Raw genomic sequence first — 72089 nt, 5'->3', positions numbered from 1 at the left:
ATTAACATTAGAATCATTTACTGAATTAGATATTAATTTTAGCTACTGCTCCCTTAATGCAGACAACAGTATTTACGAACATAGACATGTAATGACTAATACAGAATAGTCAGATTACGATATGTCCTATCACGGAACATTTCCATGATAATTTACAGTCTACCATAAGTAAATTGCAATCACAATGATTCGAACTGTAAGCAGATGATTTGCATTCCCTATTATAACTATTAGTTTCAGTATGTGTATAAGTGTCACTGTCATAAAAAGTCAGTGCTATATTAAAATACAGTATATCCAAATTAGAAGTTAACTAAATAAGGATAGTCTAACAGAATTATCCTAACATAGTTATTTCTACTGTAATACAGTATTTAACACTGTAACAGTAATGTAAAGTGTAATTTATCTAAGATATTTAGTTCATATAGAAAATGCTTAGCTGATTACTGATTTTGATTATTACTTGCAGTAATAGTTACGAAACCTTATCATCTACGTATAGTGCAATTTTAAACTTCACTTAAATTATTAATTTACCAGTGATTAATAATCTAAGGTAAGATCTTTCTTTACAGATTATTTAATTATCAGTTATTTCGGAATACTTAAAAGTGACAATTCTTTAATTTGATACTACCAACTGCTCTGCATAGCAAGTAAAATTCGATTCTTATAATAGATCGACAGTAAAGTAGTTGAGAAGTTAGTGGAATTTAAGAAGTCTAGTGATAGAAGAAGCTAGAACAAAAGTAGAAATGCTTGCGTTGCTAGTAATTCCTATAAATCCTTTTGTTAGTTTGATTATTTCAGGCAGTCTAAGCTGCCCTTTTTGCAATTTTCTTAAATTTTGTGTAAACTATATTAATTCCACATTTATTGAGTAACAGGTGCCGATTTTGGATTTTAGTAAAACAAGAGATGAATCAAGGAATTATCTTAATTGTTTTACAGTTATAGGCGCTATAGCAATCATCTAATTAAAACTTACGATCTTAGATCACTTACAAAACTTTCAGTTTCAAAAAATTGTAAAGGCAACCCTTTTCCAAATTTCTTATAAAATTGTTATCTAATTGCCTGCAATATCATTAAAGGAATCATCATTTTCCTTAATAAATCATTAAAAGATACCTGCCATATACTATACTTCTATGTTAAAAAATACATTGATCAACTACCATATTCAATCCTTCTTGATAAAATTTAAAAATGAATTAAGTATTAGAAATCACAACAGATCCAGTAGAAGTGTAAGTAGCTATTCGAAATAATATTCTCATAATGATACAGCAAGTGGCGTAATCATATTCCATACCGAGTCAAACCGATATGCTACTAGAATTCTATTTAAAAGCAAATATGATGAAAATAAGAAGTGATTCACTTGGATTATCGACTATGAACTTACAGCACTTCAACATTAGGAGTAGAAAGATCCAATGTAGTACGATTTCCACAAACGGTGGTGATTTTGTTTCCTCTTAGATTTCTAGGAAATTAAATTACAAGTTACAAATTTTTTACTATACAGTTTTCAATATTTACAATAAAATTCTAAAACTATTTTTAATTGAATTTCAATTAATATCTCTTAAAATAGCAACTGTATAGAGAAAGTGATTTCAACATCTCAATTAATTTAAAATCAATAGTTTCTAAACTTACAAGACTATCAGGGCTTGTAACTTATATTTCCTTTTCGTTGAAATTGTTGTTAGTTCATTATTTGCTAAATGCCTGCAGTATAGTTTTAATGATTACTTTAAAATTGATTTTTAGCAACTCTAATAGGTCCGAATATTGCATATTCACGATATAGGTAATTAAGCTATAAAAATAAATTTTGCTATAAAAGTTAAGAAAGGAAATTTAAGTATTATCATCTTTTAACTTACAATTCCTGCAGCTTATCATTGGTAACATTAAACAAATCATAAACATCTATTCTTGTTAAGTTATTGTCGTTTAAATACCTAGAGCGCCATAGTTACAGAATTATATCAGGAAAAATCTTTTGATATTTATCTGATTTCAGCTTAAATAAAAGAATATTTTAACAATCTCTTTCTGACACATCGTATACTCTATTTAAATCAGTTATAATAATTAAATTTTTAAGAGTGTAGTATGTTACATATTAGTTTATATTTACAATGCAACCAAATTATTCTGAATATGTGCAAAGCTTCCTCTGGATAGAATCTTTAAATTGCTTCCTGAAATATCACTACAAAAGCGTATGAAGAAAATTTTAGCATCTATAACTTTTAGCAATTAAATTTCATTCGCATACTTGAAGATTTTACTCTCGAAAATTAGTGAGAAGATTTTATGGTGGTAGAAATGTCTGACAAGTTGAAATATTCAAGATAATATCTTGTAAAGCTAATTAAGAGTTTGAAAATCTATCTTGTGAACATATTTCTTATGATCATTCGAGATGATTTTCAAAAATTCGCTCTCACGTATTCCGGATAGTCGATAAAATAAATAAGAAATAGCTAATGACTTTTTTTGATTATCATCTTTCTAAGTCAGCAATAAGAATTGAGAACTGAATTATTTATTGCTATACGCTGCACATTTAAAATGTCTCACTTAATGGGAGACTACTAAGAGTTGATTATTATAGACAAGCCTAACCAAACTCCTCAATACCATACTCTAAGCATACTTAATGTTGCAGTGAATGCGTACTTATGTCATACTTATCTAGCTTACACATTACTAGTCTACCCTGATGTTACGATTTGGACTAAACACTGAATTTAAGACCCTAAATTTAATTGAGCAGCGTTTCTGCAATGTAACTAGTATTGTGATTGTAGACTATCAGCCATGTTTAGTATAATGTACGGTAGATATTCATCCTAAGAGATAATTGGTAGCTATAACTATAGACTGTAGTGGTATAGAAGACTCTATGCTAGAGTACAGATGACTATATATAGTAAGGTGTTGAGTTACTAATGAGGCTATAGGTAAAAATAGAAACTGTAAATCATATATTAGGATATGGTTAATTCATTGTACTTTGGCTGTTGTGAATGATGTCTACATAAGTACTGTAGTCGTATCCATATTGGATTAATGATGGTCCGCAGTAGAATAATCTTACTAATAATAATTTAACTATGTGTAAAATAAGGTAAAAGGTTGCCATGCGGATTGTAGCTGCGAATGTTACGGAAAGTATACAGCATACAACTTTAGATTATTCAGTTAGTTCGTTCTAGAAGTCTTTAGTAGTAGTATTCGGCTAGAGTAAAGCTGTGTGTAGTTAATCTTTGTATAAGATTCAATAAAGCCCTTATTTTTCTAAAATTTGGAAATTCATGGTTGGTATATATCACAGTTTCCTACAGAAAAGCTCCTTAAGTAGACTTCGACAGCATCAACATTTATCCAATGATTTATTAGCTACGTCTTACTGAGATTTTATCATATATTCTGAATGCTTCACAAGCTAAATATTTGGTTAAAAGCTGAAACTAAAATGAAATTAAAAGTTACCTTCATTAGGTATGTTACACGATTTAAAACTTACATGGAATATGGTCTGCAACCTATTGAACTCGTTTCTCCACATAATTTGTCATTAAATGGTTGAAAGCTCTGTAAAATTTTCACAACAATTCTACTTGCTATTTTGTTGTACCCGATATTCCTACGACATAAGTTGCGATATCTCATTTGTTAAGTTTTATTTCCCTCTATTGCGGCCAATAATTTTCTACGATTATCAAAAATAATATTAAGATAAAAAGAATTTTCTTACAATGTCCGCAAATTTTTTCTGGAAATTGATATCAAATGTTTTGGAAAGTGAGTAATTTTGTTACGGCCTAAATTTCTAAACAATGTAAAAATCATAAACTTAGTAACCAACTTCAGAAAAAAGGTAACACAGTATTATGTAAAACCGTAAATCATTTCTTATCCTATTTGGCAAATGCAGCTTAAAGGTTAATCTATTACAAATAATGAAATTTCTAGGCCATGTTAAGTCTTCTAACAATATTAAGCAACAATAAATATTAAAAATTTATACCTGTACACTATTTCTACTAACACCCATTTCTGATCAAGAGCTAAAAATTTACAATATTTCTGATTAACTGTCCGTACTACATAAATGAAGTTGCGGATTTAGTTCTACATACTAGTAGTTTAGTTCTAAACAGCGGAGGATAAATTCGGATACAGCACTTAACTTACAGATAATGTACCTTTCAATACTAAATTGCTAATATTTAAGATAGTACGTCAAAATTTGTAAGATTCTTCCTTACAGATCGTCTAGATATTGAAATAGGTCAGCACTTTTCAAGCTTTGATCAAAAGTGTCGTCAAGTAGATTGTTATTCATATTTCTATTCGAACAGAAGAAAAAGCTACTTCTTATATCCAACTATGTAAACGTGCCATACAGTAAATCACAGTATAAAATTAGAAATTACGCATAATATTTTGAATTTTAAAATTAAAATTTTTCACGGCCGAGTAAAACAAGAATTTATTTGAGCTGTTTAATTGTGGAACTTACAACTTTCGTAAATTAGTGTAGCCTCCGAGACATCGTCTGTCTATAACCTTTCTAATTTGATTTGATTGTAAACTCCTGAATTGTTGATTGTTATAAAAAATTTGCTTAGTTTGAAACAATCTGACATCTTAATATAGCATTTAGGCAAGACATGAATTAATAAATAAAAATCTTAATTTAGGATCTTCAATCTGCATTTGGATTTACTCATATGCAGTAATTATTCCTTCTAGTTATTCATAAGTCTTAGTATTTAACGCTTTCTATTCAGTACTGTGTGATACCTAATAAGTAGAAAGGGCGTTTGGGTGGTGTATTACGTAATCTTGCGATAATATGTAACTATAGCCTAGTGGTTAGTCACGAAGTTAAAATTGAAATTCTGTTTATTTTCGAGTAAAGTACTTAAAACATCTAGGCACTTGTATAATAAGAAGATCGATAGCTAGATTCTTTCTAATATTAGTAGCATTTTAAGAGCATATTCTATTCTGCTTAGATAGCAGCGCAGTGTTATTATTCTTAACGGTTATGTCTTTGCCATATATTTGCTGAATGATATTCTTCTCGATCTTATCGTGAAAGTTGTGTAGTGAAGATCTGTATTCTCATTACGTAATAATTTTTGTACTGTTTAGTAATTAGTTAGTTTTGACCGAGTCTAAGAAAAGTCTTGTTTGAACGTTTCAGATAAGTTATCACGTTATGATTGAGAAACTCACCGAAACCTATTAGTTTATCTTAAGTAACTTGAACTTAATTACAAATTAAATGTATTAGATTCCGAAATGACACTCCATTTTGCTGCTATTTTGGACTGTTATTAACTCATACAAATAAATTTTTACTACTACTCAGGCCGCTAACAGCCTTTATGAGACTTAAAATATGTCTAGCAGTGACTCTATACGATTTTCCCGACTAATTTTTTATATACCAAAAATGTGGCATAGTGATTTATGTACGTCAAACAAATTTTTATGTCGACTGGATTGATGGAACAAGATTAATACTGTAATATTCCTTATTCGTTTGTGTTTTAATCGCCGTTATCGCAGCTTCACGGAATTAGATTTGAGGATCCTCAATTATTAATTTATTAATTAATGTTATTTAATGAAGTTACTTGCAAAGAAAACTAAAATGAAGGAGTTCAAACTGCTAGAAGGCTCATACTTATAAACAGGCACAACTGCCTTTGGAAGTAATCCCTTCGTTACTTTAATGAATAAAACAAATGATTCAAGAAAATATATCATAATATTCAATTCTTCATAGGTCGAGAAATTTAACTGATTAAGATTATGATATTGTAATCTAGTGGCATTTTTAAAAGATAATTCAGGTACATGATACGTGTGTCAAAAACAAACATATAAGAATAAAATCAACCCAAAAAAATTTGGCTATGATATACGACCTACAAGTGATATATATCACGATTTGAGCAGATGATGTGAGCGTCAAATTCAGATAACTTGTTTTCATTCAAATAACTGAAAAAATTGGTTTTAAAGTTTAGAGAATTTTATAAAATAATCTAGTTTAACGACTTTTGTATTGTTAACCGAAATCTACAATCTCATCAATTTTAATTTTAAATACAATAAAATATTAATTTAAATTAACATTACTTACAGTGTCTGTAGACTTATCATGTTTTGCAAAGTGTCATCAGGCACCTTAATTATTAAATTTTTGGACAAATCGCTACAAACAAGGATGAGTTCAGGATAAATTAAAGCAAGCTAAAATTTATAGTCGTAATACCATAGACAAAAATTTTAAGCAAGAACATCATTTAAATTAGTTATAAAATATAAGCAACAGAATTAAAATTGTTCTTTGATATCGATTACTTACAGAACTTGAAGATCATTTAAGCCGCTAAACTGATGTTGAAAAATGGCTTCGATATCATTATTTCCAAGAATACTATTATTATGATGAACAAGGTTAGTCTTACTTTAGATAGGTGAGTATTGATTTTTAAAAATGTAGTCAAGGCACATTGGCTAGATAAGATAAACATATAGTTTTAATTATTGCTGTTAACACATTCTCAAGAAACAGACTTAGAAAAAATTATTTTTAATTCATAAAAAATAATTATATACGTAAAAGTCGCATCTTTATTATGGTGACACAATATTTTTGTCTCATACAAAAATATGTAACCTTAAATTTTTTTCAATAATACGCCGGCAGCAAACCTCATAATCTAAGCAATACCGAACAATTTTAAAACTGCTGTTTATAATCTCCAAGTAATAAAATCAGTATATCTAGATATAGAGCAAGCTTTGTTATCCTAGAACTGTTGATTTGCTATTACAGAAATATTTGTTAGCTGGTGCTTGCTATATTACTGACAATTAAATTGAATGTACAACACCTAAAAAGTCCGTTCCATTCTAGCTTTTACCCATTCTTTGAGCACAATAAGAGGTACGAGTTTCACTACGATGGAATACTGTTGTTAAATGTAGCCAAAGTTTTCTACATCTGACGTATATAGTAAATATTTTACGGTCTGTGACAGTGTTATATACTGTATTAGAGTAGAAATATCTATGTTAGGATAAATTTGTTAGCCTACCCTTTTTAGTCGACTTCTATTACAGTTCGAATCATTGCGATTGCAACTTATTCATAGTAGATTGTAAATTATCGTGGAAATATCTCGTGCTAGGACATATCGTAATCTGAATATTCTGTATTAGTCATCAGATGTTTATATTCGTGATCACTGTTGTCTGTATTAGGGAGCAGTAGCTAAAATTAATTTCTAATTCAGTGAATGTTTCCAAAATTGATCTTACTAACTATGACTCACGAACTATTGAGGAAGAGTATATAAACGTAATATATCGTGTAATAAAATTAATTCTTTAACTTAGTATTTAACGTAAAATACGAGGCGTCTAAATCTTTGCGTAGTCCGCTAGTAGAGCAAAAGCGTTTCTGATAGTGCAGATATCGTTCCTTGATAGGTGGTTCTAGGAATTGACGTATAGATCGTACATTGCGTTATCTAGTTTATTATGAATGAATAATAAATGTTTCCAGAAGGTATTTGGAATATAAAAACTAGATAGAACTCGTAATCGTGATAAAATTATGTAGGAAATTGTTTATTACTTCAAATGTCCGTATAAGATTACTTAATCGTAATAACATTATTGTTATTGAAAATATGCTGATAGCCCCCAAAACATGTTTAATACGACTAATAGAGTATATAAGTAGAGTCCAGAAAATGCAAAGAGAGTTACGCTATATTGTATCGCACGTAAGCGTGCATACTTCATAAAGACTACAGTAACTGTATCGCAGGCTAGGGAAATAATTTTGTCGATTACTGCATATTTACTATCAGTATTGTAATATTTCTTGTGCTGCAAGGGTAGTTGTGGAAACATGATTTAAGAAAATACGAAGCTTAGGGTAATGGCTTTAAAACTCTTTGCGATATATGCAGCCGCTGCTATTATGTCAAAATAATAACTAAAACAAAATATTGTAATCAATTAATTAATTAGATACAGATCTATTTGCGTGAAAGTTGGTCGTGTTAATTTAAGTAAATATAATGTACCATGAGAGGCCAAAATTAACCTATTACAAGCTAACATAATAATTGATGAAAAACGAAAAATTGATTCTTAAGATTTTGAGTATCATACTGTTTGCACAACGCATCACGGTACTATACTATGATGTGCAAAACAAAATACCCTTTAGTTTTTTTACTAAAATTATTTATCAGCTGTAAATTTATCTTACAGATTCTATGCATTCATAACTTACAGCTTTTTCAATAGATTAAGTTCCGCAAAATTAATTCTAGATAGACTCTTCAATCCTATATCTTCCAAATATCTGATTAGGGAAATAATAAAAAAATTAAACCATTACTCAGTTGTAAGATTCTCATAATCAGATCGATTTAAAAATTTCTATTTTTCTCAGCTATTTATTTCCTGAAATTTTACATATAGACTACTTATTTATATTTAAGAAGAGTCCTAGAAGTGGTTTTGATGTCAAGATGCTCAGTCACTAGCAAAATTAAGTTTTTATATTGACATTAAGATATTTGGAATTAATTTCGATTTTTTAAGGGTAGAGATAATGTGTGTATCATTGAAGCTATAAATAGTGTAAAAATAATTCTTTTGGCTAATAAAGCTTTTAGACATTTATTTATATATATTGTCCAAGGAAGCCGATTCTTGAATCTAGTTCAATGGTTGTACGCAGAATATCTTTGTTGTGTAATTATCTATACAATACTGTGGTAGTAGTCTTGCCATTGGCAATTAAATTAATAAACTTAATAACTTGATTGTCATTTAGTTTAGTATAACAATTTGTGACGTAACATAGTATTAGGATGTCACGGTACGAACTACCGTGAAGAAATAGCCATCTAAATTTGGTTAATATAATATAGTGATAATATATTACAACTAGTTACTTACAGTAGGAATTACTCTAATTATAAATGTGTTACAGTAAATTTAATGCTATGCTGCAATGTGCTCTGAAATGATTCTGTGAATGGACATATTGTAGTCCGACTGTGAAAAATTATTTAGTAGATGTTCTCACGTAAGTATTTTTATAAGATGACTCGTAAATGTTAGCTGCTGTAGAAGGGTATATAAGCCCGTCAGATAGTTGAATAAAGCAGTTCTGAATTGTCTAGTTGAGTTTAATGTAGAATCAAAGGCGTCTAAATTCTTGTGAGGTGGTTAAGGGATACTGAATCCCGGAGACTATAGTAATTTTAGAGGTTTGTTTAACGTTATCCTTGTCACGAAGCTGGTTTGTGACATAGGATTGTAGACTATTATTCACGTTAAGTATGATTTACAGAAGCTTGACTTCATATATTTATCTTAAGATTTATTTAATAGCTAATGACCATGGACTGTAGTGGAAGATTCTATGCTAGAGTGTAGATGACTAAATACGGTAGAATGTCTAGTTACTATTAAGGTTAGAAGTAAACATAGATTGTAATTCATATATTAGAATAGGATTAAATTATCTTACTCTAACTGGTAGAAATAATATGTAGTAAATATTGTAATAGAATATTGGATTAGAATTGGATTAGTGATGGTCCACTGTAAAATGTTATTACTAATAATAATTTGATTATGTATAAAATAAGGTAGGATGTTGCTCGGCTGATTGTAGCTGCGAATGCTACAAAAAGCATATAAGCTGGCAACTAAGATTGTTCTAGTAGTTCTTTCTAGAAGTATTTAATAGATATATTCGGCTACAGTAGATCTGTATGTACATTGTATTTGTGTAAGATCTTATAAAGTCTAATCTTCTACAAATTTTGGATATTCGTGATCAGTTACATCACATAATTACAATACCATATCATAAAATTTATACGTATAGTGACAAAACGGAAAGAAAATGAATTAAAGAGTTTTGTCTTACAATTCTTCTAGGCTTTTTAGAGAAGTTAAGGCTTCAGAATCAATTGTTTTGAAGTTGTTAGTGGATAGATCACTATTGCAAGATAACAGAAAATGTTTTATAGTTATTAACTCTTTCTTAAGCATTATATTATTGGTCAATTAAATTATTTAGCATATCTAATTATACCGTATCAGCTATTAATTGTTACATTAGCAAAATATCATCTCACTAATATCCTCTTGACTAACATGTGAGCCATTTAATACATTTATCAAATTTGCTAAAGATCTTGCATCAACCCTTTATTTATGGGAACGCGATGATACTATAACTGAAGATTTAGAGTTGCTATTAGTTATCATTAAAAGATCGCATTTAAAATATATTATATCCTCCGATTTGCATATTACACATGTATTAGCGAAAGAATATTGACGAATGATTACGAATTTACGATGGTATTAATTGATATTGGTTGGATCATAAATATAACATCATTATGTGGTAATACAGCATCGGCTGCAATTGAAAACTTACAGAACTTTCAAATGTACGAGACTTGAAAATACCACTCCTGATAATTCTTCTAATTTATTGCTGGATGCATATCTAAATGATATATTAGAATAAAGGCTAAATTACCCAGTCAAATAATCTGCAGTCTTACGTACAATTTCTGCGAATGATTAATACGGAAGTAGCGTATACTAGTGCGCTTCCAAAATCAGAAGTACTAGTAAACCTAAAAGTGTTTAAATTTAGCTCATAATAATTGAAATTCAAGGATTTCTACTTAAAATATCGAAAATCCCTTTTGCTTTGAATTATACTAGGATTAGATAAGCAATTAGCTAACTATCCAAATTGCAAGTTTCTTACACTCCTCGAAAGGTGTCCATTTAAGAATACTTACAGATTTTCTAAACTCCAAATATCTTTTGTAAATGCTATATTTCTTATATCATTATCATTTATATAGCTATAGAAAATAAAAAGAAAGATAGGACTCGCAATAATTTCAATTAGAAGGCTTGCATTTTAAAGGTTTATATTTGAACAACCGATGGTCGTAAAGTATTAAAATAATTGCTACTAATTTTTAAAAGGCCTTCCGCTGTCAAAATTATTTCTTACAGGGTTTTTAAATTCTTAGCATTTATAAATGACCCATCTTCAATTTGATGTAAACGATTACTCGAAATATCACTAAAATTGCAAAACGTAGAATATTTAGTCTTCTATGATTATTAATTATGAAATTTCAAAGTAGTTAAAGAGAGCCATGGCATAAAACATATAAAGAAAATCTATGCATAACAAGCTGACTGCTTTTCAGAATTGTACTTTAAATACGGTCTATCAACGAAAATTTAAAATTTAATGTATAAAAGGCAAATCTTATGTTTATTCCTCATTTTTGAAAACGATTTCAATTAATGAAGGTAACTTAAAGCTAATACTTCACTAAGGGAAAATTGCTAACGAAATACGACTAATGTTAATAAAACCAATACTCTAATGGACTCTTCGCACTAACTTATGCTGACGATACCGTTTTGTCACAGTCATGAAAATAACTTAGCGTTATATAGATATATAGTTTACGACAATATTTTGTTTTAAACTTCTTAGAAATATACAGCACTACTTCAGGAATTGTTGTTGCTGGTGATAAAGTAAACCCTTATGATATTATGACGGAACAATAAATGTTTCCAGAAGGTATTTGGAATATAAAAACTAGATAGAACTCGTAATCGTGATAAAATTATATATGAAATTGTTTATTACTTTAAATATCCGTATACGATTACTTAATCGTAATAACATTATTGTTATTGAAAATATGCTGATAGCCCAAAAAACATGCATAAAACGACTAATAGAGTATATAAATAGAATCAATAAAATGCGAACAGAGTTACGCTATATTATATCGCACGTAAGCATGCGTACTTCGTAAAGACTACAGCAACTGTATCGCAGGCTAGGGAAGTAATTTGTCGATTAAAGCGATATTTACTATCAGTATTGTAATATTTCCTGTGTCGCAAGAGTAGTCGTAGTATGTTGTTATAATTGAAAGCAGTCGCGATAATTGGTATGTCATATAATGATATAATCAGAGGACGACTATCAACTTCCATAAAATTGCATCTATTTCCAATATCCATCACATTATAAAACAATATCAAAACACTTACAGTTTCTTAATCTTATTAAGATTTATGGTGTTTTTCACATCTGTCTTCATAACTTTCTTTATAAGATTATGTCTTAAAGACCTTGTTTTGGTAATTAAAATTTCTTTTTAAAGTATTGCCATACATGCATGCCATTATAATCACAAAAATGTTTAAACTATAACATATGCTAGAACATCGTGGAAAAATCGAATTTGATCTGTTTAATGATACTTACAACACCGAAAGAGAGGTTAAATTCATAAGGGAAACTGCTGAGAATGAGCGTATTTGATTATAGGATAAATTGCTAATTATTATAAAATAAAGCTATGTAAAATCAAAATTATCCAAAACGGTCACACTTGAATGTTTTATTTAATACAGAAAGAAATTCATTTCTATGAAAACGATCCAATGACACGTATTAATTTTTTACGCAGTACAGTACTGAACACTCACAGGAATTGAAGAGAACTGATTCTGTTTATACTTTTGATTTCAATTAGACCATTAAACTCCAAATTCCTTTTAATGACATTCAATTAAAATCAAGACAACATTAAAAACTACTAGGTACAGTCGTAATTAAACAGCTGTTACGGAGCAAAGCACCGTACTTGCTAATTAAATAGATTTTGTTAGTATTTAGCTAATGGATCATATTGGTAATTGATAATTGAAGTTAAGAATATTAATAATGTCTAGATTGCTAGACAACAAAGGCATAAATGCATTTTGCAATTAATTAGTAGAGCCTATATAGATATTAATAATGACGGCACGTTAGCACCCGCTGCGAACGTGCGATTATCGTGCTGAGCCTTAAGGGTCTAATTGGCTATTAATTAGTTATTGCTAATTAAAGTTGTTTACGTACTTGTATATATATAGTAAACTATATAGTTTATTGAGGCTTGTCCTCCCATACAAATCATGTAAATCTTATATTGTCAAGTTACTATGTGTACACCACAAATTTAGTGGAAGGGTATAAAAGGACGAGCGAATGCTCAGTTCCTGAGTTCTTTATTAGATCAAATACGAGAAGGTACTCGGCTGCTCTATTAATAAAAACTATACTAATCTTGTAGAACAGTCTTATCCCTGTGTGACCGTCTTCACGGTACGAACTACCGTGAAGAAATAGCTATCTAAATTTGGTTAATATAATATAGTGATAATATATTACAACTAGTTACTTACAATACGAATTACTCTAATTATAAATGTGTTACAGTAAATTAAATGCAGTGCTGTAATGCCGTCAGATAATTGAATAAAGTAGTTCTCAATTGTCCAGTTGAGTTTAACGTAGAATCAAAGGCGTCTAAATTGTTGTGAGGTAGTTAAGGGATACTGAATCCCGGAGACTATAGTAATTTAGAGATTTGTTTTACTTTATCCTTGTCGCGAAGCTGGTTTGTGATAGACCGTAAGTAGTATAGAGCTACCGTACAGTAGAACTCCAGGTGTAGTGGAGCAAAGCATAAGTAATCTAATAATTTAGTGTAGTAGTTCGCAACATAAGTTTGTGATAACAACCACAAAAAATTTCTAAATTGTTGTTTAAAATCACAGAATACATTATTAAAAATGGTATTAAAATATTAAGAAAGAAGGTTAATTTAATTAAGATGGAATGTTTTGTTTGCTTAAAATTAGTGGAATTATGCTAGAGCTGCATACAGTTTTTCGATATCAATATATTCAAAAGTAGATGACCATTCCAGTCTCCTTATTTTATTCCTATATAAATCACTGAATAAACCGAGTTAAATCTTCAACATTTCTAATTCCTTAATTCTTTTTTGTAAATGTAAACTTTATGAGGAATCATGGATTATATGATTTTTTCTACCAGAATGCTTACATTTCCTTTACTTGGGAAAGAGTATCAACATTCAAATTTTCCAAGCTGTACAAGTTCATACTTCGCAAGTTTCTGAATTAATAAATGATGATATCAGCCGCTGAATTTCTCAATAATATTAAATATAATCATTGTAAAATTGTACGCTTCCTTTGTAACATAATAAAGTCCGATATCAACGTTTTAAAACCATAGTTATTGCAACATAAACTTGAGGAATAATATAGGAATTATGTCATTATTTCTAAAACATTAAGGCGTAAGAAACTAGAATTTCCAAATTTGTTCAGTCATAGATTCTTTAAGCCAGATTTAAACAAATCATTATTTAACATTTCATATTGTATGACATACAAAGTTTGTAATTTCGCCGGGCCATTATAGCTGGTCAAAGCCACGTATGATACTGAATTAGAGGCTAAATCTCTAAATCATATTTGTAATACGTCAATTATATTCTATATTTTATAATTAGTCTACAAAAATTGAGATAAATTAAGCTAAGAGCCAAAACCGCTAACTGTTATTACTATTATCAGATTAAGAAATTTTGACAAATATTGAACCCTATTGTTAACTTTTTCTTTAAATAAATCAGTATTCCTGTTATCTGATACATTAAAAATAGTTTACTTTCATAATAGTTCGAACTGAAACATTAGTGTAATAATAAAATTCCAGGATACCGTAAAGTATTTGTGTCTATCTAGTTGCACATATTCGTGCAGCATTTTAACATTATTTTATAACAGTACTCGCTTCATGCAATCAAAATATTTATTTTCTACTAGATATAGCATATAAAACCTAAACGCATTTTACTAACAAATGTTGCAAATTGCTTAATCCTGTTATGCTTTGATCAGTCACTTCCGCTATAAAATTTTGCTTAAGTCCACTACAAAATTAAGTATAATATTAAATAACAAAATTACAGCGTTAGTTAAGATTTCATAAACTTTAATATTATCAACATTTTATTATATAAAATTTAAATTATTGCATATTCACTATAATTGCATTTGAAATAGCCTAAAAATGAAATCTTTGAGTGTTAAAAGCTTGCATAGGATAATTTTGTGACACAGTTTATATTCAAGATGATAATAAACATATTTGTAATAGCCTTACAGAAATACTAAGCTGGACAAATCTTGAAATGTTCCCGGCTCGATCGTCATTATGATGTTATCAGCGAGACGCCTTCCAATATTTTAGGTTGAAACCATACAGATAAATAATTGTAATTTTTTATAAGCCATGAGACAGTTAAGAAAATTAATATTTTGATCGTTCAATTATTGTTATTGATCCAATATGTATGCAAGTTTTCTAAACTTAAACCTATTGGTAGAATACTAGGTCTGATTTTGCTATAATAAATAAGATACAGTAAGCTGTATGTTTTTTAATGCACTTACAAATATTTTAAATTTCCTAGTCCCTGAAAGCTCCGATTGCCCAGCGTGGAGATATAATTTCCTCTTAAATCTCTGCAAAGAATATGATGCCTTATTTCGAAATAGATCAATTTAGGTAACTATTTCACTTTCTGTTGCAATTCAAGTAATATTTAAATTTGAAAACACGGTAATTTTTCTTCAATATTGCGATGCATGACAGATCTTACTTAACATTATAATTTAAAATTGTACCTTTGTAAAATTGACTATCGGGTATCGCAATTCTTCGTCATTAACATACTATAGAAGGCTTTAGGTCTATACTTCTCTCAAGAGTTAAATTGAAGTGATCGTGTGTGTAGTGTATTTAGAATATACTGTAACTATATTCTACCCTTAAATATAGACATGTTGTATTGCTTTTATATTTAGACAGATCTAGAGTCCGCTTACTCTACATTCATATATAGACTACTGTATTTAGTTATTACGGTACTCGCTGTTTTCTACAATCATCTGCTATTTTGTAACCTGTTATGGTATATGTTTGTTACGGAGCAAAGCACCGTACTTGCTAATTAAATAGATTTTGTCAGTATTTAGCTAATGGATCATATTGGTAAGCGTAATTGAAATTAAGAATATTAATGTCTAGATTGCTAGACGACAAAAGGCAAATTTGTATTTGCAATTAATTAGTAGAGCCTATATACAGTAGATATTAATAATGGCGATACGTTAGCACCCGCCACGTACGCGCGATTATCATGCATTTATCGTGCGATTATCGCGTATACAAATCATGTAAATCTTATATTGTCAAGTTACTATGTGTGCACCATAAATTTAGTGGAATGGTATAAAAGGATGAGCGAATGCTCAGTTCCTGAGTTCCTTATTAGATCGTGTACGAGAAGGTACTCGGCTACTCTACTAATAAAAACTATACTAATCTTTTAGAACAGTCTTATCCCTGTGTGACCGAAAGTAGTAAAGAACTACCATACAGTAGATCTCCAGGTGTAGTGGAGCAAGGCATAAGTAATCTATTAGTTTAGTGTAGTAGTTCGCAACATAAGTTTGTGACAATGTTGTATCTAATTCCACAATCCTATTCTCTGCATGTGCTCTATCTTTAAAACTATAAATACTGGCGATTTCTACCTCAGAGTTCATTAGCCTCTCAGTTAGTCTTCTAGTTAGTCTCTCACAGCCTAATACTTCTACTCGTTACTCACGACAGCTTGCACGCTGGTCTACCGTAACTACCTCACTGTACTTCACATTACTAACCTACAATAAAGCATAACTTTTATAAACCCTTTGTTGTAATAATTTTAAATGGCGACTAAATCTCAATCCTCTGAGATATCGAACCCTCCATCACAGTGTGGATCAGTTTACTAGCTTTTATCTTAATAATGAGAATATAAATGCAAGCAGTATGTGCATTTATCGTTTGATTTAAACTAGATACTACTTTAGATCTCATATTCTCAATTGAATATCGAAAACACCGAAAAAAATTTGTAAAGCAAGAATCAGCCTAAAAAGACTAGTAATGTTGCAATAGTACAGTAATTGTAGCAAGATATCTGTAAGAAAAACGAAGAAATTAATGTCCTTTCGTAAATGCTTTACAGTCGAAAAATCTTATAAATATTTTTAATTCTTCTCACGTGTAATATAGATTACTCTTCAGTCATCAGGCTCGTTAGAATGAAGCCTGATAAACCAAATTTCATATTTATAGGTAAAGAATGTACCATAATCTAAAATACTATTTTAAACTTGATTAATCTCTAAACATAATAAATGCAGGATTTTATCCTAGGCAAAACTGTTCAGGAAAGTAATAATTTTACATATCTTTTCAAGCTTAAATTTTTCGTATAAGCTGATTGGCTGACTGATAAAACCATAAAGACGCTTAACACCGACTCTCTGTTATAGCATTTGGCGATAATCCACATAAAACTAATGATGATGAATAAATTTAAAAGAAATTCTACCAATTCTGGTATAGCAATATTTTGCGTTTCCTTGCTGATATGCTTTGTGGTTTTATAACGTAAAATTTAGCTTTGATATTCTAAATTTAGTTGAACTTTAGATTGATTTTTATAAAACAATTGTAAGCAAGCAATAAAACATAAGCAATTAAAAAGCTATTTATATAATTTTAACTAGGTCTTACAATAGTTCCAAACCAGTAAGATTCTGAAAAGTACCGTTGACAATGTCACTATAAATAATTGCATTTTGATCCAAAAACCTGCCGAAATACATAGATTAGCAATGATAAAAGAATAACAATTAATATTTGGCAAGCTCTTTTCTTTGCACGAGGGAAATACAGCTTAAAAAAGCTAGTTTCTATAAACTATATATAAATTTCATACTTCGTCGCTCTACGACTTATTTACAATTCTTTAATTATAAGAATCAAACAAATTAAATACCTAAGTTTCTAGAGTAAACCTAGTTGGACATGTCTAATCCATATATTAGCTCTAATACTCGGAGTACCAGCAATTCCCTTAATCAGACACTAACACTGTTTTATATCATTAAGTAAGAACTCAAATGGTATATCGGTCTGTTCTAAGGTTTTATTTTGTAGTTTTTCTCTACTTTATTACTGTATTGCTGTCTTATTGATTAGTTATTAGAAGATATTTCTAGTAGATGGCAGAATCATGGACTAAGAAATTATGAATGAACTGAGTCAAAGTTACCAAATTTAGCAGTTAGAACTCTAATTAACATCGCAAATAATAATTCTCCAAGCAAAGCCGTATTAGAGGACATTAATCTATAAAATTTATAGAACTATTTTAAAGGGGAATACTCTCAAGTTATAGCTATTTAAGGAATAACCGAAAAACGAACTGTATGTATTAATTATGACAATTTCTTAGCTTAGCAAATTGCAAAGCTTAAACCTAATTTTTTCTGTAGTATAATTGCCAGAATTTAGGATGGGCACTTATTATGATTATTAGACTTACAGCTTTCGCAAGTTAGGCAAAGACCAAAACGGTAAACTGATCTCAGCAATGATATTGCGACTTAATTTCCTAATATGAAAGAGATCAATTTTATTAATATTGTACGTTCAATCGATCTATCCTAATCAACAATTGCTTTTTTAAAATATAAATACCAAACAGTTTTCATATGTTACCAATATTAAGTAATAAGCTAGTAATTCAGACATTAATAGAATTACAAATATAATTACTGTGTAATAATATTTTCGTGTTATCGTAATCATTAGATCTTTACAACTGAACATTATAATTTGGCAATTGGTCCGTTAGTAATGCATATTATTGTCGAAAAATAAGTCTATTGTTTATGTACTGTACACTTCGGTAGAGAATATAGAGTTAGAAATAGCTGTTATGTTAGAATACTGTACGGTATCATATGCTATTAGATACAGAAAATAACATCCTACGAAGAGTATGTCTCGATTTCGTAGATCCTATTCATGATTCAAATTAATCAGCCTGCTTAAGCTAATTCATGAAAGAATATTTTACATGAATTCATTTATCAATAAAAAATACTTCTGCATTTATGGTACGGTGTTACCTCAATATTTAAATATCTTTTAAGTTATTGCAAAATAGTGAAATCTAAAACTGCATTGTTAGCTATGATGTTTAATGCATTATTGCAATTATTATTATAGCTGGTTGTAATATATTTGGTAAAGGTGATTGCTATCCGTAGAAAATAAAACGATTAGTAATTTCTAGTTCAAAATAGTTAAAATGAGCATAACTTTTCGTAAATTAAGATTAAGAACAAATATGAGCAGTTGATTAAAAGTAAAAATATTTACTAATGGAACAGCTATGTTAGGAATATTGTAGTTGAAAAATAATATCTTAGTAAAGGACAGTCAATGGACTAGAGTTGTTTACGAAGAAGTCGGTCTCTATACACGTAAACGGGAACAATTCGAGTAAGGAAACATGCTAACTAAGATTCAGTAAATTGCCATTAATTTACAATGATATATCAATTAAATTTCAATAAAATCTTATAGTTTACATGCGGATTTATTTACAGACTAGGCAACAATTCATACTTTAGCAGCCGTCTATAAGCGCCAACTGACTCGCTTAGTAACTACAGATGTGTTATATGTTCTAATACATTATTGCGAACTTTTTCAGTATTATTCGTCGCCTGTATTCTGTGCCGAGATTAGAAATTTATTCACATGCCGAGCATGATCTATCAGGGAACATTTCTAGCGCATTATTTCAAATGTTAATATACACGCAATAGTACGTAAACTATTACAATACACAGCCAGTCAGATGTCAGATCATTTAAAAAAGGATAAATTTCCTTAAGATTAGAAAATTCGCCATGTGCAAAATTAGAAAAGAATGAAGCGCTTTACTTATTCCTACGTCAAGTTTGTAATAGAGAGATGTGCGTCACGAATAATTATGACTACTGATCAATTACCCGTTAAAATGAAGGGGAACGTATGCTAGACAGCACATTATACTTAAACAAAATTCAGAACTCGGTTATCAGACTTGTATGAATCCCTTCTTAGTATGAAATAGCTAGCTTATGATTTTGAAGAATTGTCATTCGATTTTTTTAATTCTACTAAAACTGATTTACATTATAACGTAAAAATGATATTTGATAGGAGTTCGTTAGTATTTAGAGTCGTACTGCAGGTTACGGTCAGGGAAGACAGACCTGACAGTAGACTCCTAGTATAATTTCTAAAATACTTTAACTATTCCTCGTTACAAGTTTCAATTTGTAACAATCACTGTATGGAATAAGAATTTCATACAAAGGCAACTTCATCATCATTAAAATTTCAGTTTCTATGTAATACCATAAGAGCGTTTAAAATAGAACGATCCCTAGAAATTGCTTACAATATCGATAATTTCTGCAAATTATGAAATGCTCCATCCTCGATCACCTCAATTTCATTGTTTTGTAAGTATCTAATATTGTATATATATATATATATACATATCGAAAAATCATAATTATGATAATAAAAAAGAAATTAATCGTTCAATAGCTCAATACCTAATTCATACATTTTTAAAATATAAGGCTAAACTTTATTAAATTTGCAATCAAAATTTATATGTAATTCGTAATTCTATGAATGATAAGAGTTTTCTTATATTATATTTTGTCAACTTTAAACTAACTTGAGGGTTTACTTACATTTCTTCCAAATTGTTAAGATCATGAAAGGTATTGTGAAATAGAAGTGCTAATCTATTCTCGGCTAAAGAACTAATTTAATAAAAAAATATCAGCTTACGGTTATACTATGGCAAACGCGAATAAATTAAATTTAACGATTTATACACTCTGCAAGTTCTTCAATTTATAAATTATTTATCATCGGTATACAATATTGTACTTGTGTACAAAATAAAATACTTTTTCATGCTGTATAGCTGATTTATGATTATGCTAGTAACATTTATTTACATTTTTTGGACGCTACGCAAATAAGATAAATCTTCTGGATATATTGAATCCAAGTTATTGCTATCATAATTACTAAAAATGAAATCGAAACATCTACTATCAGTTTTTATTGCAATGGATTACAAATATAGAATATGAATTAAATTTTTTTATCACGACATTAGTAGGATTTAAATTAAAATTTGAAATAGCTATCAATTGTTACATCGTATAATATGATATGTTCTTACAGATCTGTCATCGTAGCTAAATTTTCAAGAAGTCCGAAGCTAATGCTTGTAAAATTGTTGTAAGACATTACACTGGAATATTTCAGAAATGAAACAATATTATTTTTATAGGCCACGAAAAAGGTTCTAATTACTGCCTTTCAATGATCAAATTGATTCCTTTAAATCGAAAACCATCAATCTATGTATAGTCTATCCTATAATTGTACGTATAAGCCTTAACTTTTTAGAAAAATTTTGTTTAATTTTATTGTAAATCTTCTAACACCAACTTACAGTGTTTTCAGGTTAAAATCCGTGGCAAAAGCAATACTGCTGATACTATTAATATTATTGGATCCAATGTTGCTATAAATTGATTTCAAATTATTAAATTAATATTCAAGATCCTTTATTTATCTAACTGTCTAAATTGAAGAGTTGCCTCTCACCAAAAATCAACGCCCTATAAGCATAACAAATCTCAGTTTGCATCGAAAAAATTTAATCAGAACTAGTAATTGAGCACTACGAGCCGCAATCAGGTCTGTCGTCTACGCTATCTACCTCCAGAATAACTCTAAATACTTAACGATTCCCTCTTCGTCAGCAGATTGTAGCAAACTAAACTTCTCTCTTATATCAAATCATGTACTCAAATTCTATTCAATTAGTAGCTAATTTATATTTCCTAGATAAGTTACCATATGATTTGGAAGTGTGCTATGGTTGCTACACAAAAGTTACTCTGTAAAAGAAAGTTACTTATATGGATACTAACAGGTAAGTTAGCATAGGCAATCCAGCAAATATTTCACGAGATATCGACACTATCTCATTGCTCTCTAGATTTCTATAAGTAAAGCATGAATTAAATTAGAATAAATATAACAATTATTATTATGAATTTCAATAAGTAAAATCACTTGCATTTATTTTAATCTATTTCTTTTACGCTACGAATAGTTAATGTTATATTGGTCAATTTTAGAATTATTAAGTCACTATCTCAGCCATACTTTAACCAAAGCGTAAATTAACATTTTTAACCATACGTAATCATTAATTGTCAAGAAATCAATTTGTAACAAAGTAACATAATAAGCAATCTTTTAAGTTATGTCTTGAACCATGTATTAATTAGATCATGATCTTAAATGCCATAACCTAACGAAGACAACACTACTCATAAACATAGATATCTCAGTAACTAATACAAGATAGTTGGATTGTATTATATCCAAATAAATACATAATATGTTTAAATCAGAAACTGACTAGAGAAGATTAAGCCGATAAAACTGCTCTAACATCTCTACTAAGCAGTATCATAATATGGTAATAGTACTGGAGTTGGATGAGATTATGGATGATCATGAAAATGGTAATATTTGTAATTATGAAAGCTGATTAACAAATCCAAAGCGGCTATTAATAATTTACTAGTCCTTTAAATGCCATATCGCAGTATACAAATAGGCAGGAGGAAGTGCTATTATAATTTTCATTTCTCAACAGTTATACCATTGAGGTAGACTAATAGCTACTACGTTAAGTTCTTAACTTTATGTAACATGAATACAGTTGGTAGGTTATCAATTATGGCCTATAATATTAATTAAGAATAGTAAATTTATTACTCAAAGCGTCTCTTCATCAGCTTCTGAATACTGCACGTCTAACTATTTCATAATTTACTACAGAAATGTACCAAATATATTTCCATTATAATCTTCAGGTAATAATAATAGTTAAAAGCAGAGGCATCTTTATATAAGTACATAGAGGAATTGATACTAAGGTAATTTTAATAATTCATGAATGTAACACATATTACATGCATAGTAAAATCTTCACAAAGATCTGATACTTTCAATTTGTTATGATTTAATCTCGAACAAGTAATGCAAATTTAAGAACAGTTTAAAGGTATATACTACAATTGATATCATTCAAACACTGAATTATCTCTTAATATGACTTTTTGTATAATAAATAGAATGAGTAAATTCTGCCTCGGTTGTCTTACAGGACATTGAGATTCTGCAGAGGAAGGAAGGCGTTTTTAAATATATACTTGATCCGATTTCCAGTCATATTTCTATAATTATGTATAATAAGAGAAGAGAATTAGTAACACTAGCTTTAGAATACGTATGCAGAGGGATTGAAAGAATAAACCTACAAAACTTTTAATGATGATAGACCAATGAAGGTCTGATAAAGAAGACTTCTTATCCGATTATGATTTAAATTCCTATAACCAAAAGTAAATCGTTCCATTTTTAAAATATTGACAGATATTTATCAATTCTCAGAGATTTACCAATTATGAAATGAAAAATTTTGCAATCTTTAGAGTAATGTAATGGAGTTATGAATTTCATTTGTAATTACAGACGCATGACGCTATGCTTTTTCTTAAATAGATTTCTGCCAATTATCATTATATCACTGTTATGTAGGTCTCTGGAAGGAGAAAACCCGAAATTTTTTGAATATCAAAGTGATATAACAGAAATATTGCTAATGCATAAAATAATGGGCGGCATCTGTGATGAATTTCTGGCAAGCGATAAATATAATGACTATTAAAACACGACTTCTACTAACATCGCGATTTCTGATGTCCCACAGTCCGGCAATAAGCTAATATCTAGAGTTTTTTCTCTGAATACATTATAGGAGATATGACTAAATTGACAAAAATTATTGAATCAATACATATGGATTCCAATAAGTACGGTAGTACAGGCATATTTTAATGCCTCTATGTAAATAATAATATCTAAATTCAATCATATCAATTTATTTATGTAAGCTAAAATTCGTCGATAATTAATTTGGTATTACAGATGTTGTAATGAAGACAGATAGCCAAACGCTTTAGTAAGATTATTACTTGGCAGCTTATTCCGAACGAAAATCCTATATAAGATTAAATTAAAACAGAATATATTACAAGAATTTAATAATCTTAACCTATCGATAGGATATTATTAATCAACTACCATGAATTCGCGAATATGTATTTAATAAACTCCTTTCGAAACAGCAGTCTCAAATTTGTTTTGTAATCATATTTACTTGATTACAACTTTAAAATAAATCGCTTTGATATATTCCAATTTTTCTAGATAATGTAGTAAGACTGCTAAGATTTTTGTATTAACTACATTTATTAGAAAATTTCTTTTTGTAAAAAACTGTAACAAAAACAGCTTTGCAACAAGATAACGTAATATACGATCAATAAGTCAATTCCTTGAACCACGTATGAAGGAACGATATCTGCACTATCACAAACACTTTTGCTCTACTAGCAGACTTCACAAGACTTAAACGCCTCGTATTTTACGTTTAACACTAAGTTTCAGAATCCACTTTATTACACGATATACTGCATTTATATACTATTCCTCAATACTTCATGAGTCATAGTTAATACAATTAACATTAGAATCATTTACTGAATTAGATATTAATTTTAGCTACTGCTCCCTTAATGCAGACAGCAGTATTTACGACCATAGACATGTAATGACTAATACAGAATAGTCAGATTACGATATGTCCTATCACGGAACATTTCCATGATAATTTACAATCTAGCATAAGTAAATTACAATCACAATAATTCGAACTGTAAGTAGATGATTTGCATTCCCTATTATAACTATCAATTTCAGTATGTGTATAAGTGTCATAAAAAGTCAGTGCTATATTAAAACACAGTATATCCAAATTAGAAGTTAACTAAATAAGGATAGGCTAACAGAATTATTCTAACATAGACATTTCTACTTTAATACAGTATATAACACTGTCTCAAAAAGATATCTGGAAATAACTTACAGAGATTTTATAGAGGAATGATAACCCAAAAGGTTGATAAATTCAGACTTGACATTGTTATTTTCGAATTGCCTTAATGATGAGGTTATAAAATAAAGAACGTAAGACTTTAAATATCAGTTATATCTTATTTTCGTAGTCCGTTTTCCCTAATAAAAGAGCTCAGCTCTTTGAGATAAAGTCCGCAACAAATTCATGTCTCGACATTTGCTACTGATAACTCCTACAGATACTTTTCTTGAAAACGATGTAATTTTAGTATTTACATAGACTGACGAAACTATAAAAAATATTGTGTTATTAGAAATTATACGTAGTACTATCAATATCTTTGTAAATTAGCTGGTTTAGTAAAAGTAAAAATTTAAGAAAGTAGATTTAATCTCATCAGTCATGCAGACGATGGCGCTTTAAAAGCCTTAAACTGACAGTAGCGTTAAATCTCAATTATCACAAATTCCTGTTGCTTTATCTAAATTCCTTTGATTTATTTTATATTTTATTATATTAAAATTTCTATAGGCTGATAATAATGGAACTTATATAATGTAACCATTTCTATGAATCATCATGGCCAATATTGCAGAAAGTATAAACGAGTTCTTACAGAAATGTGAGGTTTTTACACATTTCAAAGGCCATTGGTTCAATATCAGTCAGCATAGCATCTTGAATGATCCTATTTTAAGAATTAAAAAATACTTTACTAACGTTTATTAGGTTTAGTTGGTCGAACGCAGCATTACACTACTTTTTACTGTCATTTCCACCTTTAAAATAGATTAATTGTATCTAACGGACCGATAATAAATTATAATCAAGCTGGCTTCAGCGATAAAGATGGAACTATCACAACGAATTAGAGTAATTTACATACATTCTATAGATGGATCCGCAATTAATTATTCTTTTCAATGTTTTATACCGTAATTTTCTGAAGATCCTAAGTGAAAAATTAAGTAAAATTCTTCATGGTTGAATTTAAACCTTTCGAAGCTTTCAAATCATTCAAATAATTCGAAAAGGGAAAAATTTCGTTAGTGAACCTACAATTTGTGGTTTGAGTAATTTAGATTCATTAATAGCTAAATAAAATCCTAAACTAAATTTCAGTATCTTTAGTTTCAGTTTAAAGACTTTGAAGACACCTTATCATAATTTAGTATGATCTTTTTGAGCATTGTTCAATAAAGTACTTGATAATATTCAATTAAATTCCTATCCTTCTCGACTAAATCCTAAACTTGAAGTCAAGTGTCTAAGTATGAAGCATAAAGACTAATTTATACAATAAGCGTTTAAAACCTCAGGCTAGAGTGATAACCGCCATAGACGTACATCTAATACGGTATTTAGCTACCCATGTCTTTTGTATCTCTAGCTTTATATGGTGAAGGTAATTGGCATGCACTATAAACTTGGTGATAACAAATTGTAGCTACTAAGTAATGCCTACAGCTTTTGATGTGGGGATAAACACTAATGTTTTTTCAAATATAAAAAAGTTAATAAAATATTTTTGTACTCTTAGGGAGTTGTTGCCGATAAGCTATTTCATGATGCCAATTATATATGCAGATGAAGTGTCTATCTATTAAGAACTGCAGAATTAGTAGAAATTTCTTTATACTTAAAGCTTAGCAGTGTCTGAAATAGGGTCATTAATCTAATAAATTGTACGCGGGAAATGAATATAAATTGTTAAATATGTCACCATACACCGCTGTTGGCTGTTTTTTGTGAAACATAGGATACTAATTATAAAGACGATCTAGTACTTAGTTGTCTGGGTTTATAAACGCTCATAGACTTAGTTAACTACTTCAGTGCTTGGCTTAATCAATTAGATGATTGAGGAATTTCCTGGTGATCGATCTGGTAATATTCGTTAGTCGCTTATGTTACAATAGCAGTTTCAACAACCGGTTAAGCTAGCACAAAATAATATTCGCCTTTTATGTTATCATTATCATGATAAATCAAACTTACACATTTTTAGATTCAGATATTGGTTGCCCATTGCAAAGATTTTCGATAAAATTATCATAGACAGTCCAGTTAATTCCACCAACATGGATTGTTTTAGGTTTTTCAGTACTTTCGGCTGCTTTCGCTAATAATTTTTATCCAAAAGTGCAATGATTTATTCAATTAGTAATACAGGACTAAAAATGTAAATTTATAGCTTAATTTAAATAACTGATCCAAGATATGATCGCTGTATCTTTACTGTCTATAGTCAAAATTTAATCAAAGCAGCATAAATAATGTTCTAGTTAGTTCACAAAAGCATTAGTATACTTGACAACTGAAAGTATATGCGATAAAACCAAACACAAAATTCTAAAATTCGTAGAAATTAGAACTCTATTTGATCTTTATGCAAAGATAAACTGCACATAGCTTTACTTTATCTGTATACAACTACTGGAAAGACTTTAAAAAAGAAATACTGAATAATATAAAATCGGTTGTTTATATGTTTTCCCTAACATTCATAGCTGCAATAAGTATAACAACATTCTATCTAATTTTGCACATGTTCGGATCGTTATTAGCGATAAGATTTCACGGTGTGCCACATATAATTCTATATGATAGCAGCTACAGCATTTATGTAGGCAGTATTTTATTAGACAAAGTACGACTCACCAATTATATATAAGTTTTATAACTAATTTTGTGTCTAGCTTCAATAGTGACTCAACATTCTGATAGACATGATCATTCGTACTCCAATATTGATTCGTTAATTACATGCAAAGGGTATCAGTTACTACATTTCATTGGGATAAATGCAGAAAAAGCGCACTATCGTAGCTGTAGTGTATACTTCTAAAAACCGGCATGATGTAATCTATTCTTAATAAAGTTAATTTTCCACATAGACTGCAACGTAAATCCTTATTTATGTAATCTACATCTACGTCTAACTATTCATACTGTGAAAAAATCTCTTATACTTTAGCTTGATTGTATCGTAGAACTAACCTACTATAAAATTAAGCTATCTTTAATAGTCGTTCGTGTTTTATGAATAATTTCCTCCTGCTAGGCTTCTTACATTATAAAAGCGCTAATCTTGCATCTATCTCGTTAGTTAGTTCTGCTACTTACATTGCAAACTTGCACGCTTTATCTATTCTAAACCTTCCGAAACATCACAGTATCTCATACTAAATATGGCTAATAGTCTACAACCCAAGATGTATAATTTGACAGTTTAACGTAGAATATAATGTCAAAAAATTTATAAGATCATAAACTATATTGACCAGTATTATTACTGTTTTAAGCATATACTAGGCAACTTTAAAAGAGTCCACTATAGCTTGAGAACTGAATTAAAATTTATCACTGATATTGGCACTTTTATAAGTAGGAAACAATAATACTTAAACGAGTATCCTATCACATCAATCAAGGAAATAACTATAAGTTTATGGCGAACAACATAAGGCAGGAATGTTTTGAATTAATCATGTTACCGAAGCCCTAATCTCAAACATTACACTTCCAAAGTGAAAGTATGTGTCTGTATTTTAGTCACCAAATGTGTTACAGACTCTAGAAATTATAACAAGTTCAACATACTTAATAAATTTCGTGTTGCTCTTAAATTGAAAAATCCTAAAGCTTAATATCGTAAAAAGTCCATCATATCACTAATGTGCAATGAAACTTCACAATTAAAGTAATGCTGTTAACCAGAAACTGCACGTCAATCATATATTGTAATTTTGCCCATAAAGATATCACTAATAAAAGTAGTTTGCTGTATAAATATTAGATATGAATCACATTGCTAGTCCATCTGATATCAAAACACCTAGTTAAGATTGTTAACAAAATAAATCTTCCAAATATAAAGTAGCGTTACAGCTGTTCCATTCCAAACACATATAATTCTATTCCGCATTTCTTCCATAGAATGCGGCTATGGAATTTACTTTTTAGCAACTTCCAATGGATATAGATCCTGAAATGGATATTAATTTCTTAAAAGCATTAATGGCTTTCAATTGATATTGATCAGTCGCGCAATGTTTCATTTAAACCCAATACTTTATTTTATCTAGTTATTATTTTTCTCTATCTATTATCAACTGTCATCAAGTGCCGGTAATCTATCTTAAGGTCTAAAGGACATTCTCCTTTTTTACATTGAATTAATGTTTCTATTACTGCTACTGGTACTTATTGGCCTCGATCGTTAAGAATATAATATTTGCAAATATTACAATAACAAAATATCAGTAATTTCTCTATTCGACTAATTACGCTATATATTATTTTGTATTTTTTATTACTCATAAATGTGAATGGTTGTGATTCACTATCAATAAAAATATTCTGATAGATTCATTGTAGATTGTCACAATTCTATCTTAAATTAAATCAAATCAAAACGCGAAAGACTAAACTCGCATTATGTAAAACAGACTATAATTAAATATAACCCCAGTCAAGTGACTAATGATATTTTAAGGAAATTTTTCAACTTAAACCAGCATCATGCCGTTTAAAAAAACATTTATTACTCCCTATTTAATGATAAATGTAGATCTGACCAAAATTAAACATAACTCAAGCCAAATAATTGACCTGTTTTCAAGGAATGTTTCAATTTAAATCGGCATCACGCCGTTTATAACACGATCTAATTTCATATGGTTTAGCACAGTATCGCTACTTCAAGCTGTTACGATACTACGTTACAGGTCAAGTGATTATTGATTAGCGGAATAATGAATATCTTTGAGTAGTCTAGACAAGGTCATGCGTTTGTTTAATTTGCTAGACTTGTAGTTAATACTAAAGTAGTAGAATTGTGATATAAAAATACAAACTGTTACGGATTAATTTACTAGAGATTCAAAGGTATGCCAGGCTATAACAATATAATTGAAGCGTACATGGACGAAGAAGGAGTGTTTGAACGCCCTAAGATCCAGAATATCTACATACTCGTATCTATTTAGTAATTGTATAAATCTATTAATATAGTTTGTATAATATGTATTCATGCCAGTCAACACCGTAATTCGCCGTAGAAATCTATTTAAGCGCGTTTGATTGTAAAATAAAACAATAATTCCTTAAGAAGCGTGCAAAAGTCATACAGTAATGTGAAGAAAAGTATAGCGATTAATCAGTTGTTTGTGAGATACAGCCGAGAAACCGAGTTCTCATTTACCGTTCGCATAGAGACAGAAAACTACCAGAGAATTAGCCCGAATTATTGTACCTACACTAGGATTCTTTTACGAAATCTTTACCGTAAATGAAGGTTATGATACAATTCCGCAAACAACAAAATAAATTTTTGCTTCAACCTGACATATTTGATTAATTTCTTTACAATTCTCGAAAACATCAAAATTATTCCTAGACTTACCCATTATACTGAAAGTAAGGTATAATACGAAACCACCAGCTATGATTATTTTAAGAGCCATTTCATACTTTGATGTTCATTCGTACAAGTTTTTCAAATTACCAGGTTTGCAAATTGTAGTAGTAAAACACAAAATAGTTTTAAGCGATAAAATTTCATGTCGGTTACATAAATTGACTACAGCTTTTCTTTGCTACATTAGCCTAATCTGAACTGACTATACCAAGTCAATATCAGAAACAGCTTATACTTCAAGATTTAAAATTTAAGAGAAACAAATACAAATAGTACAGTGTAATGCAATTTTGAATATAACTGTGACAAGATTTTAAGATTGCAATAGAACAGTTTAATTTGTACGTTATATCGTGGAAGCGTCTATTTAATTCATTGAGCTACATAGTTCTTGGTAGTTATGAGGCGAACCGAACTTTCGAATAAATTGAATTTTCAATGAAAATGTAGTTCTTGTTTGATTATTTTGGAGATAATATCATGTACTGATACAAATATACTGCTTTTTATCAGCCAGTTAGGATAATTTTAAATGATCAAATTTAAATTTGCTGATCTATTCTATTTATATTGATGAAATCCAGTATTTTTATAGAAACTTGTGATTTAGATACATATCTTGGTATGGTATCTAGTTTATTAAGACTGCTTTTAAATAACCAGGATATAACATTACTTACGAATTTGAATTTAAGTCGGACTGATAATTATTCCAACGGAGATTTTACCAATCTTGTATCATTTATCCTAAAATATAATTATCAAAGAGCAAAATTGTTCAGCTGTAAATGCGAAAGTTGACGATAATCTTTGGTAGTAGCAGAATATAAGCATTATATTTGTATCATACGATTATTATAGTTTATAGATTGTAGCCAACATTTAAGTCATCGTTTATCTATGTTCAGTATCAATTGAACGATCATATACATTCTTACTTAAATTACATAAATGGGACGTTATTATCGGATCGTAACAATAAAATTTTAAAATGTATCACATGATGGATAGAAAGAATACCTATTTGGTAGTTTACTTCTCTGATACTAATTATTTGAAGACTGTTACCAATAAGGCGATACTACCTCCATGATTTAGGTTGCATTATTAATATGTAGATTATTTAAACTATACATGTAATCAATCTATTTGATCTATTTTTAATCAAAAAGTCTAACTAATTAAAATAGAGGACAAGCTGATAATTAATATCAGCTCATGTTATCAATACTTTGATTAGAACGATTGCAGGTCATCAGAAATACAAATAGATACGGTTTAAAATTTTGGCATATCAATCAATATTAATAAATAGAATAAGTCACGCTAAAATATAGATACAAATAAACTAAGGGTACAATAGCTACAGCTTTTCTTTTTATACTTATGAATTTTCTATTGATCCTTACGTACAGCTTTTCAGTGATTAATTATTACAATTACTTGGGTCAAAAGAAAACTAAAGACCAAGGAGACAATAATTTTTACAACTATATTTAGATAAAAGGTATATTGTTGTAGAATATAACTGAGCGATATTCAATTAAATTAAAATTTATTTACAAATGATACTTCGAGGATGAAAGCGTATAGACTAAAATTATCACTTAAGTCAACACTAGCAAGTTTATAAAAGCAAATAGTGTCTAATACGAAACTAAGACTATGAGATACTGGATACTGCTTCAAATAGAAGCCTCTCTAATGCTTTAAAGTTTCAAACTTACAAAGAAACTTGTTTACAGGCTATTATTCCGATAAACTAAACAATCGCATTTATTTTTAGTAATTTTCCATAGTCATAATTAACTCTGAAATCAAACTATTCGTTAAAGTGTTACGACACCACAATATAGAGGTTAGAATAGTTTTTGTAATATAAAGCAATTTTATTACCTTAACCTTATTTATTCTGCTTCTAGTTTAGACATGTCAAGCTTCAATATAGCACTGATGTGTTGTAAGATTGTGGCACTGTTGTTAATAAATATTATAAAGAAGCTAAAAATAAAACTACTGATAGTTCGAGTCATCGTGATTGTAACAAAGTTATGGTAGATTACTATACGCTAACTCAAGAATATTTCATATATGAAAATAATGTAATCTAATTCTCTTATATTAGTCTTTAAATATCAATACTTGTAAATGATACTGTCTTCATACGAAGACTGCCATACTAATAGGACTAAATAAAACTCCTTAGCAACTCTAAAAAAATATGTAAATCGTCGTATACCGGTAGTCTATCTTGCAATAATGGGAGTGTTCTTGAGAATTTGCATTTAATGTAGACTTAGAAGGCCTTTGAGTCTTGTCTTTTGGATTAGCATTCCGGATATAGAGAATACTGTTTGCTTGATATCTAATTCAGAGATATGATTTATAGATTATAAAGTTGTTACTTTGTTGCAAAAGGGTTTTGTGAAACTATGAAGGCTTTGTTGTACTAAGTCAAAACTGTTGTAATAGTATGATATTCTGTAAGATCAATGTAAATCTTTTTCGCTACTTGCTAGGAAACCATAAAAAGTTGTAAGATTGATAGATCAAGAATCTTCAAAACTTTAGAAAATTAACATTTATTGAACAAAACCTCGTTTGCGAAGATACAACGTAATCGATTAGCTGAGGATCTCTAACGAGAAAGAACTATCTTACTATACTAAACTACTCGCTTATATACTTTTCCGCGTTTACAGTCTTAGCACCTTACTTACTACACTTTTCAGTATTAGCATCTCAAATACAGGATAGTTGACACCTATCAAGTGAAGCTCTAGCGTGGACACGGTAGCGCTCCTCTTCAAAAGGATTACAGTAACTAAGCTAGCTATATTTAATACTTAAGCCACTAACGAGAATATCTATCACATGTTGAATACAATACCTACGGTATACATTACTAAATATATGATCAACTTAGACTACAATACTACACTGTCTTACAAAAATATAAACAAAAACGCGATTAATAAAAATACTTAAATTGCAACCCATCCAGTCTTATTTTACAGCTATGAGGCTTAACTTAAAGTATGTTGAGTTTGGCGTTTGTTAAATTTTAACAAATTATTGGAAGTTATTTTCATTATTTTGTGTGATAAAGTGATCTTCAAAACAATAAATCAAGAACTACAGTTTCTTGCAAATTTCACTTTATTACAGAAGTTAGATTCGTTTAACTACTAAGGATTACCAATATGATCCATTAGCTAAATACTGACAAAATCTATTTAATTAGCAAGAACGATGCTTTGCTCCGTAACAGTATGCATTTCAATAAATTTTAGGAGACCTTTTTTACTTGGATTAGTTCTCCAAACAGCGACATATAATGGCTAACAGGCTTGCCACAAACCAGCTTCGTGACAAGGATAACGTAAAACAAATCTCTAAATTACTATAGTCTCCGGGATTCAGTATCCCTTAACTATCTCACAAGAATTTAGAAGCCTTTGATTCTACGTTAAACTCAACTAGACATTGAGAACTGCTTTATTCAACTATCTGACGGGCTTATATACCCTTTTACAGCAGCTAATATTCACGAGTCATCTAATAAAAATACTTAGGTGAGAACATCTACTAACTAATTTTTCACAGTCGGACTACAATATGTCCATTCACAGAATCATTTCAGAGCACATTACAGCACAGCATTAAATTTACTGTAACACATTTATAATTAGAGTAATTCCTACTATAAGTAACTAGTTGTAATATATTATCGCTATATTATATTAACCAAATTTAGATGGCTATTTCTTCATGGTAGTTTGTACCGTGACAAGGCTACTGTAACTTAGTATTGTGATTGTCGATTATTAGCCATGTTTAGAATAATGTACAATAGTGTCTTTCTTATATTTATCTTATGATATATTTAGTAGTCCATAATTATAGACTGTAAGGATAGACTCTATGCTAGAGTGCAGATGACTATATGCCGTAAGATTTTGAGCTGCTAATAAGGTTAAAGGTAGAAATAGAATTGTAAACCATATATTAGGATTTGCTTAGTTCATTGTATTTTGGATGATAGGAATAATATCTATGAAAATACTGTAATCATTTTCATACTGGATTGATGATGGTTTGCTGGAAAATATTGTGACTAATAATAAGCTGAGTATGTGTAAAATATGGTGAAATGCTACTATGCCGATTTTAGCTGCGAAGGCTATGAAGAGTATAAAAGCAGGAGACATTAGATTATCTGATTGTTCTTTCTAGAAGTCTTTCAGTATATGTATTCGGCTAGAGTAAATTCTTCCCTATTGTACTACCATTTGTTTCTTTCACTCTATATTACTACTGCTAAGTGTCACTAACTTCACTTATCTAATGTATGACCTTGTGCAACAGTAAATTACAGACTAGAAGCTATTTGGTAATTATATAATGTGATCTTTATCGATGGTAGCATATTCTACTCAGTAACTGCAATTGCATCTCTCCCAAAGTAATAAAAGTACTCTCTTTTATACATTTGCCAAGCTTTTCTGTACAAAACAATTAAATTCTAGGCTTTAAAGAATTAACAGACATTTTTATAGACTTGGTGTTATAACAATTATAAGAAGGTGCATATGTATTAATTAATAGTGAGCACTAGCACATTTAGACGGAGGCATTTAGCCCAATTAATAAGCTAGCAATCTAACATTTTATACTTAAAGTAAGACAATCTTCATCTTAAACTTTATCCTCCATATTCATGGTAATCAGCTTACATCTTCATTATCGTCGTCTAAAAACCCCACAGTCGTTAATGGAAATCGACTAACGAATTCACATCCAACTTACATCCATAGTAATATGACAATAGTATTAGATCAAAGATACTCTTAACATGCAAAAAACATCTAAATTTATTAACGATAAAGCGAATTCATAACAGTCAGCCTTAACGCTAACTAGCGATTTAAATTCCAAACAAATCAATTATGCAATGATCGCAATTGATCATTACGTACGATATAATATGATCTAAATCTTCAGAGTTACTAACATGTGTTCTCTGCATTTTACTGTAACACAGAGAGCAACAAACCTGTTTCAACATTCTCTCATACGAAACTATCTAGAGACAATCTAAGATATTAATGAATAGAAGCGTAATGAATTCGCAACTACTGCAATTTATCAATTGTGCACAATTTCTAACGGGTACCAACCCTATTCCCAACGTAACGAAGAATTAGGTCTTAATTATTGCCACGCCACGAATTACCGAGAAGAATTAAATGACTAAATTTAACGAATTAGGGTTCATATATGGTGATTACAATTAGTAGCTTACAGTAAGAATTACCGAAATTATAATGTAATTACAGTAAATTATATGTTTAATGTAGTAGCAGTGAGAGTACTGTAGGCGATTGATTACAGTGCAAGCTCTTGCAACTGCAATTATGACTAATAGTAGACTGCAGGTGTATTAAAATGACTCTGTGAATGGACATACAGTAGTCCGATCACGTAAAATCAGTCAGTAAATGTCCATATGGACAATCATTGTTGTGAGATGATGTATCAGTGTTGGAAACTGCCGAAAGGAATTTAAACTCAGAAGATCATTGGATAGAACCAGTTCTCTGGTTTTGTAATATAGCAGTAAAGGCGTCTAAGTTCCCGTGTTTACCGTAGTTAAGAGATACTGAATCCTGAAAACTTTCGAAATTTTGAGATTTGTTCTTATATAAACCTTATCATAAAGCTGGCTTGTAGCATTTACACTAGTTAATTAAGGTATATGCCCCAATTGCCAGTACTATAATGTAGATTACATCAAAATTATCAGACGATTGTACAATAAGAATTTGCTACAATTTTCAAAGAAAAAACTAATTTTTTATTTCCGAAGTATTTATGCAAAACGTTTTCTAGAGAATCATATTTATGTACCATTGCTTATGTATTCTATTTACATATATGCATTATTCAAGATATTATCAATTAACTGTCAAAGGAAACATAGAGATATTATACGAAAAACATTTCGCTCTATCAAACAGTAGCAAAACAGTGACATACTCGTAATAATGTTATGTGCTAGGCTATAGTATATCATTTATGAGAAGTCAATGTTGTAAGTAATTATGGACGATTCTAATGTACATCGCTGCCAATATTGAAGGCTTCTTATTGGATCTTGTTTACAATTTTTATGGAGACCGTTAAATTTCTTAAAGATCTTCTAGGAGGACTGTTTACTTCATTGTCTGATGGGGTGCTTTTTTTAATCTCCGTATTTCCGTGTTGAAGGGAACTGCCATCAGCATTTGTACATTTAGAATTAACTTGATTTTTACTCTTTGATACACAGACACATAAGAAACGAAAAAATCTATGCTTATTTCGATAATAACGTACTTTTCTCCTGATTGTCTTAGTAAACGTTGGGCTAGTTAAAGTGTACAAAAAGGGATTAATAGCAGAATTGATCGGAAGTGCCAATATTACTGCAAATTGAAATGTTACCGGCATGTAAGCATTTGCATCTGATATCATGAAAATTATGTAAATATAATAAGGACACCAAGATATAAAATCTGTTAATACGATAGCAAATAATCTCAAAGCAATCCTTTTATCCGCATCGCTGGATGAATTATTGTTTGCATCCGTGCTTGTTCTACGTATAACTATCAACATGTGACCATATAGTGTACAAGTAATCAGCCAACAAATTAAAGTTAAGGAAGTGTATGCCAATAGCCAACCGTAGAAAAACTTATTTGTGCGGTTGCTAGCCATACAAATGCTCGTATATGCGTGCAACCTCCTATCGCCTTCCGCATTGATACTAAAAGCAACTGGCAAGCCAATAAAAGCGATGCTGCATAACCATAGTATGCCAATAATGAATTTTGCACTATCCTCAGATATCCTTTTAGTTGAATATGGGAAAGCAATATAAATATAGCGATCAATACTAATCATCAACATCATTAATACAGACATTAAGCTTGAAATACAGCATAAAAATGTTGCTATTAAACAAGGTGAGCTTTGTAACCAATTTTCAGCATTTTTGGCATAGGAACCACGATATCTCAAATCTGCACTTCCTATAATTAGCGTGTAACTTGCCATTAACAGATCAGACACAGCTAAATTTGTAATAAGTAGTATAGGAACCGGTTCGTTTCTCTTCTTTATTTTAAATATATATATGAAAAGTACAATCGAATTTCCCACTAATGCCAATCCACCAATGACCCAGACTAAAATTTGTAAAACTGTATGACCTAATAAATCAGCACAAGTTGTGAAACGATCTCGCCCAACAAATGGAGTACAAAATACTACTGTTGCAGGCACCAAACAGCATAAGTGTTGCCTCGTTGAATAACTATGAGATATTTAGCACAAGCAAAAGCAGATTTTATGGAGTTAATTTCACATTTACCAGACTATTTAGAATATTTAATACATCTTGTAGCTAGACAAGTATCTTAAAAGGAATTATTAGACCATTGGTTAAAATACAGACCATTTAAAATAAAATTTTAATCAACTAAGCAGATAGATTTAAAGACCTTCCTTACAAGACAAATAATACCGTTTCAATCAGAATTGTGTAATAATAATACTTGACAATACGTGGCAAGCCATACATTTATCTATAAATTAATTGGGTGATTTAAATAGTACGGTATAATCACAATACCGAGGCCTTCTTCGAGCATATACATCTGGTAGTTAATTGTAGTTGTTTTAATCTAGGTCTTAGCTTGAGTAAGCAATTACCCGTGATATCGGGTAAGCGAAATATCTTGAAAGCATCAATGAAGACTACTGCTAAACTGCAGGGGTAAACTATGTATTTAAAACTTAAGTGAGAGTAGTTATATCAAGCTAATAACAATTTAAACAGATAGATTAGTATCGTAGTTCTAGATGTTTACTAATTCATGCATGTAAAATCGTAATCCTAAACAAAGAATGTAACAGTGATATCTTATGATAAGCTGCTACTTTCGACAACATCATAAAAGCAGTACCGGTATAGATTCTAGTAATAGAGAAAATTACAACCAAATAATAGAACGCCAGCTTACATTTGCCTTAAATTAACAGAGTCCATGAAAGAGTTACTAGCAATTCGCGTTAACGGATTATTCCTAATAGACCTAAACGTTAGATAAGAAGTAACGTTAATAATGCAATTAGTAGTATTTATGTCATCGTGATACTTTAAAACATTTAGTTAATACACGGATTCAACTAGATAAGCGGCGACCATAATTATAAGCCTTGGTATCAAACTGCTAGAATTAAATTTTGCAAGAAATGTATTCATACTAGCAGAATATTCAAGAATAATTCATTTATTGCAAATAACAAGTGCTTTCTTATCAACTTACAGGTATCGTAATGATCGAAATCCGAACAGGCAATTCCTTATTATTGTTTTGATTCGATTATTATCTAGCTTACTACAATAGAACAAATCGGAGTGTCTTATTTAAGGCCATAAATATCCATTCAGATCCTTTGTAATTAAGTAGCGTTATCGTAACGGACTTAACTAAGTGCGACACTAAAACAATCACAGCACGGGATAAGGACAGAAAAAATAAGAATTAATTGCTCATTCGGTAAATGGCGATTTCTATGCCTATGTAATATGACGACTAAATTCGCTAGTCTGTTACGTTATGGTAAATTAGTTTGAAAATGAGTTCTTATTCAAAGAATTTAAGCAATCTCTACAAATAAAAATTCTGTATACAAGCAAAAAAGTAAAGCGGAAAGCCAATCTACTAGTGCGAAAGACTTTTTGTTATCCGTAAATGCATTGAATTGAAGTTAGATACCAAATTTTTGATACGCTAGTTGTAAGTAAGCAATCAAAAATTGAATTGTAATCATGTTTCTAGCTGATAACGACATGTTTTGGTAAGAAATCGTATAATAAAATGTTTGATTATAACTTACAGCAATCGAATATTTGGTACAATTTGATATAAATGGTTGACATCATGGCAAATATTTTCAATGTTATTATTCTCTAAGTTCCTTTGAATATATTATTGAGAGTATAGATAAGGCTTAGACATTATATACGTCCTCCATTAATTTTAGCGATAACTTTATCAATTTTTTCAAGAATACAATTCAAAATTAATATTAATAACAATATGATATCTCATAAATATACAAGCAAGTTCATGCACTAACTACTTTATTTTTTTAAGTGAATCAGTTATTTTCTAAATTAAGAGAAAGTAGATATTTAGATCCGAATACAAATGCCTTGCTGGAATTTGCGTCTCAAACTAACGACCATTTGGTTCATTATCATTTATAAACTCTACTTATAAATATAATTACAAATTTCGAAGTCCTAGCAGTTGATAATTCAGATAGCTCGTAATATTCAATAGAGAATTTTTAGCCAATGATCTAGAAAATACCAATAAAGAAACGATTTTCAATGATAAACTATTGAGAACCAGCAAAAAAAGGAAAACTGTAACCACCATTACTATTTTGAATACTAAACGTGACTTAAAATTAATTCTTGACTCACAATTCCAGTAAATTTTCATCAGAGTTGTTAAAAATATTACTGACATCTAGCTGTGTTAAATTCATATCATTCAATGATCTGCATCAGCAATGAAAGATTTACAATTAATCTTCGATAACATTTATTAAGAATCGCTATCTTAATATCACAATCAATTTCATTGTCATATTAATAACAATCTGGCTAAGCTGCATTGCCCTGGTGAAATTTAGCAAGCGCTAATCTTACAATTTCTTTAGTTTCCCTTGAATATTATTAAAGGTTCCCGTAGGCAAAATGCTAGAACTATATCCGCTTATGTCTCTGTAAGCAAAAGTAAATTTGAAGCTTACAATATATCAAAATTGCAAACACTATAACTTCATAGTTATTCTTTAAATCTTAGTGTTATTAGAAGAAAAACTTCAGAAAAACTTAAAAACTTAGCAAAGTTAGATTAGTTTACAATTGTGACAGTTTTATGTACAATATTAGAGTAGAAATATCTATGTTAGAATAATTCTGTTAGCTTATCCTTATGTAGTTAACTTCTAATTTGGATATTCTGTGTTTTAATATAGCATTGACTTTTTATGACAGAGACACATATACACGTACTGAAATTAATAGTTATAATAAGGAATGCAAATCATCTACTTACAGTTCGAATCATTGTGATTGTAATTTACTTATGCTAGATTGTAAATTATCATGGAAATGTTCCGTGATAGGACATATTGCAATCTGACTATTCTGTATTAGTCATTATTACATGTCTATGTTCGTAAATACTGTTGTCTGCATTAAGGGAGCAGTAGCTATAATTAATATCTAATTCAGTAAATGATTCCAATGTTAATTGTATTAACTATGATTCATGAACTATTGAGGAATAGTATATAAATGCAGTATATCATGAAATAAAGTGGATTCTTAAACTTAGTGTTTAACGTAAAATACGAGGCGTTTAAGTCTTTGTGTAGTCTGCTAGTAGAGCAAAAGTGTTTGTGATAGTGCAGATATCGTTCCTTGATACGTGGTTCAAGGAATTGACTTATTGATCGTACATTACGTTATCTTGTTGCAAAGCTGTTTTGTGACAACAATATAATCTTGTAATCTTTATAAATTCTATCAGTTTCATCAATTTTACATTTAACGAGAGACAATGTCAGCAATTATAAATCGTTTACGGTAACATTCAAACTAAACACATTATATCGAGACTGTAGAAATTAGCCAGCTTACATGGTAAATCCCTGGCAATAACTGAATTTCATATATTCACATTCTTTGCGATAAACAGGAGTGATGCGACGAATCATACCTAGCACCTTTGATATGTTAATTTTATTATATCCGATGTTTCTAAAGCATAAATAACAGTGATAAGTGCATATCACGTTATGGTTGAATTATAAATATAAAATTTTTTCTTATATTTTTTAATATCTATAAACATTAAATTAAATTATTAGATGGTTCATAAATCCTGTATGGAAGTACATAAATGGAGCATTTGATAAGCTTACAGTATTCTCAATTTTTTCTTTGTTACCGCTACCAATCCAGGAGGAAAATTTTTAATGCTATTATTTGCTATGTGCCTGGTAGGTGAAAAGTAATAAAATTATTCTTCCCAATAGGACTTTGACCAAACGCATTATAGCGTTCAATTTTATATACGATGATTATCAAAATAAAATTTCCTACAATTCAATCAAGTTGGGTAAGAAATCAACGTCGTGCAATCTTTCGTGGACATCACCTGTTAACATATTATTACTTAAATCCCTAGGAAAAAAGAATACCAAATTAAATTCTTCTATAACTGTATAAGAGGAAAAATTATATCGATACTGTTGGTTCAAATAGTTCAGATTACTTTCAATAGCACGGTCTAAATTGCTTATAAGTATTTTAATAGCTGTTTTCATATAATGCATTAGGAATATTTCGAGATTATAAGTTAAGCTAATAGCTGAATACAGTTATATGCTAAAATTTAGCGATAAAGTGTTATATTAGCCAAAATTCATTCACAAGGAAAAAAACATATAGTACTCAAAGAGTATAACGAACTCTTAAAAAGAACAATCGCCTTGATTACTGAATTGAAAAAGATAACCACAAAAAGATCATTGGTGCTTTTTGAATAAAATTAAAGTTTGTTCCATTTAAATATGCATCATTTGGATACTTACAGAGTAATCAGAGCCTTAAATAAGCCCACACAATCGCTTTTATTCACATTTGCAATGAAATTTGATCGCATATACCTAATTTTTGAAGTAAATAACTTAAAAAATTATCTAGAAGTCCTCAATGCCGAAACTGGTGTGATTTATTGCTAGCATATTATCCAATTTATTTTGAAAGTAAGTAAAAAAATATGCGAAATTAATATGAAACCTACAGCTTTGAAAGATGAGGCATATTACAGAATATTTGAACATCGAATTTCGTTAGAAAATTTTGATTGAGCGACCTGCAAGAAAATATTTTCAATAAGTTCTGTTGTCTAATAATTGGTGTATGATATCCAAGTTACTTCAACAATGCTCTTAGTTTCAAGTAAACTAAAACAATTACAACTCTTAACCAAAGATTAAGATTAGTTAGTGATATGGATCCTCGATGTACCGGATATTCTAGTCCGACGTCCATATAACAATATATTCATACACACTTTTGGCATAGATACCATATATGTTAATTTTATGAAACACTACTTTACTTACAATGCTAGCAACCCCTTTAATGATTTAAAACTATCAACTGGAATATTGTTAATGAGATTATCTTCCAAACTTCTAGAAAATGACAATGTTTAATTAATAAAATAATACCAATAAAATCATAGGCGACAACAAGCACATACAAAACTCAGCTTTAGAAGTTGTTAGTTAAGTCAATTAATCATCATTGCAATTTAATACTTACAAGTATTTTAACGATGTTAGATATTTAAAAGTGGATTTAGTAAGGAGACGTATCCGATTTCTACTTAAAACACTAAAAATTCAAAGGAAACATATTGCCAATGGTCAATCCAAAGTTACTTACTATGGTTTTTACAATTCTTTTATAACCATATTTTAAGGCCTTACAGTATAGAGAGGCGGGTCAGATTTTGAAACGATATTTGGTCTAAATTTTTTAAATTGACGTCATGTAGGTACCTATAACAAAAATCGTGCATATTAAAAAATTATAAGTTTGGCTTTAATTGCGTATGGAATCATATTACCAATATGGATGAAGTTTAATTTACTATTTATGATAGAAAATTCCTAAAATATCGATGTAAAGCTTTTGGTAAGAAATACATACAGTTCCTCTAAACTGGTTACTTCGGAAAGGGCATTCACGTTAAAATTTTCAATTATATTGGAAGATATATTTCTTTTCAAAATTGAAATAAAGCATATCATACATCGCAATTGGTACCGACAACACTTAGTGAGAGGACTAAAGTACCCACTAGCTAGCATACAAATATACTTATAAATGTCCTATTTTATAAACCGCCAATGCTGTACTTTGCTATAGCAGGATTGCTAGAAATTATACCGGCATAATTTCTAGTAGTTTATAGTTGTAGTAATTATAGTAAGCACTCAAATGAAAATATGAAATCCAAAATGAAGTACTCAACTACAGTATAACGATCATTTCAATGTATCTTATAGAATCATGCAAACAAGCAGGACTTTATATTTAATCGAAATGGTAGGCGCGATAAGAGATAAATATCCCGTTAATATGATAGGCAGCAGTTTATTAGTTGTAGAATACTACAGTAATACGCATTCTATAGGAAGTAAAGGTAACTCGAGGACTCCTTCCTATCTGTATAGCATATAAAATTATAGATTAGCGGAATAAGTTTGGACATTATGAAAGTACGTAGTAGCTCAGTTTAAATGCGCGAACTTTGAACATAAACTTATTAAGTTTGAGATATAAATATGTAACATTAAAATGCAAAAACAGTTTCGCAACTAGTATAGTAATAAAATTAACAGCAGCCAGAGCAAAACTACTACAGCAAAAGTTTAAGTTATCGTTGCATACAGCAACATTCTGGCGCGAAACTCTTGGCCCAACAGTAGGTTACTGCATGCTGTCAACGTTTAGAATATGCAATTTGAGGACTTTTAGATAGGCATAATGCTAATCACTTTATCGACAAACCGTAAATATTAAGCTCGATATAGCAGTCACTACATAATTCTGGTATGGTAAAAGCTTTAAATTATTCAATTTGGGACTGTTTCGTAAATTTGAACTTGTACGATACATTACAAGGCTTAATGAAATTTTATAATTTAGTTCAGTCTTTGTTTGTGGTAGTCGAGTAATTATTAGATGTAACGCAAAGTATCAAGGCTTATTATTCATATATGGGTAAGAGCAGGCTTAAAGAATTTTCATACCGTAATTGCTCATACTAGTAAATTTAATTTTATTAGTATAGTTCACAAAATGTTCGGTAACGTTTCTTTATATATCATTACTTACAATATTCTCAACCGCTTTAGACTCGAAAATGTGATCCTTTCTAGTTTTTTGATTTTGTTGAAAGATGCATATCTTTCAAATAATATAGAAATCGTAATTAAGATACTTAATTTTAGTTCTTAAAATCCAGTAAGGTCCTTCATGCTCAACTAAGAAATGTCCAAATTCTAGAGCATAATTTAGTTATTACCAAATATAAGTAGAATTTGAAATTCTGTAACATCTTAGGTGTATATCTTGCTAATTAATTAAATTAAAATACTTTACACTGTATCTACAGGAAGTTTGATACAATCAATTGCTATCAACGATTACTATATTAAATTAATTATTGGCAAATACTAATTCCATCATTACTGCTAGTATCCTATTTCTGATTTAAATACATTTTCTACTTTATAAAATGATTCGTATTTTAAATGCTTTAGGTTTGAAAACCAGCATTCTCACTTATTAGACAAGCTGCAGTATCCACTAGAACGAACTTCTGTTCTAACTAACAAGATTCTTACATCTCCTGAATTTCAGTTAGGAATTTCACGAAGTTAATATCGGTCAGATCATTATTGTTGATGTATCTGCAACCATTATAATAGAAGTATCATAATGAACCATAACATGTCACTATATTTCTATAATTTATTGCTTCATAATTAGAACTTGGACATAAAATACTTACAAGATCTTTAATCTTTTTGCAGACTCAAATGCTTTCTCATGAATATATGACAAACGATTATGAGATATTTCACTGCCATCGCCGAGTTTTATAATAAAAAGTGTTAATAAGGTCTCAGAAATATCACCTTAAATTTTAAGAGATTTACTGCCTTATAATAACAGTATATGAAAATATAGTAGAAACAGTAGTCGTTTATCTAAGTATAATTTAAATACATATTTTATCTACGTGAATTTTATAAATACTATCGTAATTCGGGTTTACGACTTCATTATGATTGCCAATGAGCATAATTGATCCACTACTAAGATATCCAACGATGACAGACTTATTTATTTACGAGTATACATCCATTTAGATATATAGAGTTAGTATGCTTACTTACAATCTTTCTATCCTATTAACATTCATTGCCCTTTCGATTTGTCTTTCTTGAATTACCCGAATAAGATTAAAACTCAATAGCCTAAACAGATAGCCTAACATGAATTATTGGTCATATAGCCATTTCAGACTTCTTTAACTTCAATATATCGATAAATTGATTTACTTATATTAAAGACGAAAAATCAGAATGGATATAAAAATTAATATGCTGTTGTAATTGTGTTTGATATTTCTCTGATTTAATCGCAAGCAGCCACAGTACTGTAGCTAAGCAAATTTATACTTACATATCCTTTAAATTTGTTAATTCTCTTATTTTCAAGTTCGATAATGAACTTAAACTATTAAAAGTTACATTGCTACAATATTAATAGCAAAGGAGAAGATACTTCATTATTGGAATAAGAAATACATCAGCATGGATAAATTCTTTAAGATTCGATTATATAGCAGCGATTAGCAGCATATAATTATGATCGTTTGAGCTTCATCAGAAATGATCACTTACAAAATATTGATAGAAGGAATTGGATATTGTAGCGTTATGGAAGTAATATAGTTAAAAGACAAATCTCTAGAAAAGACAAATAATTCGTAGGATTCAAAAATTATTTATTGGCTATCGATACATATAACATTTCGTTTTCAACCTATTATAAGAATCTCCAAATTAAGGATTTCTATACATACAATGTGGTAAAATTCTCAAAATGGCAATTGAATTGTAAATTAACATCTCTTAGGTAATTTCGATGTAGATCTCTAGAAGAAAGAAGTTTTAATATTTCTAAAAATAGTGTTCTTTATTAATGTGCTATATTCATAAACGTCTTTATTGATGCTCTCTACAACTACATGATTTAAATATTTCTACGTTGTATAATATTTAAAGCTTTTTATTAGTTTTGCTTTAGTAAGTCTCTACGATTTATATCAGCAGCTATCTTGGAAATAAACTCACAAGGTTTTCAGTTGAGATGCATTGCTAAAAGCAAGATAATCGATATTATTTATTCCTGCTGCGCGAAGATTTCTGGAAGCAAAGCAAGGGCAAAGGCCGTCTTAAATTGGATTACTGACAATTTATTATACTAATTGCATAATTTGGATAAGCTTTACAAATGCTTGAATATAACTACTTAGATATTCTCTAGTAGCAAATCGAGATTTACAACAAATAAAATCAAAGCTGTAGGTAGCAAATTACTGTCAGCTATTTCTCCCTGAATCTATCTACAGAATAACTTCAAGTACAGACAATGTCCGCATCAAATCTATTATACTCAACATAGTAAATTAAAATCCCTTTTATGTTACATAGGAAAATGCTAAGTACTGCAAAAATCGAATTTTCACCATTAATTTGCTACTGAATTATTCTTCTTTAAATAAAAATAATCCAACTTTTAACGACTGCAATCCCTTCGCTATTATTTACTGAATAACACAAGTACATATCTAAAAATTTAATCATTTCTACAGACTTTGTTTTGGCAGCTCATGATATCGCACCACAGCCATCTAATGTTCGAGTTTGGTGTACCGTGCATACGAAACTCGAAATTACTTGTGCACGGACAATATCCAAAATGATTGTAGCTATGCTAGACTTTACATATAAGAACTTATGTTATTAGGCTATTTCTGTAACATTTTGGGGGTATGATTAGTGTATGATGGGCAGTTATATGATTGATGAATTGAACTAATAAGAAAGTGTAACTATTTGATATAGATTCTGCAGGCAAGAATAATTACAACTATGCGTTAGCTAGGCAGATATTAGGATTAATTGCCAAATTACAGAATTATTGACATTCTGTCTAATCGTATTATATGGTAAAGTGCGATATACGAATAATCTTGGGAAGGTATGAAGTATTGTAAGTATACTTACGGTCGTATACTCATATGATTCATTATGAATTACAAAAGTATGATGCTCTTTGTACCATTAAGATCTTATTAAGCCATTCCAAAATTTTTTTAAACATGCAACATGTACGAAAAGAGCTGTTCGCTGAAAATTAGACAATTTGAGGATTCATTCACAAGTTCACACAACAGCACAAGCTAATCGGCAGTGAGGACAGCCAGAGGGAAAAAACTCATAGACTGTAGTGAAACTTTATGATGTGGTTGGTTGCGTATGTTGGTTAATATACACACGGGTATAGTGCCAACAATCAGGTAATAGAACCCACTGTCAGATCAAATATGCTTCGGGGTACCAGAATGAAGTCTGTTATTCTTAGCTACGCTATTTTACCGGTAAATAATTTCAATCTAATATTCATAAGAAATTCATATTTAATTAAGTAAGATACTAATTAAATCCAACTATGTCGAACTAGAATATATTCACTTTTTTGTTTCATTCACCTATTACTATGACATTGTAGCAGCTACAAAATATCCTGTCTTAAATAGTAGTGATAATAAGGTATTAGTAGACAGTAGCATATTAGCTGAAATCAAGAAGCTATTCTGATAGTGAGTTAATATCGTAATGCAGGGCCGGATGCAGATTTTTAGGAATTTTTTAATAGTTATTTTATGGTAAGTTAAATGAAAGAAAGATAAAATAATAGCCTTACTTTAGTTATTTCTAGTACTTAAATTCATAGTGTCTACAGTATTTTATTACATCTATCAGTTCATGATCTGTTTGAATTTAAATTAATATTTACTCTCACCAGTAAATGAATATTTGTTTCGGATAGATTTTAACTTACATATTCTGTAGGTACGTCAAATCCAAAAATGTATCTCGGCCAACTTTTATGATGCCATTATTTAGTAGATTCCTTTATATTAAATATATAAATTATGTATACATCAGTTTCGCTATTAAACCCTTTAATCAATATAATCTGATATTGATAATTTTCTACTATATTGATAACTCGATCAATCACTAAATGCCTTACTTATAGTCTTTGCAGGTTATCGCGCGAAATTAGTTTTGGTAACGTAAATAATTTTATCAGTTACAAACGAGTTAGAATATCGTAATGGAATCAGAATACGATGAATAAAGTACTATTTGATATAGAAACTTGATGTAATCAGTAGATAAAATACGACAACTTTTAGTCAACGTTATTTTTACAGATAAAGTTTAACTTAAAGGCCCACCAGTAGGTCTTTCGTAAAGTAATTTTTACAGTACTTCACCTAAATGATGTGATTCTCGAGTTTACATTTATGACCTGGTACGTAAGCTCATTATAAATTTCCTAATTCTAAATCAATTTTCCCAAATTGGCATTCTTTAGATAAACTATTAAGATTATTTTGAAAGCTGTGTAACATTTTCACATGGAATAGATATAATTTAAAGGAATAGACTGAATTCCACATTAATTATAGCATTTTGGAGATGCTGACTCCCTTTAATACGCTATAGCAATCGCTTGTGGTTGGCTTAATTTTGTAAGAAAGCATAGATTTTAACTATTACATTACAAATAACTATACTGTGGATCAATTCTGGGATACCAATGTCAACTTAGAGATAATGAAGCAATAGTGAAATGACTGAATGCACTCGCTCCCATTTTATGATTTTGCCAAGCTATAACAGGCACCAGCACTTACAATTCTTGCAATTTAATTAAACCAGCAAACAACTGTCGATCGATAGTTTTGAGCTTGTTGTTGTCTAATTGCCTAAACCATTCGAATTTAATTATTTTTTATTTAGTACAGTGATAGGTTATAAGACTTATTCATTTCAATTTAAGATCCAGCTAATTTAAAACTTAGTTAATCTATTATCTCCTAAACTTAATGATTACTATAGCCCATGGCAATCTATTACTAAAAACTATCTTTATTTTAAAGCTAATTACTTAGATAAAATTAAAGTTTAACTTACAAAACGACCAGCTGATCCAATCCAATGAAAATGCCATCTGGTAAATTTGAAATAAGATTCAAAGAGAGATACCTAGAATGCATTTCATGATGTTATCAAAATAGTAATTGAGTTATCAAGAAAGCGTTAAGATACGTTGATATATATATAACTTTAACGCGTACAAAGCTAGATGATTTGTCAAAGATTATAGCTAGATAACATTAGCATACTTCTGCGTAATGACTTAAACTAATTGTAAAAGTAAAGTTGATGGCTGGAAGTGTAATAAACAGAAACAAAGTACTGTTTATAAAAAAGAACTATCATTCTCCTGCTAAAGTCGTATATCATAAAAAAAAGGATTATCTACATTGTAAATTATGTACAAGCTTGAGTATATAAATCCATATTATCTTAGTAAAGTGTTGAATCTAGCATGTACACTCTAACCCTAACCCTAACCCTGACCTCTGACCCTAACTACTATAGAATGGAAGCATTTATTGGTATTGTTTGTATAGAAGTGATTTGTGTGCAAATTTGTCTATGTGGTATTATCCGGTTTATCTTAGTTATTTTCAACTGTTGTTATGAGAAGAAGAATTTTGAAATCTTCTCCAATAGACGAACGTACGAATAAAAGTTAATATTCAAGGCTATTTTTGGGTATTTACTTTCATATATCAATTTATGGAATTACTCAATTTTCGTTAACTCAAATTTTGGGTTACGTAGGCGAACCAATAGTAATAGCCGGAGTCTATTACTAGGTCACTACAATTTGGCGCTGTGAGTAGAATATTTAAACAAGATAGCTAATTATTGATATAGTTTTATTTCTATAGGAATTTAGTAAAATATATTCCGGTGAAAAAATATGTAATATATCCAAGATTCGACTAGAATTAAACAATACCAAGAAACCACCTTAAAGCTGAGCTGAAAGCTTGAAAGTTTTATAGTAGGTAATGTTACGAATTGAACATAATATAATTGCATTTATAGAGCCGTACTTAATTATGTTCCCTTTACTATCGTATCATAACTTACGGTACTGACAATAATTTTAAGATTTGCTCACTTAAAGAATGATATTGATTCTCAGCTGTATACCCACTTTGCTACAATGGTAATAGGTAGTAAAGAAACAGGCTTATTACAATCTTTACTCACAAGTATTTTAAATTTGTTAGACCGCAAAAGCTACTGTTGGCCAATTTCTTGATGTGGTTGCCAGATAAATCCCTAGACACCATTACCATACTTTCAGTTAATAACAAGTTAATCAGTATAATTAAAAAGAAATTTCTTAGATTTTATCCATGAAGAGTTATAAGTTAAATAATAAATGGTCCGTTAATCCATCAATAAGTAATTATTAATGAATATCATCCTTACAAAGTCTCTAATCTTATCAAATCGCTTAGTGCAGTTCGTGATATATTCTCATCATATATTAAATTGTAGCTTAAATCCCTATATGCAAAGAGTATATTACAAAATTCGTTATGATTCAATTTAATCTAATGATATAACTTCATAAGAATAAAATCATTCATAAAATTGTAATAACAGGTATCTTAATTGTGGTAATTGATGAAAAGGTTTGCTCATAGTTTTTATTTCATTTCTGTTTAAGTTCCTGTGATGAAATAAGATACAAAATTAATAGATATCGAGCAATCTACAAAATAATTGAAGCATCCAACTGGATGAAAAGCATTGTTAGGGCTGGATTAAAATATTTAATAAATTTATTTTTTTATAGCCACTGTCACAAAACAGCTTTGCAACAAGATAACGTAATGTACGATCAATAAGTCAATTCCTTGAACTACGTGTCAAGAAACGATATCTGCACTATCACAAACACTTTTGCTCTACTAACAGAATACAGAAAGACTTAAACGCCTCGTATTTTACGTTAAACACTAAGTTTAAGAATCCACTTTATTACACGATATACTGCATTTATATACTCTTCCTCAATAGTTCATGAGTCATAGTTAGTACGATTAACTTTGGAATCATTCACTGAATTAGATATTAATTTTAGCTACTGCTCCCTTAATGCAGACAACATTATTTACGACCATAGACATCTGATGACTAATACAGAATAGTCAGATTACGATATGTCTTATCACGGAACATTTCCACGATAATTTACAATCTACCATAAGTAAGTTACAATCACAATGATTGGAACTGTAAGTAGATGATTCGCATTCCCTATTATAACTAGTAATTTCAGTATGTGTATATGCGTATAACGCATGTGTATATGTGTCACGGTCATAAAAAGTCAGCGCTATATTAAAACACAGAATATCCAAATTAAAAGTTAACTAAATAAGGATAAGCTAACAGAATTATTCTAACATAGATGTTTCTACTCTAATACAATATATAGCACTGCCACAGTCACTAAGATTAAATAACTACCGCAGGAATCAAGTTATACTAGTGATAAGACTGTAAATTTACGTCGTACGATATCTGATATCACTACATGATTATTGAAATTATTTAATTGATAGCACGAGTTTTTACAATTGTAAAACTAACCAGAAGCAGATTTCATTTTATAGCAGCAACAATAAAGATTCAATTCAATGTATAAATACACGATGGCCGAGATATCTCGAATCAAACAGTATATATTTACAGTATAAATACTGGTGTATTTGATAGGTAACTGATTGTAGATTTAACGCTTGAATTGCGTGAACCATTTTGATATTATCACTTGCAGCTGCTGCCAAATACTATATAAGCTTGATAGTCTGCAAGAGCAGGTCATTCATTATAATTTCAGTTAATGTAAAGGTAAAGGTATTTCGGCTACAGCGCGAATTAAATAATGGAGGAATAAGCAATTTTCAGACTTCTTAAAGTCAGAAATTTGTATATTGTACGTTATCCATGTTGCAGGGCTTATCTATAACTATATCAATTTATAAATCGTTCATTAACATAATTAAATACAGGGATAGTTGTATCGAGGTTAATCAATGCCTGGAAATAAGTTTATTATAAATTTTAAACCCGCTTAGTAAGTCTGTTTATAGTAGCATAAATCCGTATTTAAGTATATCAGTTTTTTAGAAATACTAACAATATTTTTAGGCTAGGTAAGTTGCTAAAGGCATTATCTTCTAATTTGACGATGAAATTTCGATTGAGATATCTAAAGATAAATTTAGAATATTAAATTATTTAAATATTCTAATTCATATTATTGGCGTAGTATCTACATGAAATCAGTACAGCCATAGTTGCTTTGGATGAGGACCTTTTAGAAAAATTTGTTAAATACGCGAAATTTGAACCTCTTTACTACTAATACTGTCTATGTGGGTATGCTATAGAACCTTTTCTTAGCGTTAAAATGTGACTCTAAATCTCAACTTTGATTTTAAGGGCGTGTAGAGAAAAATCCCAAGAAATTAGATCTCTAAAATGCTTACATCTTCTGCAAATTCGACAAATTCTGGAAAGCACCGCTTTGAATTACAGTTAGCCCATTATTTGCCATCTTACTGAGAAATTCGTGAATAAATATAAACAAATTAATAAACCAAGAATTCAGAGTGATCTATTTATAACCTTCATAATGTATCTTTTAACTAATTTAATCTATGTTTTGATATAATGTTGAAGTAATAAGCGATATAGGAGCAAAAAGTCTTAGCAGAACTGTTACAGGTAATTTTTTTTAAATTCAGCTAGTATTACTTTCAAGTAATAGTTTTATGCTTTTTACCATATTTTTGAGAAAATAAAATTGTGCTAACAATTTATACGTGTTGAAAAGCTATAAAGATTTCTGATAGCATTCGAAATCTCAGTCTCGCATACAGTTAATTTATCGTTTACAACATCGTTAAAAAATGACAAATTTAAGCCAAAAAAAATTTTCAATTAAGTTTGCCTTGCATTTTCTACTGGATGTATACTCACATAAATTTTAAATTTTGCATCCCATAGAATGTTTCGGACGTCATGGAAGAGATAGAATTGGCTTCTAAATTACTAAAATGCATATATTTTTACAATTTAGCATTCTCCTATAATAAAATGGATTTCAGCACTTAATCTACGTTAATTAAACATATTTTCTTTTGCTTAATATCATTGTTAATCGTCAATTATTTCATTAACTCCGAAGTCTTGATGACCATACTAATGCAAATTAAGACTGATTCAGAAACAGCGGTATTACATTATCCTTAGCGTTGAATTATTCTTCGTTTCTCTAAAATTTATAGCAATTTGACGATTGGAGGATATAATCCTTAATGAAAGATTTCGTATATTAGCCCTTATTACAGTATAATAAAGTTTAAATGAACTCTTAGGCAAAATGAGATCCAAATATTAATTGTAAAGGATACAAAATACAAGACCAAATTGATGTGTAGAATACAACACTATTTAAAAAGAAACTATAACTGCATGAATATTTATGATAAATGTATTCTTGGCTAGCAAATCTTACAGATGCAATAAATTTGGTAAAGATTCCAAGACTTGATTATGAATTTGTTCTATATGGTTCATTTTCAAATTTCTAAAAATACGTATCAAATAATATATTCATCCATTTAGCCTGATTGTATTTATGAAATGTTTGAAAGTTAACATAACCCCGATTAATTTAAGTGCAAAGTTTTCACTTAAAAGAAAGCACACTTATATTTGCTATTTATTAGATGATAATCTGAAAGAGCAAATATCTCGCCCATTTGAATTTGGATTCCTTTTTATATATCAAAAAAAATTCAAGAATACAACTATTTATGACCTATGCCTAGAACAGATTATCAATCGCACGTATATACAATAAGTTACAAGCGTAAATATTAGACCTAAAAGAGCTGACGTCAATTATAAGCTTTATTTAATATGAATAGGTTACGGTTTATAAGCTACTGAGAAATTCTGGATGATCAAACGTCTTAATAATATTTCTAAAAAGTCCTATTTCTGCTTTTCAAATTGCTTAGAGTACGTTAAAATGGCGCAGTTGAGTCTGCAAGGGCTCACTGGTACTTACTAAGATAAAGTAGTAATGAAGATCTTATTTAAAAAATCATGTTTTACTATTGATGCACCATAATGAGAGCAAGCTTCACTTCATTGATATTGTGAATAAAATTTATGTGCTATATCTCAACATTGGTATCACAAATCGGTAACATTACGCATACTGACTTATTTCATAATTTGCTTTTCCAGATGCAGGTGAGCTAGACTACGAATTGTGTTTGAAATCTTCAGCTTATACTTACATATATTTTAGATTTTCGAGCCCGTAAAAGGTATCAGAATCAATTTTTCTGACGTTATTGACTGCCATATTTCTAGCATGATAATTCATGAAATTAAACGTTTCGGTATAAGAGTATGTTATAAATATCATAAATTCTTGCACTTTCTTAAAATGTCATAATTAAATAATGAAATTGGAGCTATGGTTTAATATGTTCAAGTTGTAGCTTAAGCTGGCATATGATAGACTAAAACATTACTAAAGTTAAGTTATTATTACCACAATTGTTAGCTTCACTAACGAAACAGGAATCACTACAGAATTACGATTGAAAGCAGTTGCATTAAATATCTTTCGAGACCTTTCTCGAATCTAAACTAGAATTGCTGTGGTAGCAAGAATAGCTCAGTTACATAATTTTTAATTTCGTTTACTAACAGCCACAAGAGTATTTGTGTAAAATTTAATATTAATCAATAAAAATTGTATTGGCATAAACTTTTCCATAAAGCAGGGTTGACGCAGCTATGACTCTAGGGGTCTTAAAAATTTTAGATCTCCGTAAAATAGGGAGTCACAGTATTAAGAAACCATGAAGAGTGAAGCGTAAGTTTATTATGAGTATATAACTGTAGACTTATTATAGAATAGAAGAACACTATTTTTATTTTATGCGATTTTTAATTTATTAAGATAAAATTAGAAGGTTTCATAGCACTGTATTTCAACAAGAAACAACATTCTCAAGTTAATATTAATCATTGATGCTGAATTTTCTGTACTCTTACTTATTTTAGAGTTAAATCGAAGGATCTAAATTGACATAGCATAGACAAATTGGTTAAAACCACTTTCTAAAGTACGAGAAATTGTCTCATTGCAATATTATAATTTTAGAACCAGGGTAAATTCTCGAGAGCGCCATAGTGAGACATTTTTAATACATTGGAACTTCACAACGAAATAAGTTACTAAGATTCCAACTTCGAACACCAATACGTTATGCAGTTATATCGCAAGGCGACTTTCGTAGACTAATGCTTAGTGATTGTATTGCAGCCCCAAATATAGCTTAGATTACTATTTTAAGACTGTACGAGAATAACTTAACTTGTAAGCTAGAGTGTAAGATTGTGCAAGAATCTATTTGTAGAAGATGTTTACAGTACGTATTGTAGCGAATCTATTAAGATGTTTATATAAAGATCTGAGATATAAATAGATTTGCGCTAAGTATGTTAGTGTAATGTAACTTAGTATTGGGATTGTAGACTGTTAGCCATGTGTAGTATAATGTACGGTAGATATTTATCCTAAGAGATATTTGGTAGCTATAACTATAGACTGTAGTGGTAGAGACTCTATGCTAGAGTACAGATGACTATATACAGTAAGGTGTTGAGTTACTAATAAGGTTATAGGTAAAAATAGAACTGTAAATCATGTATTAGGATATGGTTAATTCATTGTACTTTGGCTGGTGTGAATAATGTCTACGTAAATACTGTAGTCGTATCCATATTGGATTAATGATGGTCCGCAGTAGAATAGTCTTACTAAGAATAATTTAACTATGTGTAAAATAAGGTAAAAGGTTGCCATGCGGATTGGATTGTAGCTGCGAATGCTACGAAAAGTATAAAAGCATGCAACTTTAGATTATTCTGTTAGTTCGTTGTAGAAGTCTTTAGTAGTAGTATTCGGCTAGAGTAGAGCTGTGTGTAGTTGATCTTTGTATAAGATTCAATAAAGCTCTTATTTTTCTAAAATTTGGAAATTTCGTGATTGGTATATATCACAGTTAGTACTGTAAATATTGTATTGTAATGCTTTAAATAGACGTGCGAATTATGAATAGATTGCGCGATAGTAAATTTAGATCTGATCTTGCGACTTAATGGGCAAGATAAGATTTGTTACAGTAAAAGCATTCTGTAACTAATCGTATATAAATCGTGAATTTTGCTGTAATAAGTAGATTGTCAGATAGTCAGATAGTCCTTGGTAGTTAGACGAACCTAACTTCTGTAATAAAGTGAAATTTACAAGAAACTGTAGTTCTTGATTTATTGTTTTGAAGATCACTTTATCACAGTGATAAAGTGTCTAATCTAAATTCAAAAAAATGAAACCTCTGTGTCTTAGGAAAATAATTTACTCAATTCACTTTATCACATGCTTATTTTTTGTTTAAGTGCATAGATTGATATCCATAATAATACCATATCTACTACGTTACATATATCTTTTTATGAAATTGTCCATATATTGAAAATTAATTGATGTCGAGATAGATTTACTATCAGTAGGCCAGTTTTCCGATGAAGTTTGAGCTTAGTTTTGTCTGAGAGAGCCTAGCTATTTATTGTGACGATCAGCAGATTGTTAATATTTAGAGTTGTACTAAAATTCTTTTAGTATTAATTGACCACTACAGTTGTCTAGAAACTTTTAGAGGAAGCGTGATTACTATTCATTAAATTGCCTAGCGACTACGTAGTGCATTAGTTTTATAATACTGATAAACATCTAGCAGTATTACAACAATAGTGATAGAATAGAAATAACATTTCATCTGGCGTTACTTTCGAGTGTACCTTTAGACAACAACTTAGGATATCACCGTGGACGTAAAAATGTGTTCTGTTAACTTACAAATGTCTTAATTTTTTCAAGGATATAAAGGTATTCTCAAGGATGAGATGGATTCTGTTATGACTTATATTCCTAAAATCAGATTATCAATTCATTAAGAGTTAATTATGCATTTATAATTTGTTTAATGAAATGCAGATGTTGCAAAACAAGCTCAAATGTAATAATTTTGAATTATTATTGCTAAGTATTTTACGTACAAAACTTGCAAATTTATCAAATTTGCAAAATTCTCAGGACGGAGTTGCACGATACGGTTATGCGATAATCCTCTGCAATGAAATACACCTGCTATTAAATTCCTCATTATAATTATGGATATTATTATAAGTCGATATCATGAGTATGCGTTTGTTTCTATGTCTACAAAATGATGCTTATTAAAATTATTACAAGACTCTTTTTAAGGTAATCGCAATCGTCTTATTGAAAATACCTTAGAATTTTAAAGTAAATTTCTTAATTTAATTTAATTCTCATACTATTACTATTATAAACTAATTATATTGTTAATATTTCTAAATAGTTACGCTAGAAATATGAAAAATTAGCAGCCGCAGTCAGTCGGTGACACTTTTTTATGAGGAGTGAATGTATTCCTGTTAGACAGTTATTTGCGACTTAGCCATTAGTTTCCTTATTATGAATGACCGTGCTTGAAATACATCTTCAGTATTTGAGACAATAACATTGCAAATTGTCGTCATTCCAAAATACAACTATAAATTTCTACAACTTACCAACCAAAATTAAAATTTTTGATAAAATTATAAAATAATTACGTACAATGTTGTCAGATTAGGTAAATAATGAAACGTTTTAATTCCAATATCGACCAAGCGTTCATATTCATAAACACTAAATAATATAAAAAAATTTAATCCAAATATCAGTAACGGATTTGCAATAGCAATGTAAAAATTCTCACAACCAGATAAGTAAATCAACATTTTAGTATTATCAAAGTTTGTCATTACTATAGTCTGCACGTCAGACAATTTCCAGCTTTGCTAAACTATTGATGAAGCAAAACTACTTACAATATTTTCAGAGATCCTAACTGATTGCAAAATAAGTTGCGAAAATTGACAGGAGAATCTTTGAACTTATTAGCCTTTATAACTCTGTGAAAATTTATTTACCGGATTATTAATTTTAGTTACGCAATTTGAGTATGCAAGTTGTCTAATCAAGTTTTTTACTTCAATAACACTTTAACTTGTCATAATTCAAGCCATAACGTGAGCAAAGAACTTAAAGCTATGTAATGAAAACCTTAACTAGCACAAATTTATACCCTAATAAATAGGTAGATGTACTGAAGATATCAACTCGTATATAATCTACACTTGGCAAGTGTGATAAATACCAATCACGAAATTCCAAATTTTAGAAAAATAAAGGCTTCATTGAATCTTATACAAAGATCAACTACACACAGCTCTACTCTAGCCGAATACTACTACTAAAGACTTCTAGAACGAACTAACAGAATAATCTAAAGTTGCATGCTTTTATACTTTCCGTAGCATTCGCAGCTACAATCCGCATGGCAACATTTTACCTTGTTGTATAAATAGTTAAATTATTCTTAGTAAGACTATTCTACTGCGGATCATCATTAATCCAATATGGATACAACTACAGTATTTACGTAGACATTATTCACACCAGCCAAAGTATAATGAATTAAGCATATCCTAATATATGATTTACAGTTCTATTTTTACCTATAACCTTATTAGTAACTCAACACCTTACTGTATATAGTCATCTGTACTCTAGCATAGAGTCTCTACCACTACAGTCTATAGTTATAGTTACCAAATATCTCTTAGGATAAATATCTACCGTACATTATACTAAACATGGCTAACAGTCTACAATCACATTACTAAGTTACATTACAGTAAGTGAAAATAGGTCCCCGAAAAAACAGAAGCGAATATAACCTAAGGTATCCTTATTTGTCATCATTACTTAATATTTTATTTTCGATCAATATTTTTCCAAATTTTAGCACAAACTAGCTTAAAATTACAAGTGTGGCAAAATTGAATGCGAATATTAAAATCGAAGCTCCTACTAGAATTCGATTAAAATTTACTAATACTTATTTTGCATTATTTTACAAATAACGTTGACATTATGATACAGAGAATGTATACTCATACTCACAGTCCCTTCAGTGAATCTAGCGCCGTTACAACGTCCACTATTTCATCGAATTTGAGAAAATTTTGAATAAAGCTCCTGCACGAAATTGATTACTTTTATAATAACCATAATTTTTCACACTAGTAGTTATATTCATTGACAAGGAATAATTATGGTCATAAAAACTGTATAGGTTTCACTTTCATGGTTATGCGAAAGATTTTAGGCATGGAGTTTTCTTTGTAAAAGTATAAAGATTATTCGCATTCGAAAAAATTTGTACAACTACCATGACTGATTAGTTTCTGTAATCTTTAACTTACAATGTCTTAAGATTATCGCATCTTTCAAATGTCTCTGGCGCTAATCGATAAATATGACTGGAATATATTGCTCTGATAAATTAAAAAGCGATAGCTTATAGTATTTAGTGCAAATATATTAAGTATTATAATATTATATTTAATGATTTACAATATGTACATCAATTACATTTAATTTTGTGCATGCAGGGAGGATTATTGATTTGGTGCTTATCTCAAAAACTTACATATTTCGATAGCTACAGAATAGCAATTCTTGAATAGTTGAATTTAAATTTTCGACATACCTGAGTCACGGATAAGATATTATCAGTTAATAACGTTAAAACTAAAATCTTAAAAACAAAAAAATTATAAGTTTGCTTCAAAGAAAATTGGTCTACTTGAAGACTAAAAATGCAGCTACATTTGCAGTAGGATTTGTAAAATTTCGGTAATCTAAGTCTGAAGTCCTCATTATGGTAAGGCTCTATGGATGTTACGATATTGTATCAGAGTAAGTATTACTTTATTGTATTGATTCTTGTAGTTAGAGATTATGTATGCAGACCAATCCATCCACAGCACTATCTACAATTTCAAGGATACGTAGCGCGATGTATGAGATCACGGTGAGGTATGAATCTGTGATATATACTCTTTATTGCTGTCTTTAAGATCACAAACCAGCCCGTAAAAGTTTGAAATTATTTTCAGTATAATAATAAAGGAAGATCACGGTAATAGATCACTATGAAGCAGAAGCACTTCCATAATATCTGATGTGCAAATTTTGTAATAGTGCATCTTATATAGCTGCAATGATTTTCTAATGTGGACTTCGGAAAACATAGTTGCTTTACGATAAAGCAAACCTTATTCTCCTTAATTTCGACGGCAAAAGTAATAAAAAAAATCATATATTTAATCCGCTATATATAAGGTATTTAATAAGCAATAATCTCTGTCTGTTGTAAAGCTCCAACAAAAGATAAATTAAAATTTTTAACAATCATTTCTCTACTATCAATTCCTTCTTGCTCATTTATCTCAGCAGCTAAATATCAGTTATTTCGTTGTTGCCATGTTAGCATAAGAATTGACTTTACTTACGAACTAATATTGCCTAAAAATAACAGAGTTGTCATAAAAGATCTCACGATAAACACTATTTTAAACTTTAAATGCATAAATAAGTTTATCCTTAACTGAGACAACTAACAAAATAGCTCTTTAATATTTTTCTTATTGATTTGAAGTGAATTATTATAGATACTGAAGAAATAATCAAACGTAATTTTAAATGTCTTGTAAGCAGAGGTCTTTCTATACAGAAATTGCTTAGGTAATCTAAGTCAACAATTGCTCGATACTAATACTACATATATCATATAATAAAAATAGCACGACTCACGCACTAGTATTCATATTAGGCTTTAAATTTTCTTACAGAGATTGAATTGAAGATGTACTAATGTCGTTAGGAGCATCTGTAGCATTCGTATATATAGAAGACATCCGACCATAGCATATTGTCCAATCCACACAATTACAGCAGGAGTTTTCATAGCAGCTATCACAATGCTTAAGCGTACCAAAAACTATACAGCAGTTAAATACAAAATTGTTTTTATTGTTATATAGTGATATGTGCTTTAAGTGTTTCTTTTACAAATATAACGTTAAAATGATATCTCATATATGGTGCTTATCTACACCACGAAATAACGTTAAAAAATAATGCATAATATATACGATATAAGCACATAATCAAATGAGTTGTAAAATATAAAAGTGCTTTATTTACACTTGATGATAATTGCATGCCAATATTGCGCCATGATGTATAAAAATTCGTAAATAAAAGATCGGATTGGACTCAAGACTATACCTAAACATTAAGCATAAGTAGTGTATAAAGAGAGTTTATTGGTATTTAAAATTGTCTCACTATTAATTCTACTGATACTAGTGGATTCGATGCAGTAAATACGATAACGTTCTTAATGATATACATCTAAATAACTGATTTAGTCCAAAGATACAGTTGAGCAAAATTAACTATGAAAATATGATATGTCTTTTTTGTTTACGAAAGTTAAATTAAGACATGTAACGTTAATAATTATTTTTTACAGATAGACTGCCATCTACATAACCGGAAATTTTTGAGTACTGAAATTCGTCACCATTTTAACTCGACCTTTAAATTTCTACAACTAAAGTGTTACTTTGACTGAAACATAATTATAAAATTACCCTATCTCAGCAGTAGCTTATGCCGAATCCATAACTTCGCCATAATTGTTTACCAATGTTTATATGTTTTTACCTGTGAGCATACGCATTCATCATGTACTGAACTCATTTGTTTTAAAACCTAAGGTAAAAATTACCGGTTGAAAAATAGAAAGAGAAAGTAGCTCGCAACCATAAGCAAAGTAGAATGAACTTTTTTGTATAGTACTGCGTATAACGTAGTATGGTAATGAGTACAGTACAGTATGTAAATGTTAATTTATGTCTTTACGAAAAAATTGCAAATCTTAAAGATTGCTTTAATTAAGAAAATGTAATAAAATTGTAATAATTAAAAGGAAAACGTGGTAGTTCATCTATAATTTAACTGAATTAGACTGATCTCAAATGTAATATTTCATGAATAAATGTGTTCATCGTCACATATTTATGTGTGCGAGTTCATAAATAATGAAATTAAGATCTTTGTAAATCATAAGTCTGAATTTATCGTGGTGATTTGTGGAGGCTAATGACATGGCTATAAATAATTTGCATGCTATATTTTATAATTATCTGCATGATCAGATTTCTCAGTTGTTTTACAGAGATGAACGGCCATAATATCATAAGAGTTCAAGAAAAATTTAGCTGCTCACATTTCAAGACATTATCATATACACCCAAGCACATACATTCTGAGAATGTAGGGAATATTAACAGAACTTTATAATGCCTGTAAATCACCTTAGAACAATTACTAGAGTAATTAAATCTTTTACATTAAATTCGGAATCTCAAGAAGAAAGGTTACCTTCCTTTTTTAATATACTTTTATATTAATTTCACTTCCCGAACTTGTTGTATTTATACTTTGCAACTTATGAAACTTTAATAGTATTTATACTGTATTATTACTTTCTGAAATGCACAAAATTCTAGTTGTATTGATAGAAATTATTCAATTTTATAAATTGAACCTTTCCATAATTATCAGTTCCCAGCATTAATCAATATACATAATTAGGAATAAAGATACTGCATCAGCGAAAATTAATCAAGAGTAATTTATTTACATGAACACGATTGAACTAAACCTCTTCCAATATTGATAATAAATTTTATTCGAAATCATTTTTAAAAGCCATGACAACTGGACAAGTTATCGCGCTACAGAATATGTTGTTACCTATTTAACGATAGATCAAAGTCTATCCCTATCTATTCCTATATACTCTTAAACGAAAAATTTTAAACTTCCAATATATTCACGTCTTTCCTTTATAGTAGAAATTTCTAAGTCAAATTCACTGCAATCCGTATTTAATTAATTAACTAAATTATCCGAAGAACATTCTGCCCCTAATTACATGTAAAATAAAATGACTATATCTTTAATAATGAAATCTTGAAATTAAGATCACTAAGGATATCCTAGGCTATATGATAAACTAAAATATTAGTCACCTTCTAGGATTGGCAACACCTATGATATCTATGGCAAGACAAAAATTAATTTAATCTATAAATAGCTGTTAGCACAGCATTAAAGAGACTAAAAGAAAAAAATTAAGCTTTGCACCTTTATCTAATAGTACTGTATTATTTTATTACCAGGAAGGACGGTATAATAAATTCTTTTAATTTCCGTTTGCATAATAACTGTGGGTCTTGACATCAGAATGGGTAAAACTATTTACTATTGTACTTTTAATAACAATATGTTCCATGCTGTTTATTGCAAAAGTTGAAAATTCGAGTACTTGGTATAAATAATTTTTTTAATTATTTCCCTGCAAAGAATAATTATTGGGAAAAAAATAGTGCGGTAAGTTTCAAGCACCCGATTAGGAATAGGCTATTCGATGTTCTCCAGATGAACGCATAAAGGATATCAAAAGGCCAATAGTCAAGGTAAATAAATTGCAAATTGACTGACCAAGTCATTTACTTCTTGCACAAATAACAGTGTAAAAGAAACTTTCTAGATTGAATGAAATGATATTAACAGCGAATCGCAGTGATCAGGATAGCTAATTCTAATATTTCAATCAAGTAGTTTTTCCTTAAACAGCAATTAGGGTAAAGTTATACGGCATGTATCACGAAAATAAATTATGGTAATATGAATAATATAGATTATTTTAGCGTTTCGTATGGTAGCTAAGTATAGATCAAATCTTCTAGTACGATAACCTAACATATGTGCGCTAAATCGTGCTCAAGAGCTGACTAGTTCAAGCTAACTCGGCAATATTAAAGGATTAGACTCTATTCGATCAATACTAGCTGTCACGGTATGAACTACCGTGAAGAAATAGTTATCTAAATTTGGTTAGTATAATATAGTAATAATATATTACATCTAGTTCCTTACAATAGGAATTACTCTAATTATAAATGTGTTACAGTAAATTTATTGCTGTGCGGTAATGTGTACTGAAATGATTCTGTGAATAGACATATTGTAGTCCGACTGTGAAAAACTAGTTAGTAAATGTTCTCACCCAAGTATTTTTATAAGATGACTTGTGAATGTTAGCTGCTATAGAAGGGTATATAAGCCCGTCAGATAGTTGAATAAAGCAGTTCTCAATTGTCTAGTTGAGTTTAACGTAGAATCAAAGGCGCCTAAATTCTTGTGAGTAGGGATACTGAATCCCGGAGACTAGAGTAATTTAGAGATTTGTTTTACGTTATCCTTGTCACGAAGCTGGTTTGTGACACTAGCATAGAATCTTTCATACATTTTATTTAGCTAATTGCCAAAGACGAAGGGAATCATATAGATAACTAATTTTAAGCACCTAAACCAATTTAAGCTCATAATTAACAAAGTAGATTGTTTTCTTCTAGGAAGATTGAAAATCTTAAGTTAATTTAATCCAACATTGGATCGCCAACTGATTTGTAATTCAGTTTCTGATAGCGTAGGAAAATGAAATTCATAATCATAATTGGCTACACGCTTGAAGTACTTTTAGCTTGTGATACTAATAGCCAAAAATCAAAAAAATATTAGACTAAATAGCATTATTTTCAAAGTAGATAACCACGAAGGCGAAATGGTAGCGATATTTAATATTATACCGCTCAATTTAAACAACTCGCTCATACTTCAAAAGAACTGCTATGAAATATTGTTAAGATTATCAGCACTTACGATGTATAATATCGTCAAGCGTAAATGATATTAATGTAAAAATGTGTTATTAGTGGTTGAGTAAGATAATCTTAACAAACCAATCATTATAATCCCAAACATCAGATATATCTTAGCTAATATTAGTTTTGCTCTCTCCTAGGTTATTACAGTAATACGCAATGACGCAATTTCGTAAAAAAAGACAAACGTAACGAGTAATGTACTAAATTCAATTTTCAATACTTAACGTTGAAAATTTTAAAGCTAATCAGATAAGGTACTGGATGGGATCTAATAACACCAACCTCAACGTTGAAGCTATTTCCAAAAGCAACTGCAGTATAATGTTGCACAAAATATAAAGCTAATCTAGGACTAGAGAAGTTATAATTGTATCCAAACGTCATCGATAGCAATCAATATGTTAAGTTAAACCGAATTATACATAAATTGATGACTTATAGCATCGCTTAGAAAACCATCTTAAGATTTGACGTTTTTAAAAATGTTACAGTAACACTCCTATCTAATCTTCTTCCTGGTTGTAATCATTAAAGTAACATATTCAAGCGTTACAAGCCAGTGAAGGCAATAATGTAACATCAAAAATCGATTAATTCAATTTCATGGATATGACGGATAGGAATACAAGAGATAAACTTCTAGAAAATGTTGGATAGTTATTAGAAATATCAGAATTTTTCGAGATTTCTTACCTCTTGATTTCATTATTAACAGTAATATACAGACCACGAATCGTAAATTTTGCAGCCTCATAATTTTTAATATACCATATATATGATTTTGTCCGATTTTTTACGCGGAGATAGATTGGTAATATGTATTTAAGGCGTCCTTGATTGGTAATTTAAGTTATTTAAAGTAAGTAGAAACTGGATTCAAAGTATTTTCTAAAAATTAATATATGGAGAAGGATAAAATAATCTCTTACATTAAGAAATGACGTATTTGCTTAAAATCTGAGGGTTATATTCATTCAATCTTAAAGCTGGTAAATTTGACAAAACTAGAATAAATTTTATCTTTTTATGTTTAGACTTATTAGCAAATCACTTGCTTACCCCGCATTTAATAGATTTATAACTTTTACTCTATTGTTTCAATCCTATGCGAATAATCAAATTCGCGAGATCTAGCTATAAATTCTCCTGACCAATATTGCTTTTTGATTTATTAGTAAATAAATCCGATACTGCCAGCTGCTTAGACTCTGGTTTTATCAATGCGAAGCTCTCGATTTTTTAATTATTAATTATTGAATGATGACACCAAATATAGAAATTTCTTTGCCTAGTCACGGTAGTGTTGCCCCTCAATGAATAATGGCTCAGTCGATCTATTGATATCATATCAATAAAATAACAAAGATTTAATCGTAATGAACAGATGGTTAATTATTCAAATTATACCTGTAATTGTTCACAAAAAATTATTAGCATTAAATTAATTAAAACAAAAAATATCTCAATTAAGCGAACAGTAAAACCATGAAATTAACTAATTATGTTTAAAAGAGACTGATACAAACCAAACTGACAATACTTGTAGTATATAGTCTTCATTTCTGCAACTATTCTAATTCATTAAACAATTAAAATTACATGTTTACTGGATTGTACCCAGTTAAATTTGAGGCGGATTATCTAAGTTCAATCTTCCTTGGTTATTTACTCCGATGCAAACAGCTTGATTAACTCTTTTATTGGCAAAGATGCTATATGGTAATTAATTAAAACTAGTTATAACGAGATACGCATGGATATTTAAATATTTTCTTATTAAAGATGCAAAATAAAAATCATTGCCTCATCATAAAAATTGAAAAGATGGCATTCATGTTGAATGCTAACATTACAGTCGACTAAAAGCGATTAAATCTGTGACATCTGCTAATATAGATCGTTATATTTCTATTTTATTATTTTTACACGTTAGTTACTCCAAGAGTAGATGTGAATTAGTTCTTTTTATTACGCAACTTTTGCTTATTTACTTCTATCAACTAGCACAACATAATATCATGATATGAGTACTTGACTGGCTACATTTAGAGCTTTGATCTAGCCTATGCTATTTCGTATATTAAATTCTTATATATCTATATTAAGACTTATTATAAGATTACATATTGATATTATATGCTATATACTCATTTAATTTTACTTTATAATTGCAATCACTCGTTTTTAAAATACCGTTAAAGTATTAATCATTATCTTCAACTATATTATCTGGATAGCTATTACGTCGGCCAAGTCGCAACGTATTTGTGTTTATTTACAATAAGCTAAATAAGTTGGTGAATGCTGCAAACTATCTAGGAATTAAATTTCTTCTTACAGTAGTCATTGATGGTAGTCTAGTATCGCCTTTGATCGATTTATATTATCTATAATTCGCCAAACTTCTATGATTATGAGCAAGCAATACTATCTATATTCTCCTACTAGTATCCTTTTCAGCTCATCCTATATTAACATCTATTTCATTCAATATTAGGCTAAAATTCGATATCTGACGAATGCTATAACAATTTCACAAAACAGCTTCGCAACAAGATAACATAACGTACGATCAATAAGTCAATTCCTTGAACTACGTATCAAGGAACGATATCTGCACTATCACAAACACTTTTGCTCTACTAACAGAATACACAAAGACTTAAACGCCTCGTATTTTACGTTAAACACTAAGTTTAAGAATCCACTTTATTACACGATATACTGCATTTATATACTCTTCCTCAATAGTTCATGAGTCATAGTTAGTACGATTAACTTTGGAATCATTCACTGAATTAGATATTAATTTTAGCTACTGCTCCCTTAATGCAGACAACAGTATTTACAAACATAGACATCTGATGACTAATACAGAATAGTCAGATTACGATATGTCCTATCACGGAAAATTTCCATGATAATTTACAATCTACCATAAGTAAGTTACAATCACAATGATTGGAACTGTAAGTAGATGATTCGCATTCCCTATTATAACTAGTAATTTCAGTATGTGTATATGTGTCACGGTCATAAAAAGTCAGTGCTATATTAAAACACAGAATATCCAAATTGGAAGTTAACTAAATAAGGATAAGCTAACAGAATAATCCTAACATAGATATTTCTACTCTAATATAGTATATAATACTGTCACAAACAGGGACTTCTGAGAGGAAATTCTTTCTTCTAAGTATGTCGGTATTTTCGAATAACAGGTTTGAACTTTACTTATCAATTTATAATTCATGCCAAATAGAACTGAAATTATAAATTATTGCTCAAATAAATGGTTAAAGATCCTACACCAATAATAATATGCCGGCGTGCCATTTTTGGGGGATATACCGTTTCGTTCCCAAAAAATTTACCCTGGGCCCCTGTATATCGTAGCAAGCATATCATATTACTATCATAAGGTGCAGCTGATTTAAACTTATTACGCCAATTAATTGTAGTATTAGAAACCCTTTTATTGCAACAAATATTGTAACCTTAGGTTTCAGTAAATCTTATTCAATTACTACTCTTCATCAATGTACCTAAGTTGACGAAATATCGTACTAGAAGGCTAAAAATCAATGGTCACCTAAAATATTTTCAGAGCAAAACGGGCCCGACTAAAGATATTGCTCGCTACCTTTTTATATGATTAAATTCTTTTAGCTTGTTATTTTTAGGTCCGGTTTAGCTATAGCTTAATTAATATGTCAACTTAAATAAGGTCTTTTGTAATGTTGAAAGCCTTTCATTGTTACAAAAATCGTAACTAGAAAATTTTAGTAAATCTCGTTTAATCAGTACTTACAACCCTTTATATGGCATAATTCAAATTCTGTTATTTTGTTAGCGTCAGGCCTAGTTTAGCTTTAGCTTAATGAATACTTCAACTTAATCTTTTGTCGGGTTAGAAATTTTCATTGCAGCAAAGGCCGTAACTTGAAATTAATTATGACTGCGAATTACGAATAGATCGCGATAGTGGATTTAGATTTGAACTTACTACTTTATCGGTAAGACATGATTGTATAGGTAAAAAAAGTCATTCGACATATAACTGCTGTCAAGGTACGAACTACCGTGAAATATCAGCTGACTAAATTTAGTAAAACCAATGCTCTGTTTTGATTGAGTAATACCGTAGTCTCCTACTATTACTGTTGACTAGCCTACGTAACCCAAAATTTGACTAATTCCATAATGTGGCACATGAACGTAAACACCGAAAAATAGTCTTGAATATTAACGTTTATTCATACATCCGTCCATTTGAGAAGATTTCCAAATCCTTCCTCTTATAAGAACAGTTGAAAATGACTAAGATAAACCGGATAATAGAGCTTAGACAAATCTGCACGTTTAATATTGTACTATAATAGAACGGTAAATTGTGCAATGTACATGTCCTAAAATGATTCTCTAAATGGACGTACAGTAGTTCGACAATATAAAATCAGTCAGAGATATCTATATGGTATCTATAAGAACTATTAAAAGATGATTCATCAACGTTAGCTGCTGCCAAAGAGTATATAAGCTCTACAAATTACTGAGTAAAATCATTTCTTTATTTTACGGAACGTAAAAGTCATAAACGAAAAGATTAGTATGAATTTGTAGAAGTGGACCTTTACGTTACCTAGTCATAAAATTGGTTTGCGATAATTGCATAAATGATGAATGTTTTCTGTAATGTTTAGATAGTCTGATTGTAGTCAGATAGTCATTGGTAGTTAGACGAACCTGCCTTATATAATAAAGTAAATTTTTCAAGAAATTGCAGTTCTTTATTATTATTTTAAAGATACTCTATTGCATATTCAGGTCTTGATAATTAATATTAATGCAGATTAACTATAAATTGGCTAATTTTTGCGATGAAGTTTATATTCACAGTTTATCTTGTGAACAAATGCGTAATTTACTGAGACCTTCCGATGATCGAAGTTTGTCTATATTTTGAGTCCTCTCTCTAGTAGATATCAGAGAAAACCAGCTTGACATTATACTAATGATATTATTTGATTATTAATAGTAGTTGCAATTTTTGCTTATTGCAAACATCAGCTGAAGAGAATTGTAGTAGATACATTCTGATAAACTAGTGTCATTGAAAGTAGAATTCGCATTCACTTTAGATTCATTTAGTAATAAAAACCAGGCCCATATAAATGACTGAAATATTCTTTATTGATTGCTTACGCCAGTTTTGTTGATTTTTTTAAGCACAATGAATTAACTACAAAGCAAGATTTGAAATTTAATATTTAAGACTCAGGTAAGCTCCTAATAACTAGTAAGAAATAGTTAAAATCAATTATTTACCGAAAAAATACAAAATAGCCATATAAACGTGCTTGTAATGAACTTATGTCCCTTTAAAATCTATATTATCTGCACAACCTGCCGTAGGAAGATAACCTTTAATTTACTTAATATAATAAGAATATTGAACCACTTAAAAATTATGATCAAATTAGATGAGCTGCTACAAAAAATGCTAATAATCTGACAAGATTAAGACGATTTTGGGTTTACAAAATTGCACTGCAACATTTTCACGGGTAGTTTTTAATTTAATGTAACTCCTTAGCCAACAAGGTTTCTTAGCAATTTTAAAGAAATTCTGAACTTTGTCTTCGATTAGAAATTTTGAACAAACTCGTCCTTAAATTTTTGTAGCATTTCCTAGTTTAATCTTACTATTACTTCTAACGTCGATGATGTTTTCTTCTAGACCTTCCTGAGCGTCTAGATCGATGCTTCGAAGCTAGCTCTATATCTTCAGACGTGTCAGATGAGGAATATTCATCGCTACTTTGTCTTATAGATGAATTTCTAGAGCGCGAATGACGTTTAGATTCGGGAGTATCATTATCTTTAATATTATTATTTGGTATAGGCTGAGGAGGTGGTGGTGGTTGGAAGTTTTCAGAAATGCGAGTTTCTGCGGCTAAAGTTCTACTTAACACAGCTTCAACTGACGTAATGATAAAGTATGTAATAAAGACCTGTACTCAAAACAAGTAATTTAATATATAAAAGTAATATAATTTTATTCTTTACATTACCTGAAGGAGAATTATATTCTTGCATCAACATTTGCTGGTTTGGAGGATAGACTACTGTTGCACTTGCCTTTCAGAACATTAAAATGTTGCAGAAATTGTACATAACGTAGAAAATTGTTATTTTTAAATACTTCAAAAATGTTCTATATTTCTAAGAGTAGTTTTATAGATAGCAATCTCTCGAATATTAACATATTGATCTTCCAAACAACACTAAGTTGTTGATATTTTTTTGCTTTTTGAAATCTATACTTTATCACGTCATTGATTCACCTGTAATGATTTGCAATAGACAAGGTGTCCAAGTAAAATAATATTCCCTAAACTGAAGCCAAACTCTAGCATTCCAATGAGTAATGACGCTAAACTATGCCAAAATGTGTACCGAACATAGTAGAAGAAAAGTGAAATAGCAGAGAAAGTGCACTGGGCTACGCACACAATGAAGCTAATGATAGTAAAGGCAAAGTAAGCATGCATCTAATAAAAAAAATAAATAAGTTAATTCAATCAATAAGGAGCCATTTGGATATCAAATGATTGGTATTGGTATATTTTGCCGAGGTATACTAAAGGGTTAAGAATTTATTTACCAATCTATAATTTGCTGGATTTATATGTAAGCCCATACCAAGTAGTCCGCTTATGAGATACTATTAAAAACATTAATAAAGGAAGATATTTAATTTGAATTATAATGTAAATATTCATCTTCAGCCGCTTGTCAGCAGATATGTATAATGTAAAATGATTATTGAAGGATCACACCAAGAATGCCGAAAGCTAAATCTTAGATATTGCAATCAA

The 72089-nt window shown here is 29.7% G+C and overlaps 5 protein-coding genes across 5 annotated transcripts in view; all 5 read right to left on the bottom strand.

The window, feature by feature from the left end:
- Positions 1 to 1004: 1004 nt before the first annotated feature.
- On the bottom strand, positions 1005 to 10896 carry TRIADDRAFT_62190 (uncharacterized protein; the record flags this gene model as incomplete). Its single annotated transcript, XM_002118110.1, has 13 exons — positions 1005 to 1080; positions 1412 to 1492; positions 1669 to 1740; positions 1899 to 1976; positions 3551 to 3670; positions 4550 to 4624; positions 6188 to 6259; positions 6413 to 6484; positions 8360 to 8431; positions 10016 to 10087; positions 10535 to 10606; positions 10665 to 10739; positions 10877 to 10896. 13 exons carry the CDS (start codon positions 10894 to 10896, stop codon positions 1005 to 1007), a joined length of 957 nt encoding a protein of 318 aa, XP_002118146.1.
- A 7272-nt stretch (positions 10897 to 18168) lies between these two features.
- TRIADDRAFT_62189 (uncharacterized protein) lies at positions 18169 to 21256 on the bottom strand (the record flags this gene model as incomplete). Its single annotated transcript, XM_002118109.1, has 5 exons — positions 18169 to 18271; positions 18468 to 18536; positions 20382 to 20453; positions 20686 to 20757; positions 21189 to 21256. 5 exons carry the CDS (start codon positions 21254 to 21256, stop codon positions 18169 to 18171), a joined length of 384 nt encoding a protein of 127 aa, XP_002118145.1.
- A 2760-nt stretch (positions 21257 to 24016) lies between these two features.
- On the bottom strand, positions 24017 to 30481 carry TRIADDRAFT_62188 (uncharacterized protein; the record flags this gene model as incomplete). The annotated part of the gene is made up of 5 exons (XM_002118108.1): positions 24017 to 24095; positions 25023 to 25094; positions 25630 to 25701; positions 27012 to 27135; positions 30421 to 30481. The coding sequence occupies 5 exons, from the start codon at positions 30479 to 30481 to the stop codon at positions 24017 to 24019; spliced, it is 408 nt and encodes a 135-aa protein (XP_002118144.1).
- Positions 30482 to 36849: 6368 nt separating this feature from the next.
- TRIADDRAFT_733 (uncharacterized protein) lies at positions 36850 to 54790 on the bottom strand (the record flags this gene model as incomplete). The annotated part of the gene is made up of 3 exons (XM_002118107.1): positions 36850 to 37795; positions 52884 to 52955; positions 54708 to 54790. Coding segments are annotated over 3 exons (1101 nt in total), but the record flags the coding sequence as incomplete, so codon positions are not given.
- A 16132-nt stretch (positions 54791 to 70922) lies between these two features.
- TRIADDRAFT_62186 (uncharacterized protein) overlaps positions 70923 to 72089 on the bottom strand; it is a gene marked incomplete at both ends in the record, with an annotated part of 2918 nt that continues 1751 nt past the window's right edge. The window contains 4 exons of the mRNA XM_002118106.1: positions 70923 to 71191; positions 71283 to 71349; positions 71556 to 71762; positions 71876 to 71935. Coding sequence (XP_002118142.1) covers positions 70923 to 71191; positions 71283 to 71349; positions 71556 to 71762; positions 71876 to 71935 — 603 coding nt within the window. The remainder of the gene's footprint in view (positions 71192 to 71282; positions 71350 to 71555; positions 71763 to 71875; positions 71936 to 72089) is intronic.

This window comes from Trichoplax adhaerens, genomic scaffold (genome assembly GCF_000150275.1).
Source record: "Trichoplax adhaerens TRIADscaffold_37 genomic scaffold, whole genome shotgun sequence".
In the NCBI taxonomy this organism is placed as follows: domain Eukaryota; kingdom Metazoa; phylum Placozoa; class Uniplacotomia; order Trichoplacea; family Trichoplacidae; genus Trichoplax; species Trichoplax adhaerens.
The sequence above is the reverse complement of the archived record's forward strand: the minus strand, read 5'-3'. Positions and strand labels throughout refer to the sequence as shown.